A 72,089-nucleotide genomic window follows, 5' to 3' on the forward strand; every position below is an offset into this window, starting at 1 on the left:
CAATTTGATTGTGCCTTGTTTATGGCATTGATTTTCATTGGGTGAGAAGTGTATTTGCTTTTACACTTCTTCTGTATTCCAAAGTATTTTTGCTTATATTATATTTTGCATACAGCAAATATAGTGGTAAAGATGGAATGTCTTTGTGGGTATCCTTCTTTGCATCATTTCAATAACAGTGATGCGCTAGTGGACAGGTAATAAGTGCAAGTCTTTTAGTATTAGACTAGAAACTGTTGTATCTCACCACTTTTATAGGTACCATTTAAGTCACTGGACAGACTGCAGTTAACTGTGTAAGCATTCGTCCTATATCCCTTACAGTGTCCAAGGTAATGTCCTGGGTAGCAGAGAGTTGCCAATTGACTGTCATTGTTGCTTGTTAAGTGCCTTGTTAGCGGGCCAATTTGCCACACTAATATACCAGTTATGATCTTATCAAACTTATCAAACAAATTTGTCACTGGGAAAACTAGACATAGAAACCAGAGCAGATTTTTGGCCAATTCAACTTGCTGCCTACTCCGAATGACCTCTAACTTGCCTAGAGTCAAACTGCAGTGTAGGGCACAATTCACAAGCATCAGTCTCACATACTCTCCACCAAAAATATTGGAAGCTGGCTTTCAGGAAGCCTTCGTCATCATCCTGTCAACCTCGAATGCATTGACAGAGTGCCTGACAAGGTCGGATTTGTCTGGCAAAGCATACCAGCAATCAGTAGTACATGGTTGCATTGGGTATAGATACTGGAGATGAACAGGCACTAGCCCATGGTGGGGAGTACCAATGGCCTTGATGTTTCTCCGTCACTCTTTGTGGCACCATCTGTGCTGCAATACTCCATGACCCTATCAGTTTTGACTGGAATCATCAATGGCAAAATTGCCAGTTAACATTTGTGTAGCTGTAGTAACATTTCACAAGATGCTGCATAAAAATGCAATCAGATGGCAATTGACACTAATGTGAAGGAGAAGCTGTTAAGACAGCCAACTGTTGCAAATCCCGAAGAGTTATGATGGAAAAATGAGACTCACCAAGGAAATTCTCAGTATATATTTCATTTGTTTTTGTGGCATCTTGCTGTGTGGAAACTGCTTGCCTCCAAGACTCCAAATTCAGAGACATATTGCTAATCGAAGCAGGAGTAGGCCATTCAGCCCTTCAGCCCGCACTGCCATTGCTTATTATTATAGAAAATCATTCAACTCCACAGCCTGAACCTAGTTTCCCCCCATTTCAGTTGATATATTAGCCCTAAGTTCTATATCTAAGTCCTTCTTGAAATCAGATAATGTTCTAGCTTTGATTTTGTTCTGTGGTAGCACATTCAACAGGCTCACAATTCTCTGGGTGAAGACATGTTTCCTCATCTCAGTTCTAAATTGTTTACTTGTGTCCTAAGAATGTGACCTCTGGTTCTGGATTCACCTACCATCAGAAACATCCTGCATTTACCTGTCCACTCCTGTTAGAAATGTATAGATTTCTCTAAGATGCTCACACATTCTTCAAAACTCCAGTGAATATCATCTTAACTGACTGAATCTCTCCTCTCATATCAGTCCCACCAAGTTAGGAATCAGTCTGGTAAACCTACGCTCCAATCCCTCTAGAGCAAGAACATCCTTCTTCAGATAAGGAGACCATATTGCTCACAATATTCCAGGTATGGTCTTGCCAAGGCCCTGCATAATTGCAGCAAGACATCCCTGCTTCTATACTTGAATCCTCCCACTACGAAGGGCAACATAACATTTGCCTCTTTTACTCCTGCTGCACCTATATGCTTACCTTCAGTGGCTGGTCTATGAGGACACTCAAGTCTCGTTGCAGGTTCCCCTTTCTCAATTTTTTTGCCTTTCAGATAATAATCCATCTTTTTATTTTGCTACAAAGTAGATAATCTCATCTGTCATACATTTGCCCACTTGCTCAATTTGTCCAAATCACACTGAAGCATCCCTGCATCCATTCGCTGTTAATCCTCCCACATTGAGTTCCCTTATGCAAAGACTAAATATATGTATTGCGAAAGCTGGAGTCCTAGCACTGATCTCTGTCCTAGCACTTGTCACTGCTGATATTCAGGACATGACCTATGTGTTCCTATTCTTTGTTTCTTGTCTGACAGCTCACTGGTCTGTAATTCCCTATTTCTCTCTACATCTTTTCATAATAATAGGGCTATGTTAGCTAGCCTTCAATCTGTAAGAATTGTAGCAGAGCATACAGAATATTGGAAGGTGATTATTAATGCATCCTTTATTTCTAGGCCCACTTCCTTAAATATTCTGGAATGTAGATTATCACGGCTTGGGGATTTAACGGTCTTCAATCCCATCAATTTCTCAAACACCATGTCCCTACTTATACCGATTTCTTTCAGTTCCTCGCTCTCACTAAATCCCATGTTCCCCAACATTGTTAATAATTGGCTCTTGGTTGCTAACAGAAGCATCTATGAGGAAGAAAGATAAATAAGTTCATCTGTTTTTTTCTTATGTCAATAATTTGGAGGACTGGTCCATATACCCAAGAATCATGAGGCATATGACTATTTTTCTTTTGAAAAGTCATCTTGACTTGTAATGTTATTTGATTCTCTCTGTAACTGTATGTCAGTATTATCGTTGTCAACATGGTCTTAGCTAAGAAGAATTATTCTGTAGCAGGTCATGGAATGATTTGTTATTTCCAATAAAACCTGTATGTTTTCTATCTCCTGCCTAAGATCGAAAGATAAACAGACAGTGGACTTCTCCATATTCTCCATAATATTTTGTACTTGATTTGTCTGACTTTGAAAGCATTTGCCAAACCAACATTTCCCCCATCATCTCCCCACCCACTGACACAGGGCTATCAACTGAGTCCAACTGATTTCCCACTCTTCTGTCCTCACCCTTTCCTCTTCCTCCAACATTGAGATAGGGTTCCCCTTTATCCACCGCACCAGCCTCCATATTCAGAGGATTGGCCTGTATTATTTCTGCCACCTCCAGCATAATGACACCATCAAATGTACCTTTGCCTCCACTTCCCTGCCAACAGTGCAAAGGGACCACTCCTCAGGTGCTACCTGGTCAACTCCGACACTTCACCCTCCTTCACATGGCACTTTCTAATGGAATTACAAGGGGTTAGCATTTGACCTTTTACCTCTTGCCTGTCACCAGCTAAGCCCTGAAACACTCCTTCCAGGAAAAGCAGTGTTTTACTGCTTGCACTGATCAACAAGAAAATGCTGTATCCTTTGCTTTTCACGGCCCCAGCTGGTGAGGGCCCAGAATTCATTCTGATGTTGCATCAGAACCAATATCCAACATTTGAAAGTGCTGGGTTAAAAAATGTGGTTCTGGAAAAGCACAGCTGGTCAGGCAGCATCTGAGGAGCAGGAGAGTCGATGATTCAAGTGTAAGCCCTTCATCAGGAATGTGGGGGGAGGGTCCAAGGGGACTGAGAGATAAATGGGAGGGATTTGGGCTGGAGGGAAGGTAGCTAGGAAGGAGATAGGTGAAGATGGAGTAGATGGAGATAGGTCAGAGCAGAGGGTGGAGCAGATAAGTGGGAAGGAAGATGGGCAGATTCATAGGGTCATAGAGATGTACAGCACTGAAACAGACCCTTGAGTCCAACTTGTCCATGTTGACCAGATATCCCAACCCAATCTAGTCCCACCTGCCAGCACCCTTCTATCCTTGTGGCGGTTGGAGGGGTGGTGTTCAAGGGCAGAACTGTGCGAAGTGAAGGAGATGCACTGGAGGGCATTGTAGACCACAATCTACAATGAGGGGAGGGGAAATTGCAGTCCTTGAAGTAGGAAGTCATGTGGGATGTTCTGGAGTAGAGTTGCTCCTCTTGGGAGCAGATGCGGCAGAGGCGGAGTAGTTGGGAAAAGGGATCACATGTCTTACAGGAGAGGGTTGTGGGAGGAAGTGTAGTGAAAATACTGCCCTGTTTGATGCGAATCTGCAACAGAGAAAGTTGTTTCAGTGTCTCAGATGTGTAGTGCATTACTTTGTGTGGTATTCAAGTCTCGAAGATGTGCTGAGTTATCAAGTCTAAATTAGATTTATGGTAGAAGCACCATACTTGCCTCGGTCTACATTTAAGTTAGTTCAACAAACACTTCATAATGTTATTCAACAGATCAATGAGGCAAAGTGTTTGTGTGCATACTTACATCTGTGTGGTAAATGACTAATGTGGGAGCGCTCCATACAGTCTTTCTCTTGTTCATCTACATCACAGTCACAACAAAAATGTACTTATTTAAATTGGTTCCGATATTGTAAATCATAAGACCACAACACCACAGGCATAGGAGCAGAAATTAGGCCATTCAGCCCAGCAAGTCTGCTCCTTCATTCAATCCTTGATATTTCTCAATCCCATTCTCCCACTTTCTCCCTGTAACCCTTGATCCCCTTGACAATCAAGAACCTATCTATCTCCATCTTAAGTATACTCAGTGACCTGGCCTCCACAGCCTTCTGTGGCAATGAATTCAATAAATTCACCACTCCCTGGCTAAAGAAGTTTCTCCTTATCTCTGTCCTAAGTGGTCTTCTTTTTACTCGTGCCCTTGGGTCCTAGTCTGTCCTACCAATGGAAACATCTTCCCAACATCTACTCTGTCCAGGCCATTCAGTATTCTGTGAGTTTCAATCAGATCCTGCCTCTTCCTTCTAAACTCCATTGTGTAAAGTCCCAGAGTCCTCAAACATTCCTCATATGTTAAGCTTTTCTGTATTAGACTACTTTTCTCTATATGTGACTTAGAATTAGAGGGATAATTAGCCAGTTTTCTTTAATAGTTGCAAGCTTATTCATTGAACATGCAATCAAAACCGATTCCAAACGATGCAACATGAAAATATAAATATTTATACCTCCAAATAACTCAAAACGTGCACACACGCATCATGCATAGGAAAACACAAAAATTCTGTGCTTTATTCTCTGCACAGCTTCACTTAAAACAAACACTTTTGGCCAACAAGTCATAGTTCTTAAAGGCAACAGGGATGAAGGTTGAAATGTTCAGATGGCTGTCCCTCAGACATTTTGGTACCCAATGATGGATCATGCAATTGTTGTTGGGCCTTTGCAGACATTTAGGAAATATTGATGAACTCCTTCACAAGCTTTTCATGCAACAGCATCTGGAACAGGGCTCCAGATCCTAAACAACAGAGTTTTCCAGAAACAGGAAAGCTAATTTAGGGAGCTCTTTCCCTTGAGCAGGCCAACCATCAGCCATCACTTTATGTCACCATTCTTGGAGGAGAGAATAATGTGAGAGAAAGTAATGGTTCTGAAATAATTCATTTGGAGCTTTATTAAATTCTATTCAATCTGATGCTGTGGAGAACAGTGGACTGTAGTTGTGAATGTTGGTGGGCTGAAATATTTCATCTCTGGCTCCTATTAGCCTTAATGATTAGATTAGACTTACAGTGTGGAAACAGGCCCTTCGGCCCAACAAGTCCACACCGACCCGCCGAAGCGCAACCCACCCATACCCCTACATTTACCCCTTACCTAACACTACGGGCAATTTAGCTTGGCCAATTCACCTGACCCGCACATCTTTGGACTGTGGGAGGAAACCGGAGCACCCGGAGGAAACCCACGCAGACACGGGGAGAACGTGCAAACTCCACACAGTCAGTCGCCTGAGTCGGGAATTGAACCCGGGTCTACAGGCGCTGTGAGGCAGCAGTGCTAACCACTGTGCCACCGTGCCGCCCACAGTTATATATATAACTGCTAAATGCAACTTTTCCCTATTACTGTCACGCAATAAACTACATTCGTTGTTAATCGAAGTGACTCATCTTGTTAAAACTAACAAGTGGTTTAGCTCTACCACGAACTAAATAGACCTTCAAATGTTATATAGAGGGGACAATTTGTGGCACTTTTTACCCCAGTCATAAGACACGAGTGATTAATACCACAAACGGCAGAATAGCGAGAAGGAAAGATAACCAGACTGCATTTTTATAGAACAGAATCCCCACAGTACAGAAAGAGTCTATCAAGTCCACACCGATCTTCTGAAGAGCATTCCACTCAGACCTAGCACCTTAATCCCACAGCTACTAGCTTGCACATCCCTGCACAATTTAGCATGGTCAATCCACCCAACTCGCAAATCTTTGGACTTTGGATAGGCAAACTTCTTTTCCCTTTGGGCACTGAAGGGTTAAGAAGAATAAGGCCTCCTTGTAGTTCTGATAATGACCACAATTTAGCAATGAAGAATTTTCAGATCTTAGACCATCATCTTTAAGTTTGAATCAGTTTGGTATGCTCATCATGCTGTCAAGGCCAAGTGAAATAATCAACCAGTGTGTGGGCAGAAGCACACCGCAAAAGGTTTATGGACTTGATCATTGCCTCAACATCTATTGAAACCTGTCAAAAGACATCTTGGCACAAACGCAAAAAATACCTGATTAATGTGCTGTTGGAATAATTTTGCAGTTTGAAGTAATTGTGGCAAGACAGTGCTACTCTGGATCAATGATTGAAGTCATCAATACGTTCAGTGGAACATCCAAATTTTGCATAAGCTGCAGTGTGTCCCACCCACAGTGTCCAGTTTTGATCCATAACAGGACATTTGATTAAAATGTGAAGGAAATCTAATCATCCAGGGAAGTCCAAATGCAATGCAAGTGAGAAAGGAGAGGTTCCAAAGGGATGCCTCCCATCTCTTTGCCTTGAACTCTGGGCCACCTATCCCATCTTTTCCATTTGGTACACCTCCCCACTTCCCATCAGCAGCAACGCACAAATACTTATCCAGATCCTTTCAGTTCTGAAAAATATTCACATTGGACTTGAGGCATTAATTCGGTTTCTCTCTGCACAGAAGCTGCCAAAACTGCTGTGTTTTTCCAGCATTTTCTGCTTTTATTTCAGACTTCCAGCAACTGCAGCACTTGGATTTTATAATTGGATTCAACAATTATAGACCATGAACATTGTCTTCCATTTTGGATGGAGACCATGACATGCTGTAACTATTCTCTATATACTGACAATTGAAAGATATCAGGGGGTTCAATAGAGTTAGCGGGAGGTTGAACTGGGTGTTGTGGAGATTGATGTTCTGATTTCAAATGATGCATCTGCAGGGCATCATGTACTTGGGAAATAAAAGTGGCCAAAAGATAGATTCTCGAGTGACACACATAATAGTGTGGGAGCAGAAAGAGAAGACATTGTAGGCAATTATCTAGTTGTTATTAGAGAGGGAAGAATAAAGAGGTGCTGAAAACTGTCTGTAATTTTTCCTCAATTGGGTATTTTCTCAGCAGTGTTCAATGCATAATTTTGTGACATCAAATGTCATTTATCTGTACAAAATTACTGTCCTGTTTATATTGAGTGGAATGATTATGAAATTGGATAACTTGCGTGTCTGATGTATTATTATTCTAACAGCCAGACAGAAATCAGAGTTTAAATGGTGGTTAATGCCCTCTAGTGGTAACAATTGGTGGTGATACATTACAGTCGGTTCTGCTAAAACATAGTAGTTCCGTTCTTGTGCAAACCCATGTTATTCAGAAATCATGCAATAGCAACACATTTTAAACTAATGGGGCTGGAATCATGTTATAACTAATACGTGCTTTAGAAACAGACTCCCCAATTCGTCAATCGTACTATGGCAAATTTGTGTTAATGAAAATTGCATTACAGCAAAATGACCTGTAACTTGAAATTAAGGGATAAATGTAGTCATAGGGTCATAGAAGTATACAGCATTGAAACAGACCCTTCGGTCCAATTCGTCCATGCCAACCAGATATCCTAAACTAATCTAGTCCCATTTGTCAGCACTTGGCCCATATCCCTTTAAATAATTGCTATTGATATATCCATCCAGATGCCCTTTAAATGTTGCAATTGTACCAGCCTGCACCACTTCCTCTGGCAGCTCATTCCACACATACACCACCCTCGGCATGAAAAGGTTGTCGCTGAGGTCCCTTTTAAATCCTGCCCCTCTCACCCTAAATCTATGCCCTCTAGTTCTGGACTATCACACCCCAGGAAAAGACCTTGTCTATTTACCCTATACATGTCTCTCATGATTTTATAAATCTCTATAAGTTTTAATGGGTTTTTGGAGGGTTACTCACCTCAAGGCCTGGCAAAATCTCATATTGTATCGTAACAAAATTTGCTCCATTAATTACCTACCATCTGCCCCCACCCCACACTAATGACAGTCCTCTCACCTGATTCTAGCCCCATCTTATCAAGTGACTTCCTTGGAACAACTTGTTACTGCCACAATTTACTGGTAGTGACAGTTAAATGATTGGCCAGCATCCCTAATGTTGACATTACCTTTAAAAGGATGCTATACATCCAGATTAGCAATGTTAGCTTGGAGCTGACCTGCCCAGTTCTGGATATAGCAGACAGTGAAGAAGTCTATCTCAGAGTACAAGGGGATTTTGATCAGATTGGCCAGTAGGCCAATGAGTGGCAAATGTAGTTTACATAAATGTGAGGTGTTGCATTTTGGTAAAGCAAACCAGGTTAGAACTTAATGGTAGGTCCCGAGGGAGTGTTGCTGAACAAAGAGAATTAAGTGCAGGTGCATTGTTCCTTGAAAGTGGAGTCACAGGTTGACAGGGCAGTGAAGAAGGGGTTTGGCATGCTTGCCTTCATTGGTCAGAACATTTGAGTACAGGAGTTGGGATCTCACATTGTGGCTGTACAGGATAATGGTGAGGCCACTTTTAAAATACTGCTTTCAGTTCTGGTTCTCCTTCTGAGCGGGTGCAGAAAAGATTTACAAGGACATTGCTGGGACTGGAGGGTTTGATTATAGGGAGAGGCTGAATAGGCTGGAGCATTTTTCCCTGGAGCATCAGAAGCTGAGGGGTCAATTTATAGAGGTTTATAAAATCATGAGGAGCATGGAAAGGGTAAATAGAAAAGGTCTTTTTCCTAGGATGTGGAAGTCCAAAGCTAGAGGGCATAGGTTTAAGGTGAGAGGGGAAAATTTTAAAAGGACCTGAGGGGTAACTTTTTCACTCAGAGGCTAGTGCATACATGGAATGAGCTGTGAAAAGAAGTGATGGAGGCAGATATAATTAGAACATTTAAAAGGCATCTGGTGGGTATGTAAATAGGAAGGGTTTAGAGAGATTTGGGCGAAATGCTGGCAAATGGGACTAGGTCAGATTGGGATGTCTGGTCAGTACGGATGAGTTGGACTAAATGGGCTGATTCCATGCTGTATGACTGTATGGCTCTATGGACGAAACAGAAAGCTGAAAATATCAGCTAAACAATCCAAATTTCAAGTTGGGAATTTTTAGTGTTTACTTTGCGGGTTTGGTAGAATAGGAAGCTGCATATTAATAAGGTGAATGTGTTGTTAATAAGGTTGTTAACAAACAATAATCAACTTTATTAGGCAACTCACTACTCCCTAGTGAGGACCTTGCCTTGACACCCGGGACTTACATAAAAGGAAGATCTTGTTGCCTCGCATCAAGGGGTCTCTTGATATCAAGGGGTTTATTGCTAGAAACAGCTTGCTGAATGAATCTGAATTCTGCCACATTTCTTGCCATAATCCAGGTTCTTCAGGCCCACCATAAAAGTTCACCCTGATTTATGGCCATTGAAGCAACTTGGGACTTCTATGCTGTTTTGTAGCAGAGGTCCAGTGTTCCAGATGAAAAATGGCTGGAGTTAGTAGAATTTGATTCTAAAATATTTTGGGTCTTTGTTCATGATCAGATTGCTTGAAGTAAATGAGAGTGTGAGAGTATTTCAGCATCTGCTGAGGGAAGTTCCACTGTCCTCAGTTCCAGCCTGAAAGACAAGATATAAGCCCTGGACAAGAACGAACACATCAAGGTCATGATAATTCCTGTAAACTGGATTAGCAGCTTGGTAACAGTGACAAAACCTGGAATTACGCATCAATCCAAAGAATCTCAATAAAGCTTTGAAAAGATCTAATTATCCTATACCAACCATTGGAGAAGATCTGTCATAGTGTTTCCAAGCTAAAGCTCCTGACCCTCGAGGCAAAAAATGTATTACTGGCAAGTGACGTGGGATGAAAGCAAAAACTTTCTAACTCCTTCCGAGACAGTGGAAGATCCAGATGGTTGTGTGTGCCAATTGCCATTTCCCCTGCTCCAGAAGAGTATCAATGCAGCCAATCTAAGGTAATAGGTGAACTTCTGGTGTGGGCATTGTCGTGGATAATCTGCTCATCTATGATGTGGAAACATGAAGGAAAAGGCCATTGCACACCATGATCAGAATCTAGTGGAATTGCTCGAAAGAGCTTGCTGAATGAATCTGAATTTGAATAAGAAAAGGATGCTATTGAAGATGCATGAAATCAAGTACACAGATCATGTACTGAAAGGAAGCTAACTTCATCTGGATCCTGACAAGGTGAGAACTGTGGCAGAGATGGAGGAGGGACTTGGGGGACTTGAGGGACTCCCTACCTTTTATCTTTGCCTGCTGGACACACTTTCCTCATTCCTGATTATGCCCGAAACGTCGAATTTCCTGTTCCTTGGATGTTGCCTGACATGCTGCGCTTTTCCAGCAACACATTTTCAGCTCTGATACTCCAGCATCTGCAGACCTCACTTTCACCTCCATTTTGACAGTCTCACTCCGAACATTTTTCTGATACCAAGAATTCTGCCAGTTATGAAATCGAAGTTTCCTAAAAAAAATGGACTGAAGTTTCTGGCATCTATGGGATGACTTTTTAAAAAAAATTGAGATTGCATATTAGTAGTGAACAAAAAAATGCATATGAAGAAAATTTGTGAAAGAACTTTGATTCAAAGATTCTCATTACAAAAGCACTGAAAATACACCAAAATCTAAAGAACCACTTTCTGTTTTAATTTTGTGAGTCAAAAATATGAGTAGATTTTTGTTGTGGCATGTTCGTAAAAATGTCAAATATCTTCACAATTTGGGAATCCTTGTGTAATAAACAAAGAACTGCAGATGTTGGAAAACTGAAACAAAAACGGAAATAGCTGGAGAAACTCAGCAGATGTGGCAGCACCCTTGGAAAGTAAGGAGAGTCAACCTTTTGGATCCAGTGATCTTCCTCAGGAACAGAAGGGCCCCGTCAATGATACCATCAAGGAGTCTTGCAGCAAACCATAACCATCTTAAACACCTGCCCAGGTATCTTGTGCTTTGCAAAAATGTGCTCAACAATTCTATACTTATTTCCTTCAACAAACTAGTGGGATATTTTGGCCAAATGTTCATACACAGACATGAGCACAGATGGATACGGTACGCTGTCTTAAGTTCTATGTCCCCATTAAATGAAATTCACACAAAAAGGATGATAATATGAGTTCTGGTTAAATATTTAGGAAAAAATATCATTCAGCCATAAATTTGCTTGATATTCTTTAACTGTTACACTCTTTATATGATTAGGGGGAGGTTTCAGTCACTTGAAGTATTTGGTATTTGGTGGTATTATACATCAAATGTATATAACTAACACTTAGTAATTACCTCTATGTAATTTGAGCTTCGCTTCTGATATATATTCAACAAATATTCAAAAGATATTATGGGCTCAGAAATAGCATAACCTTTCTGTCAGTACTGCATTTTAATCTCGAAATTACAAAATTAGGATTGCAGTTCTATAGTTCTAGAACACCCAAGAGTTATAATATTAGATAAGACCCTGATGTCGTGAATTTGTCTTGTACCAACCAAGTTGTTTTCTGTTACAATCAACTGGTAACTTCAGTCCCTGAAGTTGTCCATTTGTTCTGGTATTTATAAATGGAACAACAAAGGGAAATTTTATAGCTAAATGCACAAAAATTTGCAACATAACTGAGCAGACCTTTACGTTTGGAAGGGCTGGATTGAAGAAATGTATCAAGTAGTGGTTGCTATTACAATATCATTGTAGAAACCCCTTAAGCATTTGTACCAAATTTCTCTCAACATGGTTTAAGCTGAGATTTAGTTAAAGTATGCTCAATATTTGGGCAATAATATCAATAGTCATTTCTATATCATAAAGTAAGTTTTGGAGGGGTTATTCCGTTGAAATGAAACAAGGCTGATTTTATTTGGAACGCATGTTGTGAATTTTTATAGATGAATATATCCTTTTCAACAATTTCAGTGACAGCAAAGTTCTTTTTTTTTAGTCCATAGTACCCAGGTACATAGAGCAAAAATTATAACTTCTGTGTATTCTCAAACTGATGCTATCAGACTGGGTCCTTAGTGCTGCATAAGGGATGGGTAAATAGAACAGCATGCATTAATGACTTGCTGTTCAAATACTGCTAAAATTGAACATTTCCACTAAAGTTGAACATTCTTCCCGTACTATTGGTACATGCTCAGTGATTCGTCACTTCCCACCCATACCACAGTGTAAGTATTATAGATTGCAAGAACAATTCATTAAGTTCTAAAGCTGTGAGATTGTACCATGCAGTGATACTTCACAAAGTAGATTGCAAATTCAGACTTGTTCTCTTGTCTGTGCTAACTTGGCAGGTCAAAGCAGGGTAATGATAATGATCCTAGGAGCACTACTATTGTTAGATTCCTGCTCAATCTTTAAGTACTGTTTCCGGGAAATGCATATTTATGGATGTTGAGTGAAAGTTAAATAAATTGGGACAAAAAATTCAAAGTTGATTGTCTGACACAATTCCTTGCGTAATGTTTTGTCATTCACATTCTGCTAACACATTGATCACTTTTAGATTCAAGATACAGTGTTTCCGGAGGTTTCTGTGTAACATCAGTAAATGTGGGTTGAGAGCTATTGAACTGTTCAAATCCTGCACTGGCTTCTGAAAAACAGAAAAAGAAAAACAATAGTTTTGAGTTGCTCACTATTAGAATGACATTATAGCAGATTTCTTCTTGAAAGTAGCAAGAGTATTCATATACAAAAAATTAACACAAAATTTATTCTATTGCCTCCCTTTCTAGGGGTGGCTTGAAAGGTCTATTCAGTCAGGCTGAAGCTGCAGGGTGAACATGCTGCTACCTTCCTGGCTCATACTCACTTACTCCAGGGTGGAAACCCTTCCTAATTGAGACCTTTAAGAAGCACATAATGGTCATTCAAGGGCCTGATCGAGCTGTTGCTGGTATTTTATGAGTGGAGCTGTGTATTCCTGATGAAGGGCTTTTGCCCGAAACGTCGATGTTACTGCTCCTCAGATGCTGCCTGAACTGCTGTGCTTTTCCAGCAGCACTCTAATCTAAGCTTGACATATTAGTCAACTATATAGCAAGCCTTGTCAGACAGTATGCCTGATTGAGGGATCCAGCATTGGGAAGGGGAGGCACATGAATGAAGCTACTGTGCACTCGATTGGCTACCCCGTTCTCCACCAGGTCCCCCAACAATGTTTCTCCCAATTAAAGACTGTTCACTTGTCTCTCTTTCTCTCTCCCATGGCTTCATCAATGTCCCCCTCACATTGACTTCAAAGCAATATCAGCAATAGCTGTCAGTGCTGGAGTGCTACCTGCGCCTAAATGGCTGCCAGCTCCTGTGAGCAGGATATTTGATACCCAAATGCACTATATGTCACAGTAATTTAATGTCGCTGGTGAAGAGAGGAACTATGATGGCTAGCTTACCACTGCCTATTAGGCACTTTTATCCGTCAGGACTTTGGGAGATTAGGTCAATGGAGAGGCAGCAGTTTTTTACGGTTTGGAATTCAGGATTCCCGATATTCACATTAAAATGTGCCTTAGTTTTATTGAAATAAACTCAGGGGCACCGTAAATTATTCTTTTTTGTTCGTGGACACAGTATTTCTCTAGTTGCAAAGTGTTAGCCATGGTTCAGTCTGTAGTGTGCACACCTCTCATCCAGAGTTGCAAAGTCTCATGGGGGTCTCAACTTTTACGATGTACATCAACAGTTTACATGAATGCAGCGAAAGCATAGTAGCTAAACTTACAGGTGGCACTGAGAGAGATTGGAGGTAAGACAGATATGTCGCCAAAAGGGGCTTTACTGGATTAATACCTGGAATGGGTGGGGTGCCTTATGTGCAAAGGTTGGGCAGGCTGAATTTGTGTCTGCTCGGATTTAGAAAAGTGATGGGTAACTTGAATGAAGTCTACGAAACCCTGAGTGTATGTGGAAAGTATGTCTCCCTTTGTCAGTGGGGCCAGAAGAGGAGGCATTGTTTTAAAATTTAAAATTCAGAAGAGGTAAGGAGAAATTATTCCTCTAAAAGGTGTTATGTGACTTTAGAACTCTCCACCTCAGAAGGCAGAATCATTTAATATTTTTGATGATATGGAGGTGCTGAAATGCATTGTTTTAATGCATGATACTGTGATCCTTTGCTATAAATTCTGTGTCTTATGACCCTGCTCCACCAGTTACCTGATGAAGGAGCAGTGCTCTGAGAGCTAGTGTTTTCAAATAAACCTGTTGGACTATAACCTGGTGTTGTGGAATATTTGTAAGGTAGAATTGGATAGATTCTTGCTGAAAATGTGTTGCTGGAAAAGCGCAGCAGGTCAAGCAGCATCCAAGGAACAGGAAATTCGATGTTTCGGGCATAAGCCCTTCATCAGGAATCCGCCATAAACGTCGAATTTCCTGTTCCTTGGATGCTGCCTGACCTGCTGCGCTTTTCCAGCAATACATTTTCAGCTCTGATCTCCAGCATCTGCAGTCCTCACTTTCTCCTTGGATAGATTCTTGTAAGGCAGGGGAAACAGGGGTTATCAGGGAGTGGATGAAAATAGGCATTTTGAAGATGAATCATTGCGGAGCTGGCTCGTGGAGCCAAACGGTCTACTTCTGTTCCTATTTTGTCTGTTCATACGTTTGAGGTTTCAAGTGCCACCACAATTTGCGAACTAACTCAAGGTTTTTGTTGTGATTTAATGCCAAGGGAATGCTGCACTGTCAAAGGCACGTTGGACACACCATTAAACTGAGACCATCTGCTGCATCAGGTAAATGTAAAACAGGCCTTGTTACTATTTTGAAAAATATGAGGGAAGGTCTTGCCAGAGCTTGATTACTATTCATCCATAAACCAAAACCACTAAAACTGATTATCAGGTCATAATTACATTACTGTTTGTGTGATTTTTCTGTGTGCAAATCTACGTTTACATCTTAGAAAACTGCAGTGTACTCGTTAAAAGTATTAAAATGACTGCACTGTGTTTCAGGATGGTCTGCTATTATTAAAGTAAAAACATATTTTTCTTTTGCTGTGTTAATTGTCAATGCAGCCACTAGATGGCACAATGACTGCATACTCAGAGCCTGTTATCAAGATGGCGCTGCCCATACGTTAACAGAACATGGTACAGACAAACACATGAGCATCAGTTCCCCATCAGAAACCTGAAACAAAAAACAGAGATCCCATTCAATGCCCAGAATGTAGTTATTTCTGACATGCAATGGAATTTGATTTTTTTTGTTAAACTTGAACTGAGTGTTTACTGTCAGGCTTTCTCTCACATTAAAATTTCACCAGGCAGGTGAATTTTAGTTCAACCTAATTTCACTTAAAATGTTGCTTCTAATCTTAAAAACCTAGAGATTTTGCAAGAGCAGTTCTGTTTTATTTGATGAAAATAACCGCTTCGTGCAGCTGATTTAAAAAAAGGCAGATAATGCCCCAAAATTATATCTTCATGCTCAGCGTTTGAAGTTAGTTTGCCACTGCACGTGTAAATCAGAATAACCTAGTATCGAGCGTGGCGAATGGTATACCGTTGTGGTTGAATTATGTCACAAAGACCATCTGCACATGCATGGGCGGCAGTTGTCGTGTTAGGAGTTGGGAACACAGTCAGTTGTGTTGTAGTTTGCAACATTTACCATCAGAAATGCTGTCCAGGATTCTTAGATAGCCATCACAGACACTAAAAATGAATTTTCTTTTGGGGTTTGAATAACACAACAGGCAACAACCTGAGTCAGTCACAAAGAGTGGAGCAAGCAGCATTGGGCATAAGTACCGTACAGTCAGTGAAACTGCTTTAAAGCTGAACATGAGAAGAAGTTGAGAGTTTACCTGAAGATGGGCCAAGGGAAACCTGACTCTTTACTTCTGTTATTGGGTTGTTCCTTGTCAGCATCTGTCTGGAACAAATGGTTTGCCGTGGAATAATGTGAGAAGCACTCACCTTAGCTCCTGCACCACAGGTACAGCAGCTAAGAAATGTGGCCTACAATAGACAAGAGAAATATTGTACAATGATTCGTATTGATTTGTTAATGATTGAAAGCTCTGAAGCCTAATTAAGTTTAGCCCAATTTACAAGAAACTTTGTTTTTGAGCTTCCTTCTAGATACAAATTAATATTTTAGCTGAAAGCAGCTCCTCAGTTGCTCAGTGATTCAATGCTTTACCTGGTGTAATAGTCAACCTGCCATGGGAAATCCCTATTTGATTCCAGATTTCCATTGATCCTAGTTATAGTATTATGAGTTATATTTTATACCTCAACCTTGGGAAAGCTGGAGTGGCAATCAAAGCACATGAACTGTGCATTGTTGTCGAGTTCTGAGAATACCAGAGGCTCAAAGCAGATCAAGTTAAAGGAATGAAAGTTTCTGAGGAAGGGTCATTCTACCCAAAACGTTAACTCGGATTCCTCTCCACGGACGCTGCCAGATCTGCTAAGCTTTTCCAGCAATTTCTGTTTTTGTTCCAGTTAAATGATACCCGTAAATGAGCAATAGCTGGCCCCTGATTCTTAGTTGGCTATTTTTTCTGACCCATTCCAACCTTTGACATAAGACCCAAGTGAACAGTACTGACACCAAACCGAACCTTTGCCTGCAGCCCTTGCCAAGCAAATATCACCCCTGTATAGAGGAATGTCTGGAATTATCTATCCCTGACTAAAAGTGGATATGAGCCGTGGGAGAGAAACTAGATCTGAACAAGACTGGGTTTGGCTCTTGCATTTGATACTCATGTCAAATGGCTATCTAGGTTAATAGCTGTGAACCTGTACTCATATGAGCTACCACTTTTAAGAAAAGGAAAGAACTGAGAGTCAGTTGAAAACTGATTGACAGCAGCATGTTATAGTTCATAGTAAGTTCTGATGAACAGCTCTGTAACTGTTGTTGTTAACTTTTAGTGGCTGGATTTTAACTCAGAGATGAGTTCTGTGTCATTAGATTGTTGCAATGACCCAAAGTAATGGATCTTCATGCAACCTGGTGACATGCTGGCCCCCTTCCCAGCAGGAGGGTTGGAGAATAGAGAACAGGTATTGAGGAGTGAGATTAGGGGGTGGGGGAAGATAGTGGATTAGAAGGACGGATGATCCATACTACAGAGGAGAGTGAGTCCCACGGTGGTCCCAGCATTCCTGACCATTGACAAATAAAAGCCTACCTAAATACCAGCCATGCATCTACAAAACCAGCGCGGTGGCACAGTGGTTAGCACTGCTGCCTCACAGCGCCTGAGACCCGGGTTCAATTCCTGACTCAGGTGACTGACTGTGTGGAGTTTGCACGTTCTCCCCGTGTCAGCGTGGGTTTCCTCCTACAGTCCAAAGATGTGCGGGTCAGGTGAATTGGCCATGCTAAATTGCCCGTAGTGTTAGGTAAGGGGTAAATGTAGGGGTATGGGTGGGGTTTCGCGTCGGTGTGGACTTGTTGGGCCGAAGGGCCTGTTTCCACACTGTAAGTCTAATCTAATCTAAAACCGAAAAGAATTTTTTTACTGAAGCATAGATAACACAAAGAGCTACTAATTTTCTCTTTTGTTAGTTTTACATAGAAAATAACAGCAGGTGTTGGCCATTCAGCCCTTCAAACCTGCTCCACCATTCATTATGATCCTGGCTTAATTACAGCCTCAGTTTTAAACCCATGCATCCATGATCCGGGACTATATAAACAATTTTTAATGAAACACAAAGCAAAGGAATTATTCATAACTTACTTCCGTCTGTTGACTTTGAGATAACTGATGCTGAAGTTCATTGTTTTGCCTCAGCAGCACCATTCGATCTCTCTCCAGTTCAGTAATCTTCTCCATCATATTACAGATTCTGTTCAATATTCCCATTCCTTTATTAGAAGGTCCAGAAACACCAATCTGTGCAAATGTAACAGCATATGCTGATATTAGAGAGAGAAGTTGGTATTTACTGTTGCATGACTGCTATCATGAGATCCCATTGCAATATGTGCAACGTTCATTGTAGTCTGACAGTAGACCAAGTCTAAAGAGAGGATGTATACAGGATACATATTTAGTGAATGCTATTACTGTACATGTAGAGTGTGTAACCGTTAAGTAGGAACTGCAGTGTGCAAAATGATGCCATGGAAACATCTGGTCAGTTTTAAGCACTGTGGCGTAAAGGTTAATTAAAGTCATAAAGTCATAGAGATGTACAGCACAGAAACAGACCCTTTAGACCAACCTGTCCATGCTGACCAGATATCCCAACCCAATCTACTCCCACCTGCCAGCACCCAGCCCATATCCCTCCAAACCCTTCATATTCAGACACTCACTCAGATGCCTTTTAAATATTGAAATTGTACCAGCCTCCACCACTTCCTCTGGCAGCTCATGCATACACGTATCACCCTCTGCATAAAAAAGTTGCCCCTTAAGTCTCTTCTATATCTTTCCCCTCTCACCCTAAACCTATGCCCTCCAGTTCTAGACTCCCCCATCCCAGGGAAAAGACTTTGTCTATTTATCCTATCCATGCCCCTCATGATTTTGTAAACCTCTATAAGGTCACCCCTCAGCCTCCAACGTTGCAGGGAAAACAGCCCTAGCCTATTCAACATCTCCCTATAGCTCAACTCCTCCAACCCCGGCAACATCCTTGTAAATCTTTTCTGAACACTTTCAGGTTTCACAACATCCTTCCGACAAGAAGGAGACCAGAATTGCATGCAATATTCCAACAGTGGCCTAACCAACGTCCTGTACAGCTGCAACATGACCTCCCAACTCCTGTACTCAATACTCTGACCAATAAAGGAAAGCATACCAAACGCCTTCTTCACTATCCTATCTACCTGCGACTCCATTTTCAAGGAGCTATGAACCTGCACTCCAAGGTCTCTTTGTTCAGCAACACTCCCCAGGACCTTACCATTAAATGTATAAGTCCTGCTAAGATTTGATTTCCCAAAATGCAGCATTTCACATTTATCTAATTTAAATCCCATCTGCCACTTCTCAGCACATTGTCCTTTCTGATCAAGATCCTGTTGTAATCTGAGGTAATCTCCTTCGCTGTCCATTGCCCCTCCAACTTTGGTGTCATCTGAAACTTACTAACTGTACCTCTTATGCTCACATCCAAATAATTTATGTAAATGACAAAAAGTAGTGGACCAGCACCGATTCTTGTGGCACTCCACTAGTCACAGGCCTCCAATCTGAAAAACAACCTTCCATCACCACTCTCTGTCTTCTACCTTTGAGCCAGTTCTGTATCCAAATGGCTAGTTCTCCCTGTATTCCATGAGATCTAACCTTGCTAACCAATCTCCCATGGGGAACCTTGTCGAACGCCTTACTGAAGTTCATACAGAGCACGTCTGCCACTCTGCCCTCATCAATCCTCTTTGTTACTTATTCAAAAAACTCAATCAAGTTTGAGAAACATGATTTCCAAAGCACAAAGCCATGTTAACAATCCCTAATGAGTCCTTGCCTTTCCAAGTACGTGTAAATCCTGTCCCTCAGGATTCCCTCGAACAACTTGCCCACCAAATGTCAGGCTCACCAGTCTATAGTTCCCTGGCTTGTCCTTACCACCCTTCTTAAACAGTGGCACCACGTTAGCCAACCTCCAGTCTTCCAGCACCTCACCTATGACTATCAATGATACAAATATCTCAGCAAGGGGCCCAGCAATCACTTCCCTATCTTCCTACAGAGTTCTGAGGTACACCTGATTAGGTCCTGGAGATTATTCCACTTTTATATGTTTCAAGACTTCAGATACTTCCTCATCTGAAATATGTCACCATAGATGTCACCATCTATTTCTCTACATTCTATATCTTCTATGTTCTTTTCTACAGTAAATACTGATGCAAAATACTCGTTTAGTATCTCCCCCATCTCCTGTGGCTCTACACAAAGGCCACCTTGCTGATCTTTGAACGGCCCTATTCTGTCCCTAGTTACCCAACTGTCCTTAATGTATTTGTAAAAACTCTTTGGATTCTCCTGCACTCTATTTGCCAAAGCTATCTCATATCCCTTTTGCCCTCCTGATTTCTCTCTTAAGTATACTCCAACTGCCTTTATACTCTTTTAAGGATTCACTTGATCTATCCTGTCTATACCTGACATGTGCTTCCTTTTTCTTCTTAACCAAATGAATTATATCTTTGCTGTAAGAGTAGCTACTGAGCATGTGTGTAAGATCACATAGAATTGAAACTTGCGTCTGTAGGTTTCCAGACATTGTCCTTTCTGACCTTCCTTGGTATCTTGTTCTGTTCAGTAAAACCCTGTCCATGATCATTTAACTGAATCTCTATCTGATCTTACTACAAGGTGGCAAGTGGTAGCCAAAGTCTTAAAATCAAATGCAAATAACACTGAGTGCCTGAAGTTTGTCAGCGAACATACACACCTTGGCACCAGGAAGCAATGAATTCTCCGCTAATCTATCTCACAACCTTCCGGGCAGCAGAAGGGCCCAGCTAGTTCGAACAACAATGTAGCTGCCATAACAGCTGTAGAACTGAAAGAAAGATGTGGCAACAACGTGGAATGTACATGGAACAGATGCCAGCCGTCATTTTTAAAGCTTCCCATGATGGCCAACGAAGGTCCACACTGGGAAGAAGGCCCTGTCCACAATGCCAACAATCACAATTGTTGTTCCTCAGCATTAAAGTCTGTTTTCAACAAGCACTAGGTACTTGTAAAGGCAAAACCTCTGAGTAAATTATTCCTCCCAGAGAAATCTTGAAAAATGCTCAATATTGAAAAACGGATGATGCCATTAACAGCTATCGCACCCATGTTAAACTAGGGCTGGTGTCACTTTTATCAGTGAGCTTTGGTGGCTGCTGGAAGTTATTTTATATCTGCAAATTTCAGCATTTATCTGCCAACCATGAATTCCAAAGGAAACCAGTCTCAAGGTCCCTTCAGGCAATATTAAGATTAATCCAGAGGAACCTCAATTATCTAGCATTGCATTATCCGAATATTGGATTAATCGGCAAGATCGCAAGGTCCCGATATTTGGCCAAACTATGTTATCCAGCATTCAATTATTCGGAATTCAATTAACCAACCAAAATACCCTCTGCCCGTGCCCTCCAGGTATTCGAGGTTCCTCTGTAAATAAATCATCAATTCATATTTCTCACACTTTTCTATTAAACTCCATCTGCCAAGTTTCTACACACTCATTCAACTTAACTATATCCACTTGCAAATTTCTTATTGTCCTCATCATTGTATACTCCCTCAGTGGTTAACACTGCTATCGCACAGCACCAGGGACCTGGGTTCAATTCCAGCCATGATGCTCTAGTTTCCTGCCACAGTCCAAAGCTGTGCAAGTTAAGAGGATTGGCCATGTTAAATTGTTCATAGTATCCAGGGAGGTGCAGTTTGGGTATGTTAGCCATGGGATTTGCAGGAATAGGGTAGGGGGATGAGCCTGGGTGGGATGCTGTTTGGAGGGTCGGTGTGACACATTGGACCGAATGGCCTGTTTCCATACTGTAGAGATTCTATGTATTCTCTGATTTTTTAATATCATCAGCAAGTTTGGACACATTATACTCTACTTCCGCTTCCAAACTTTTAACATAGATAATAAATAATTGAGGCCCTAACTGATCTTTGTGGAAATCCACTAATTTCATCTTTCCAACCTGAAAAAGACGGATTCATCATCATACTGTCTTCTGTGTATTAGCCAGTTCTCAATTCATGCCCCAATACTGCAAGCACCTTATCAAATGCTTTCCAGAAATTCAAAATCACTACATCTACTAGTTTCCCTTTATCAACTCTGCATATTATATTCTCCAAGAACTCCAGAAAATTAGTCAATTAAGACTTTCCTTTCATAAAACAAGGTTGAGTCTGACAGCTGCATTCCAAAGCAAGTTTATTTCTTTCAATTTCCCATATCATTTCCTTTTGAAATCATTGACCAACTCTGCTCTCACCAACTTCATCGACATTTGCCCCATGAAAGCATCTTCTTCACATCCTTTTGCATCCCTTACCCGAAGTTAACTCCTCTTGTCTTTGCGCCATTAACTAATGAGAATGTTATTTCTTTGTCTTTCATATCAAAACCTGTCATAATGTTCTGTGCCTCAATCAAATCTCCTCTCAATCTCCCTTTCGCTATGGAAAACAAACCCAACCTCTTTGACCTAGTAAGTAAATTCACCCATCTCTGCAACTATTTAGATAAATCCCCTCAGTGCACCCTCAAGGACCTTTCCTAATATGTGACTCCAGCCAGCACGGAGACCCCAGACTGCTCAACAAGATTCTGCCCCAGTCTTTTACCTGAAGCTTATATCCTCTCAGTTCTGTCATCTGATATCACCATTGTGCATCTTTTCTGAACCTTCTCCAATGACTCTACATCTGCTTTATAACATGGAGACAAGAACTGTGCAGTGGTCTCCAACTGTGGTGCACTTAAAATTCAATACAAGTTCATTTCAACTTAGAGTCATAGAGTCATAGAGATGTACAGCACGGAGACACCCTTTGGTCCAACTCGTCCATGCCGACCAGACATCCCAACCTAATCTAGTCCCACCTGCCAGCACCCAGCCCATATCCCTTCAAACCCTTACTATTCATATACCCATCCAAATGCCTCTTAAATGTTGCCATTGTATAACCTTCACCACTTCGTCTGGCAGCTCATTCCATACACGTACCACCTTCTGCATGAAAATGTTGCCCCTTAGGTCTCTTTTATATCTTTCCCCTCTTACCCTAAACCTATGCCCTCTAGTTCTGGACTCCCCACTCCAGGGAAAATACTTTGTCGATTTATCCTATCCATGCCCCTCATAATTTTGTAAACATCTATAAGTCACCCGGTCTTTCTCTTCTCAGCCTATTGGCTCATCTGATCAAGATCCCTTTGTAATGTGAGGTAACCTACTTTGCTGTCCACTACACCTCCAATTTTGGTGTCATCTGCAAACTTACTAACTTCTTGCTTTTCAATTATATTCCTTCAGAAATGAACCACAAAACCACATTGGTTTGTTTTTTTTTGTAGCACTATTGACTGTTTTTAATAATTGGCTGATTTCTATCCACAGTTGCCTTAGCTCCTTCCTCTCATTATGTGGCCACTTTATGCATTTGATTAAAAGTACCACCTCACATTTCGCTGCCATCAAATTCATTTGTCAATTATGTAGTCAAACTGCAATTTTGTTAAAGTCACCTTGTAGCTTTTTTTAAATTTATCTCTTGTAAAGCCTACACCTCTGAATTTATTGGCATCAGAAAATCTTGAAATTTCACATAATGATTCGCAAGTTAAAATTATTACGATAGAAGGTGACCCAGCGTGGTCACAACAACATTCCCTATTGGACACTGTTTTAAACTGATGTTTATTGGCATATCTAGGCTTAACACATTATTTCCTATTTTATAACCAACTAGCTACCTATTTTGCTGCTTGTCACTTACCTGCACATACTCTGATTTAATATTGAGACTAGTCTGCAGCACTTAGTGTGCAATTTCCACAGTGTCGAACTAGGTGGCTGAATGCTTCAACATCACAGGGGCAGGGGAATGTACATTAATCAAATGGAAAAGAACCATGAGTGATGATTGAGATTAGGAAGGTGGGCCAGCTCAGCTTCCTGGGAAGTCATAGGCTCATAACATCACCTGAGCCTTAGAAATCTGCATGTGATTAAAGTTTCCACTTCTATTTCATTTATTATTACTTTGGTATATTAAAAGTTGTAAACAAGCAATGTTGACACTGCTGGATTGGATGTGTCAATGATGAGAGGCTGAGGTGTGGTTAAGGATACAGGCAGCAGTGGTATGTTGGGTTTTGTGGTGGATGAAGATTAAACAATTGGAAAAATCTGGTTGAAGTTGCAAAAGCTAGGATATGTGTCTTAACTGGATATTTGATCATTCACATTGGTTGTAGTATATGTTGACAGCCAGCTAGACAAGTCCTTATGGTTTTTTACTGTGCTTCTGATTTCTTTTCTTCCTCCTATAGCGATTATAATGAGGTCAGCCAGGTGGACCTAATGGAATGTGAGTCCCCTGGCTGTTAACGTGGACCAATCTGGGAGCCCTGGCTGACAGATATAAACAGGAGTTTCAGAGTCCCCTCAGTTTAGGGGACTGACTCTGTGCTGGCTGGTGGTATAGTTGGTTTCTGCTCCTTTTTTCTGGGATGGAAACGTGATTCCTGAATTATTTAGCCAGGTCGTTAACTGGCATTCCTTTTAATGAGGACTGACTGTTAAACTCCTGATGCACATAATGTGCTTCAGGTGTGGCTCAGTTCTCATTAGGGGGTTGTTGCTTCACTGGCTGGTTTCAGTCTGTGTGTTACTCTTTTCTCTTTTTACTTTTTTTGAGAAAAGGATAATAATTTTGTGGTAGGGCTTAGCCCTTGGACCCTAGTTTCCTTTGTGAGTGCCTTCACTTTTTATTGGTGTTTGGACTGAGCTCTTGTGGAAGACATACATTTTACCAGAGGAGCTGTTCCTGTGGGGAAGCCTAGCCCTGGGACTGGGCCTCTGAAGATTGAACACCTGTGTGTGTGCTGGGAGGTGAGCAGTTGCTGTATCCTGGAGTTTGGGAGAAGACCTTTCCTTCAGGAGTGGACCAAACCCCTGTGAGTTAACTGCACCTGTATTAAGTACTATGTTCCTGTGAGTGGGCCTGGCTCTCCAAGGCTGGACCAGGACTCCATTGAGACTGAACAACTGTGTGCTGTGGAGTGTGCATTTGCTGCCTCCAGGAGTGGACTCTGCCTTTGGTTGCGGACTGTTTTTAGCAACGGACTCTGCAGTTTGGAGCGGACTCTAATTCTGACATTGCACATTGTATACTGGAGTGGACTCTTCCTGGAAATGGATTCCATATCTTGAAGACTATATAGATTTGGACTGTGTACCAGAAAGGACTGTTTTTTGGTAACTAACTGTATTGTGGTGTTTCCTGGGTCTATCACCTGCAATGTCTTGTGTGTCCCTGTGTCTGGCAGGCCTTGCTGTGAGCTGGGAGGCTCATGGGTCATCCTGAAAGCTGTCACCCCGAGAGCCGGAGGGTGGGTAGGCCATCCTACCAACCTGAAGGTCGGTAGGCTGTCCTGAAAGCCGGAGAGTGGGTAGGCCACCCTGATGCCAGTCACCCCAAGAGCCAGATGGTGGATAGGCCGTTCTGAGCGCTGTTGTCCCGATAAGGGGTAATTGGGACGGGCTGTCCTAGAGGTGGTTGAAAGGTGTCAGAGCAACTGAGAGCCAGCAGGCGCGTAGGGGTGGACTGAGATCCGGACGGCTTGAGGGCTACCCTACATGCTGTCATCCCAGAGAAGGCTGTCGTAGAGGTGGCCGAAAGGTGTGCCAGGATAGCCCACTGGTCGGAGGTGCAATGGGGTGGGTAAGAGCCCAATGGTATGTAGGGGCAGACCGAGAACCAGAATGCAGGTAGCCGTCCTCAGCACTGTCACCCCGGACAGGTACCAGGGCGGGCTGCCCCAGAGGTGGTCGAAAGGTGCTGAGGGTGGTTAGTGAAGCTGGAAGGTGGGTAGGCTGTCCTGACCGCTGTCACCCCGGGCGGGTACTGGGGTGGGCTGTCCTAGAGATGGTCGAAAGGTGTGTCAGGGCAGACTGAGAACTGGAAGGGGCATGGGGTGGACCGGGAACCGGAAGGTGGGTAGGGGCGGGCTGCCTTAGAGTGGTCGGAAGGTGAGAGGGGCGGGGGCTTGCTGGATCTGTATTGTCTGCACTTATATATGTAACAGTATTGTCTCATGCACAAATGTCCATTGTTGATGTCTCTTTATATTTTTATATGTGAAACTGGGATTTGAGGTTTGTCCTCATGTCCCTGTAAACTGTTTGAACAGTAGGGTTTGGGGCCTGGCTTTGCTGTTCCTCTCCCTTGTAAAATTGCTGTCTCTTGTATGCAGCTGTAAATGTAACTGTTTGTTGTAAACTGTTTTTGTAATTTGTTTAATAAAATAAAAAAAAATAAACAGGTGTGAGTCCCTGCCCTCCCCTTCACTGTTTGATCACACAGCATTGCCCTTTGATGTGAAGGCCACTGCTTGTCACTGGCCACCCGGGTGTTTTCCTATCTTCCTGGTAGTGGAAATTGAATAAAGATTTGTACACTTTGTGTCTCTCACTGTGTCTCACACCTGCACACACACATCATGGGTGCTGGGGAAAAATAAGCACTACCACAGTTAGGCAGTATTGTGGGGGTTAAAAGACAAGGGGAAAAAAACCCAAAAAAGACAAAAATGAAAAAATATAAACAGCTGTGTCAGAGGTTCTGTTCACCCTGAGAGCTGGCTCTGAGAGAGGTGGATCAATGTCAAGGACCCACCCTGTGTAAATAATGAGTGACTTGGTGATGGAGTAGTAGCTTCTGTGGAGTTGTTTCACCTCCCATTTTCATTAACATTCAATTGCCAAACAAAGTTGATTTGCGTGCCTTATAGGAAATGTTTACTTTCTGGGGATTTTTTAAATGAACATCTGAATCACTATAGATGTTGAGGACAGTTTCTGGAGTGTGTTAGGGATGGTTTTCTAGAGTAGCACATTGAAGACCTGACTAGAATGATCAGGGAGAAGGTCGGACTGATCAGAGATAGCACAGGGAACTTGTGCAGGAGTCTGAGCAAAAAGAGGAAGCCCTAAATGTGTTTTTACTTCGGTTTTCACCAAGGAAAGGGAACTTGTTGTGAATGAGAACTTTGAGGCGCTGGGATACAGGCTTGAACAAATCAAGATTGATGAAGTTGATGAGCTGCAAATTTTGGCAAACATTAAGGTTGATAAATCCCCAGGGCCAGACCAGATTTATCCTAGGCTGCTCCGTCAACGAGAAAGGAGGTTGCTACGCTGCTGGCAAAGATCTTCGCTTCCTCACTCTCCACGGGAGTCGTTCCGGAGGATTGGAATGGGGTGAATATCGTTCCCCTTTTCAAGAAGGGTGATAGGGAAATCCCTGGCAATTATAGATGAGTCAGTCTTTCATCTATGGTCAGCAAAGTTTTGGAAAGAATTCTGAGGGATAGGATTTATGATTATTTGGAAAAGCATAATGTGATTAAAGGCAGTCAGCATGGTTTTGTGAGGGGCAGGTCATACCTCACAAACCTTATTGAGGTTATGAGGAGGTGACAAAACAGGTCGCCGAAGGTCGAGCAGTGGATGTGGTGTATTTGAGCAAGGCATTTGACAAGGTTCCCCATGGTAGGCTCATTATAAAGTCAGGAAGTATGGGATACAGGGAGACTTGGCTGTCTGGATTCAGAATTGATTGGCTGACAGAAGGCAGACAGTGGTTGCAGACGGAAAGTATTCTGCCTGGAGGTCAGTGTTGAGTGGGCTCCCGTAGGGCTCTGTTCTTGGTCCTTTGTTCTTTGTAGTTTTTATAAATGACAGAGACGGGACAGACAGACAGAGACAGGATGCTGAGCTGGGCTGAGAAATGGCAGATGGAGTTCAACCTGGATAAATGTGAAGTGATGCATTTTGGAAAGTTGAATTTGAATGCTGAATTTAGGATTAAAAACAGGATTCTTGGCAGTGTGCAGGAACAGAGGAATCTCAGTGTTCAAGTACATAGATCCCTCAAAGTTGCCACACATGTGGATAGGGTTGTTAAGAAAGCATATGGTGTTTTGGCTTTCATTACCAGGGTGATCGAGTTTAAGAGCTGTGAGATTTTGCTACAGCTCTACAAGACCCTGGAGAGACCACACTTGGAATATTGTGTCCAGTTCTGGTCGCCCTGCTATTGGAAAGATCCAGAGGCTTTGGAGAGGGTGCAAAGAAGCCTGGACTGGAGGGCTTGCCTTATGAAGAGAGGTTGACTAAGCTCAGACTTTTCTCTCTGGAGAGAAGGAGTTAGAGAGGTATACAAGATAATGAGAGGCATGGACAGAGTCAATAGCCAGAGACATTTTGCTAGGGCAGGATTGAATGGCACAGGGGGTCATAATTTTATGATATTAGGAGAAAGGAGACATCAGAGGAAGGTTCTTTACGCAGAGAGTTGGAATGTGTTGCCAGCGGTGGTGGTGGAAGCAGAGTCATTAGGGACATTTAAACGACTGCTGGACATGCACATGGATAGCAATGAGGGAGGGGTGCGTCGGTTAAGTTATTTTATTTTACATTAGGGTTAATCAATACCATGGGCCGAAGGGCCTGTGCTGTGCTGTACTTTTCTATGTTCTATGTTCTACGTTCTATGTTCGAGAGCATAGGCTATTTTGGATCTATTCTGTAAAGAAAAAGGGTGAATTAACAATCTTGCTGATAAATCTTAAAGATAAAAGAATCTATAGGGATGAGTGAGTAGTTTATGTTTGAAAGTGAGATAGTAAAATCTGAAGCAAGGATGCTAAATTTAAATCAAATTGAATAAAGGAAATTATGAAAACATAGAGCACGAAATGGCTAGCTGGATTGGGAAAATACATTAAAAGGTATGACTCCACAGGAAATAGATAGTCTCTGAAGAACTATTACGTGACTTACTCCAGCCATATTGAGAGGTCGTTTAGCTCAGTGGGATGGCTGGCTGGTTTGTCATACTGAGTGATACCAGTATGGGTTCCATTCTTGTGTTGGTCTGAAATTACAGCAAAGGTCCCACCTTTCCTGAGGTCTGGTGATCCTCAGAGTAAACCATTGCCAGTTGTTCCTATCTAAAAGGAAAATAGCCCTCTGGGTCAATGGTGACTTTCCTTTAAAGATACAACAGGGAAAATGGCCCAACCATGGCTGACAAAATCAATGAAAGGTTATATTAGATCAAAAGAGTAGCCATCTAAAGTTATAAGCAAAAAAAAAGTCCAAGCCTGAGGTTTGGATGCAGTTCCGAATCCCGCAAAGAGCACTTAAGTTATTGATTCGGAATGGAAAAATAGAGAATAAGAGTAAACTCGCAATAACCTTAAAAGTAGACTGTCAGAATTTGATAAGTATGTAAAATGACAAACTAGGTGAAAATAATTGAAGTTCCATGACAGTCTGATTTAGTTCTATCAGAGAAAACACAAATAACTTTCCAGAAATGCTGGGCAAGCAAGGGTCGGTAGGGAAGAAGGAATTGAAGGAAATTTGCATTCGTGGAGGTATAATGCTGGAAAACATGACCAGTAGGATAGTTGAGGAAGAACCAGTAGATCTTTTATATTTGGAGTATCAATAAGCTTTTTAAAATGTCAGAACAAGGTGTTAGTGTGTAAAATCAAAGCACAGAGTGGTTAGTGTATACAGTATACAGTATACTCCATGTATACTGGCATGGAGTTAGAATTGTTTAGCAGTCAGGAGACAGAGAATAGGAATACCTAGATATTCTTTTTGGAATGAAATGTAGGGAACAGTAACTTCCTGAAAGAACTATAATTGGCCCCAGCTATTAACAAATATATATAAGTAGTTTTGATAAGGGAATTAAATGTAAAATTTCCAAGTTTGGTGGCAACACAAAACCGGATGAGATTATGAGCAGTGCAGAGGAAGTGAAGAGTCTTCAAGATGTTTTGGACAAATTAAATGAATAGGAAAATGCAGAGCAGATGAGGTGAACTGTGGGCAAATGTGAGCTTTTTTGCTTTGTGAAGAAAACAGGATTCAGAGCATTATTTAAATGGTGATAGATTGAAAAATGTTTAATTGCAACAGAGTCTGAATGTCCTTGTACATGAATTACTGAAAGCAAGCAGATAGGTACAGCAAAGGTTAGGAAGGCAAATTGTATGTTCATCTTCATTGCAAGAGGGTTTCAGCACAGGAGCAAGGGTGTCTTATCACAGCTGTATAGAGCTTGCAAGCTACCTATGATACCACTTCTCGTAAGAGTATTGTGTGCAGCTTCAGCCTCCTTACTAAACAGAAGATATACTTGCCATAATTGGAGTTCGGGGAATGTTTACCAGACTGATTGCTGGGATGGCAGGATTGACAATTATGTGAGAATGTGGGTCAACAATACATGAACTCACCAAAGAAGAATGAGAGGAGATTTCATTGAAAAATTCCATTTCAACAGGGCTGGATGGATTGTATGCAAAAATAGTGATACCACCATCTGGTATTCTAGAATAAGGGGTCATGGTCTCACAATGCAGGGAAGACTGCTCAGGACTGAAATGAGGAAACATTTGTTCACTGAGAGAGGATGGTGACCCTTGGGACTTATCTAACACATCAGTCATGTAATTCAAATCACTGAATATATGAATCGTTTTTAAATACTAATAACTTCAAGGTGTATGGGGAGAGAGCGTAGGTGCATGGTATTCAGGTAGATGATCAGCCATGATCATATCAAATGGCACTGCAGGATCTATGTACCAAATGATCTACTTCTGCTCTTACTCTCCATATTTCTATGTACTGTCCCTTAATCTCTACCAGATTCCTACTGTTTATTAGTTTACATTTCAGTATAACCTGCATTTTTCTTTCTTCATGGCATGTGAATATTGTTGACAAGGCAGCATTTATTGTCAATCCCTAATTTCCCTAGTGAAGATGGTGGTGAAATTTTTTCTTGCAGTGCTGATGTCATTAACATGTAGGAACACCCATTCAATGCTGTTAGGTAGGAATTACAGGATTTAGATGCAGCAACAATGAAGGAGTAGTGATACAGTCAAGATGGCAGCTGACTTAGAGGGAAACGTGCAGGTGATGGTGGGCACATGCATCTGTTGGCCTTGTCTATCTACGTGCTAGAGGTTATAGAAGGTTTGTCAAAGGAACTTTGGGAAGTTATTGCAGTGCATCTTTTGATAGTGCACATTACTGCCACTGTTTATTGGTAGTGAGGAGTATGAATGTTGGAAGATGGTGGATAGATGCCAGTCAAGCAGGCTGCTTTGCCCTGGATGGTGTCAAGCTTTCATGAGCGTTGTTGGTGCTGCACCAGTCCAGGCAAATGGAGAGTATTGGATCACACTCCTGACTTTTATCTTTTAGATGATGGACAGGCTTTGTGGAGACAGGAGGTGAGCTATTCATTCACTCTGACCTGCTGTTGTAGCTCAATCATTAAAAGGCTGGTCAAGTTCAATTTCTGGTCATTTGAACCTTGCAGGATGTTAGTAGTGGGGATTCAGTGATAGTAACACCATTGAACATCAAAGGACAATGGTTAGATTCTCTCCTGTTGGAGATGTCATTGCCTAATATTTCTGTGGCCAAAGTGTTACTTACCAGTTATCAACCCAAGCCTGGATGTTGCCCAGGTCTTGCTGCATATGGACACAAACTGCTTCAGTGTAAGAGGAGTCATGGATCATGCTGAACATTGTGCAATCATCAGAGAACATGCCCACTTGACATAATGATAGAGGGATGGCTATAAATGAAACAACTGAAGAATGTTGGGCCTAGGACATTTCCCTGAGAAACTCAAAATAGATGTCCTGGGTCTGAAATAATTAGCATCCAAAAAACACAATCATCTTCCTTGGTATTAGTAATGGCTCCAATCAGATGAGACATAGCCCCCTGATTCCCATAGGTTTGACTTTGCTAGGGCTCCCCAACCTGTTGGAGAATCTTTAACTTGCACTCCAGTTCATTGTGTCTCAGCCAAAAGAAGTCAGGGCAAAGACACTTCAGGTAGATGTGCCACCCAGTACAATCCTGTACAGAGACTTCAAATGTCACCGTGCTGACAAGTTGCTTTGGCTTCCACCTTCAATCTTTGTACAACAATAGGTTCACTGTATTAAGATGGTCTGAATGGTTAGAGGCAATGATGGGACAAAAGTTGAAGGACCTTTGCTACTTTGGACTGATGGAAATCCTTGATCCTGACACAGATCATCACAGCTGGAAATAAGCATGCTGTTATCACTATCTCCTGGCTTTGCAGCAGCAAAATGCATGGGATAAACAAAGTCAGTAAGTAAGCAAGACTCATGAATAATTTGACTAACCTTGCTTCGGAGGCTACTTTTCTTAACTTGTTCATGGAACCCAAGTATTGTTTGATGCCTTCTCAAAATGACATGCTCCTCCTTGGTTTTCCATTTGTTCTCATTGCGCCAGTTATTTGAACTTAATCTATGGTTTTTCTCTTCTCCTATTTCACTCTTTGTAACATCTGCAAAATCAGACTTCGTTGTTTCTATCGACTCTGGGAGACTATATTGTGAATTAATTGTTTGTATGATGTCTTTCAAGCCAAAGAAATCATCATCCTCTTCTGATGAAGATGCTGTTGCTTTAGGTTCATGCTGACCACCTGAGAGAGCAGTAAAACTGTAGGTCCTTGGCAACAGCACTGTCCTACTGTCATAAGATAAGTCAGAGTAGAGGTCAGAGCTAGTTGATATTTTTCTGCTATGGATGGAGGTGTTCTCTAGTTCATCAAACTTTTTCTGAAATTGATAGGAAGAGTTTGATAGGTCCAGACCTGAGTCTTCTGACTGACTCCTCCCAAACAATGAGGACATTTGTTTCTGTTGATAAGAGCCAAAATCTATATCATCTGGAGTCACAACTTCTTCTTCTTCTTCAGTTTTCTGTTTCTTACCTGAAATGAGATCATTCACAAAAGATAAAATTTTAAAATTATCGTAGGACCCCCGCTTGATAATGTAGTGATTGTAACGGGATCAGTCAGGTGGACCTCATAGAGTATGAGTTCCCTGATTGGGATGCTGTAAATCTGGCCCAATCAGGGAGCTCTAGCTGACAGCCCTAGCTAAAAAGGAGTGTCAGAGGTTCTGTTCACTCTGAGAGATAGTTCTGAGGAAGCTGAATCAGTATCAAGTACGATGCATGTGTAAGTAAAGTGTTATAGACTAGGCCAGACCCCCTCAAAACATTTCAAGGAAGTAGCCCAGAACCTAATTTTGCTCGTTGCTTTAAGTAGGTGTAAAGTGGATATTCCAGGAGTGAATCAGCTGGTCAAACCACTTCGTTTTAAACAAAACAGAATTTATTTACAAGATTATCAAATGAAACACAAACAAAAGGTATCCGAAAACCCAACAGATCATCCCAACGTCATGATGCTGCTCCCAATACTTGCACCAATCCCCACAAACACCCCTTGGCACAAAAGGTAAAATCAAACACAGTCTTACTGGAGAGAAGTAGGAGAAAGATCAACATGGACCTGCTTCTTTAGGTCCAGCAGCTTTTTCACTAGTACTCTAAAATCCAAACCAAACCAGAGAGCTGGGAGAACTGGCCAGTCCCCTTTCATTGCATAAGTGTTTTTTTTAACAACTTGAAAGCCTTGTGCCCGAAGCAGTATCTGTTAATTATTATCAACTTGGCCCTGAAACCCTTCAACCCCAGGCTTTTCGGAGTCTTTGTCTTTTACAACTTTTTTAGAAAAAAAGGCCAAGCACAACATAACCTTGTTAAAGGAGAAGCTTTGTTACAAAAAGGTGACTTGATGACAGGGTACCGGCCTCTATGTAGTTATTGCTGATAGTTTGACGTACAAATGTATTTCCTAATGTGCCGCTACGGCACACAATACTCAGTCTGTGTTGAATTAACTCATCTCAGCAACATAACAGTTAAAATATTCCACTTAGGCCTTCGCCATCCGTTGCTAAGGAAGAGAAATAAAATCATTGATTTCAAATGATTGTCTATTGGTGGACGTCTATATAATAAGGAAAATATCAGGGCAAGTTGGGGTTTCAGTGGTGTTAGAGGGTGATGGTGGTGTACTGATAGTGATGTTAGGACACTCATTGAGAGACCCAGAGTAAGAGCAACACGAATTCAAGTCTCACCATAGCAGATAGTGGTATTTAAATGCAATTAGTCAAATCAAATTTAATTTTAATAAATTAATCTGGAATTGAAAGCTGGTCTTAATCATGATCACGAATGGTCATAAAATCCTAACCATTTCACCAAAGTTTTCGCGAGGGAACCTGCTGTTCTAACCCAGTCTGGCTAACACGCAGCTTCTGACTTAAACTATAGTGGGCATTGACTTGGAGCAAATGATGGCTTGGTCAATGATGCCCATGTTTGTAAAAGAATAAAAAAAACACCAAATTTTCATTGTCTGAATAGTCTGTGTTGGACATTTGTTCTAATGGAAAATGGTACAGACTACTTATGAATAAAACATAAGTTTAATTTCCCCCATTAACTTGGCAGGAAATTATTTTCGGGCATGTTTATTTATATAGGTCTAGTGTAAGGGTTACATTGGGGTAAGGATGCAGTCACATTATTTCAAGTACTAAGTAGCAAGCAGCAAAGAAAGGGGAACTCCAGTGCAGTGTAAAACAATGGTTAAAATGCATAAAAAATGAAATATATACATATAGTACCATTATATTGTAAATACAAAACAAGAATACTTTAAAATTATTTTCCTTTTCTTTGAGTGCCCACTTGCAATGCAATATTTCGCCTTCAGCAGATCCAGGGGACCTGCTGCAAACCATTGAAGCAAACTGTCAGAGGAGTCCAAGAATAGCCCACTGGCTAAATCTCCGTGAAGAATTCAACTGAAGTCAGATACTTGTGTAACTGGAAAGTCAACAAAACTGATAACAGTCCTGCTTTTCTGGCCAATGAGTCTCTCATAATGAAGTTTGACTATAAAAATTAACACATTAAAACCTGGAACATTGTACTTCAACTAAAGTAACTTTGGCAAATTATTCAGGCTCTGAAACATTCGTAACTAGATATTCAAGTGAAGTTGCACATTAGGACTCTGTTGAAGTCCTCACAGACAGATCGGGGTTTCCCCAGGATGTTTAAACCTCTGACAACAATTTGTCTGATCTTTGACTGGGACTCTCTGTGTCTGTCTCCAACACTGAGTTAGAATCAAAGATTCAGACAAATCCACAGTACTTGCTAGGGCAATTATGGAGGAAATGCTGGAGAGATTCAAGTCTAGCGAAACATTTGGATAACTTTACATGTGATTCCCAATCGACCCCAGAACACCCCACTAATCAATCTCTGACCCAACTCAACTATTCCACTGTTCAGAACTGACTGCTCCATCACACATCCAAATATCCAACTTGACAACCTTCCTGATCTATTTCGACTACGACCACTGTCCTGCTAATCTCCTGACTACCCTGTAGGATCAAGCAAAGCTCCCCAATATTTAAAACACTGGACAAAAGTCCTGGACTTTTCAAAGTTTTCAAAAGGCACAAATTACATGAGCTCTGTGGAGAATATACAACTCATAGAATGGAAAGGGCTATCCGGAACTGTGTTCACGCTGGAATTATAATTTACATCACCTCTCTAAGATGGGGCAAGATCCTAGGACACAGAATTTATAGTAAAAGATCAAAGTGTCATACAATGATCCTGTCATACTAGCTACCTGACGAAGGAGCAAAGCTCTGAGAGCTTGTACTTCTAAATAAACCAGTTGGACTATAACTTGGTGTTGTGTGATTTTTACTTTGTCCACTCCAATCCAATACCGGCACCTCCACATTGTTTTTTTTCAACCACAAGGTTCTGCACAAATAGCTTGCCCACAGGCTCCCATCCCCAACAAGCAGCTTCCTAAGCAAGAACCAAGAGAAGCTGAATTCTAACATATGATGATTGGCTGAGGATCCTGGGATTGTATTCATCAGAGTTTACAAGGTTGAGGGGAGATCTAATAGAAACTTACAAGATAATGCATAGCTTAGAAAGGGTGAACGCTGGGAAGTTGTTTTCATTAGGCTAGAACCTGTGGGCACAACCTTAGAATTGGGGGGGTAAATTTAGAACAGAAATGGGGAAACATTTCTTCAGCCAGAGAATGGTGGGCCTGTGGAATTCATTGCCATGAATCGCAGTGGAAGCCGGGACATTGGGTGTCTTCAAGGCAGAGATTGATAAATTCTTGATCTCACAAGGAATTAAGGGGTGTGGGGAGCGTGCAGGTAAGAGGAATTGAAATGCCCATCAGCCATGATTAAATGGTGGAACGGACTCAATGGGCCAAATGGCCTTGCTTCCACTCCTATGTCTTATGGTCTTATGGAATCAAGAAGCCAAACCAAGAGCAGCATTGGAACAAAGGGTATCCAAGATGGGGAAGCTAAGCAAGTGCTCTCCAGAGCTTCCAGAATGGGCCTGTTCTGAACCAAGAGCATTTTACCAACGGGGTGCACTTCAGACCACGTTTTGAGTGGTGAGCTTAAACTCCCCAGACCCCAAAATCACGCCTGAGCTAGCGGGCAGGGGAAGGCGGGTGGTAACAGTGAATTGAGACACCAAGGTATGAATTCTGATTAAAGACTCTGTCATTACAACTGTTGTTTTCTCTGTATGTCAGTAGGGTAAGGTTCTATTAATGTTAATCTACTAAATAGTGTAATTTAAAGTATTACTGTTCTCTGTACAATTAGTTAGTTGCTAGTTTCCTTGTTTATTACATTTACCTGTTTCTCTTGTATTATACTTACATTTTATATTTTAAATAATCTACTGCCTCGTCATTTCACGTTCCCTAAATAAGTCCAATGTCCAGAAACCAGGGACCGGGGGGTCATTTGAGCCACTTAAAAATCATAAAATAACTGATTGTCAACCAGAACCCTATACCCCGGTGACATGACCACCCAAGTGCACCCTTGACCCCCAATTTGACCCACTGTTCGTCCGAACTGAGCCAATGGTCCTTCCAAACTAACTACATGCTCACCAAGCAACCCATCACAATCACACTCACCTTTATCAACCTATCCACCTGCCCATTAACTCACTTCACCCACTTTTCCACTTAGCCATCTCATCCATCTACTCAATCACTTACTCACCACAAGTGAAATTAGCTTCACATTTAGCATGTGGCAGATAATAGTGTAAAGACCAGCTATCCAGTCTTCCCCGACTCTGCTCTTATGAAATTCTCTGAAGGAACCCATGCATTTTGTGTGAAAGCTAAAGAAATATGCAGTAGCATTGAGATGTGCGAATTCACGAGAATTGCAGCAATCCATTCATTACTGCTGCTCCTTGGAAGTTTCAAGCCATTATATTTCTTTCGTACACATGGATCATTGTGGTGTTTCAAAGCTTTATCGCTCAAACAAGTTTTATTAGGCCTATATAGTGATATTCTCAGTTAAAGGGGTAACTCTCTCTCTCTGGATCAGACTACGTAATAGGCCTTTATTATTTTAGATGTATTGAATTTGCTTTATAATTCAGATACATCATGAAAAGTATTCACTGAAAGGCTTTTCTACAAGGCTATGAAAAGATCTCATCCTGTCTTTATGTAAGGAGTTCACATCCTGATGTCAGGGAAAAGTTTACTGTGTAGTTTGGATAGCTCTTGTCATTAACATTCACAGCATTGATTCCAGTGACACCGATTTCCTGAATATACATTGTAGCACAGGCCCAAAGTCCTATCTAATTTCAGATTTCCAGCATTGATCCTGAATTCCAATACCCTATAATCAAAAGTGATTCAAATTTATAATATCCTTAAATATTCTCTCAGAGCTACAACAGAACCATAGTTCCTTCATCAGGTTTGCAAAATAACCATTGAATTTGCAGCCCCATTCACAAAGGAGTGCCCCTTTAAAGTTAAGAATTGCCAAGTGTACTTCAGCATACTTATTTAGTCGACAATAACAATGTTACCTTTTCTCCATTTCAGCAAAGCGAGGATTTGTTTTTTTCGACCAGACGCCATTTCCAGCAGAATTAATCCTATGGATCCCTTTCTTCCTTTTCTTAAAGTTAAAATTACAGTTCAGAGGGAGAAATAAATAATTCTTGTCAAATAATTCCCTCCTCTTTTGAATTAGAGCCTTTTTCTTCTCCTGAAACATAAATCAATAATTTAATAATTCTGTTCTTTACGGATCAACTTCACATGAATGGGATTAACAGGAACTGGTCAGAAACCAAATAGCCAACCTATTTATAGCACAGAAAAGCCTAAGTCATGAAATGAGCAGTGAGGAATGCAACTGGGGCAGAGGAATGCAACAGGTTGTTGTTTTGTGCTCAAAGTGGCCAAGCGACATATTTCTAAACAGCACATTAACTCTGTGCTATGCAAAGTGACGCTTTCCTCTCCTCAGGGGATCATTCTGTTTTGAATACTTCTGATCTGCAGGAGCATGATGCAGATTTTCTTTTCTCAGCATTGGAGTACTTCAGGCGAAACGTGGTTCTCAGCATTAACGCAATGGCCACCTGAACACAGTTTGTCAATTCTTTAAACTGCAAGCATTTACTGGGGTTGTATTTCATATCTTACCATCTGAAAATCTGTGCAGTTCCTCCAAGCACTACATTACAATTGTTCATCAGTCTGCGATTTTGCTATCAGGCAAGGATAACAGATTTCATAAAGAAATCATGAGTCATAAAAGTATCGATCTACAAATTGCAGTTAATTCTGACAAATCTTTCCTCTTTTTTTCCCTTCTCTCCTCAGTTGATCTCAATGAAGTTGAATTCTTCTTCTTAGGCAGATCCTTGAGATCAAGTGTGACTTTCTTCCACTCCTGTGGGTCCTGAGGTGACAAAACAGATGATGCTGGATCCTCAAACCCTGCTGCAGGTGCTGTTTGCTGAGGCAGTTGGGTAAGATGGCTTGGTTTCCAGTGTTTATTTGGCCTCCACATTGGCTCATCAGAGATGCTTGAGATAGTTTGCAGTCTTGGGTAAGAACTTCCCACTGGTTGGTGGAGATTTGCATGATTTTTTTCAGGGAAGCTTTGGAGACGACCGTAACACATTTTCTCTGCCCTCCCATAACTGCTTGCCATGCAGAAGCTGAGAGGAGAGAATTCAGTTTGAAGGTTTTGTGTCAGGCCCTGCAGACAATATGGCCCACCCAACACAGCATATTGACTGCAACCAATGCATTGACTGTGGGCTATTGGCCTGAAAGAGGACACTGTTATTGGAGCCCCTATCCTGACACAGGATTTGCAGGATTATATGCAGAGATATCATTGGTGAAATTCCCAAAGAACTGAAAGATTTGCTGAATATTGCTGTTGTGTCTACTAATGCAACTGCCTTATAGATCCTGAGCTTGGTGCCAAACTTAAGGTCTTTGTCATTGAATGCTCTGTTCCCCAGATGACTAAGCGGTGCATTAGTACATGGAACTCAATGCTGTAGTGAAGATAATGTTCATTGTTCCTCTTATTGGAAGGAAGTTGTGTTGTGATTCCAGTAGGAGCTCTGAAGCCACTAGGAGGAGACAGTTGAGGAGAACATTTGCAATGATCTTCCCTTTGGTATATAGCACCCTGCTGTAGTTACCACAATCTATCTTATCTCCTCTCCTGAAGATCATCAAAATTACAAAATCTTGTAAATCCATTGGCATGATCTCCTCTTTCCACTTGAGGTAGATAAGTGAAGGTATTGACATTGAGACTGCTTCTTCAATGTATTTCAATATCTTGGTGAGGATGCATCAATAACTGTTTCTGATGCTGGCTTCCATTGTCCTTGATGAGTGCCCATCCATTTTTAGTTCTCAGTGGAATTGGTTCTTGGGTGTTTGGGCTATTGATAGGCTTTTTGAGCATAAGCCCTTCAGCAGGAATTAGCCCTCCATTCCTGATGAAGGGCTTATATTTGAAATGTTGATTCTCCTGCTGTTCAGATGCTGCCTGACCAACTGTGCTTTTCTAGCACCACACTCTTCGACTCTGATCTCCAGCATCTGCAGTCTTCATTTTCTCCTATTGATAGGCTTGGCTGTAGTGAAGAATCCACACACATCTTAGCTATTGGTGAACTGCTGGCTTTCTAATGCTCTTTCTATTCACTAATTATCCCTTAGGTTATGGGTTGTGATGGAACTTCAGCCTTCATTTGTCTGTAGACCTACATTCTGACCACTGCTCTTAAATTTTATATCAATTTAAAACACATGTTATAAAATAATTCAAATATTTCATGAATTAACTCCATTGCAAATGTCCATGAAACAAAGGTAGTGCATGAACTTTCCCAGCAATAAGTTGGTTTACTGTGACAAAGTAAACTGGTGCTGAAACTTAGCCTGTTACAGAATTCCCAAAATGTTCACAAAGCCCTTTCATGCAGAAACTGTGGGCACTGAATTGTTTAACAGTTTCATTTAGCTGCCCAGATTTCTTCTACTTAACTGAAAATTTGTTGCTGGTTAAAGCACAGCAGGTCAGGCAGCATCCAAGGAACAGGAAATTCGACGTTTCGGGCCAGAGCCCTTCATCAGCCCTTCTTCTACTTAACCAATTTGTCATTCCAATTAGCAAATGAAAATAAAACTCATAGACACTTTGGAGATGAAACCTCCATCATAAAATATACATAAGGTCTTTGGAAATTTAATAATTTAGTCTGTGAACAATTTATGGGGGTGGGGGGGGTGGGGGAGCAGTGTCATTACTGCAGTTTAATGACTGCTTCAATAATGTAAATGGAAATTGTTGGAGAAACTCAGCAAGTAAAGTTTTCAAGTTCAGTGATTCTTCATGAGCTGCTCCAAAATCGATAGTTTTTACAAATTTTATTTATTTGTTGAGGGAATATTGACATATATACAGCAGAAGGATTAAAGTTTACCTCCTGACCTATGTTCATTTAGCTGATTGTAGATGGACCTGCCACCATTGATTCAAATGTTGCTGTCTGCATTATCATCACAATACAATTATTTCATATTGATATAAGGGTTTATTGGGATTAGATGGATCAGAATAACGTCATAAAAGTTTCTGTATCTAGTGAAATGTCAGAAGATTGTAACCAGCTATGTAATTATAATCAATATTGGCCAGTTCTAAGGGCTTGACATATGATGGGTAGTGTCTTTGCCCCTGAGGTAGAAGCACCAGGTTTGATTTCTAGCTGATTATCGAGCTGTGGAAAAGGACATGGAAGATATAGAATGTAGGGAAATAGATGGTGACGTCTTGAAAAATGTCCATATTACAGAGGAGGAACTGCTGGATGTCTTGAAATGCATAAAGCTGGATAAATCTCCGGGATCTGATCAGGTATACCCTAGAACTCCGTGGGAGGCCAAGGAAGTGATTCCTGGGCCTCTTACTGAGATATTTGTATCATCAATAGTCACAGGTGAGATGGCGGAAGGTTGGAGGTTGGCTAACGTGGTGCCACTGTTTGAGAAAGGTGGTAAGGACAAGCCAGGGAACTATAGACCAGTGAGCCTGATGGTGGTGGTGGGCAAGTTGTTGGAAGAAATCCTGAGGGACAGGATGTACATGTATTTGGAAAGGCAAAGACTGATTAGGGATAGTCAACATGGCTTTATGTATGGGAAATCATGTCTCCCAAACTTTATGGAGTGTTTTGAAGAAGTAACAAAGAGGACTAATGAGGGCAGAGTGGTAAATGTGATCTATATGGACATAAAGCATTTGACAAGGTTCCCCATAGGAGACTAATTAGCAAGGTTAGATATAAAGGAATACAGGGAGAGCTAGCCATTTGGATAAAGAACTGGCTCAAAGGTAGAAGACAGAGGGTAGTGGTTGAGGGTTGTTTTTCAGACTGGAGGTCTGTGGCAAGTAGAGTGCCACAAGGATCGGTGCTGGGTCCACTATTTTTTGTGAGTTATATAAATGATTTGGATGTGAGCAAAAGAGGCATAGTTCGTAAGCTTGCAGATGACACCAAAATTGGACAACAAAGAAGGTTATCTCAGACGACAACAGGATCATGATCAGATGGGCCAATGGGCTGAGAAGTGGCGGATGGAGTTTAATTCAGATAAATGTGAAGTGCTGCATTTTGGGAAAGCAAATCTTAGCAGGACTTATACACTTAATGGTAAGGTCCTAGGGAGTGTTGCTGAACAAAGAGACCTTCGAGTGCAGGTTCATAACTCCTTGAAAGTGGAGTCACAGGTAGATAGGATAGTGAAGAAGGCAATTCATATGCTTTCCTTTATTGGTCAGAGTATTGAGTACAGGAGTTGGGAGATCGTGTTGCAGCTGTAAAGGACATTGGTTAGGCTACTGTTGGAATATTGTGTGCAATTCTAGTCTCCTTCCTATCAGAAAGATGTTGTGAAACTTGAAAGGGTAAAGAAAAGATTTACAAAGATGTTGCTAGGGTTGGAGGATTTGAGCTATAGGGAGAGTTTGACTAGGCTAGATCTGCTTTCCCAGGAGCGTTGGAGGCTGAGGGGTGACCTTATAGAGATTTACAAGATCATGATGGCATGGATAGGTTAAATAGACAAAGTCTTTTTCCCTGGGGTGGGGGTATTCAGAACTGGAGGGCATATGTTTAGAGGGGAAAGAAATGGAAGAGACCGAAGGGGCAATGTTTTCAAGCAGAGGGTGGTACATGTATGGAATGAGCTGCCAGAGGAAGTAGTGGAGACTAGTACAGTTGCAACATTTTAAAAGGCATCTGGATGGGTATATGAATAGGAAAGATTTGAAGGGATATGGGCAGGGTTCTGGCTGGTGGGACTGGATTGGGTTGGGATATCTGGTCAGCATGGACAGGTTGGACCGAAGGGTCTGTTTCTATGCTGTACATCTCTATGACTCTAAATCTTTCCAATGGATCCACACCAGTTATTAAAAGTGGGAGTGACTCCTGGTCATCCATGCTTGATGTGGAATGGTGCAAACCTCATGCTATAGTTAGCACCTGTCCCAGCAAAAGCAGGCTAAGGAAAACAGTCATAAACATCTGCTTAGTCTGCCTCACATGTCTTTTGACATAATCGAAAAGTATGGCACTGGAAATACACAGCAGGTTAGGCAGCATCCAAAGAGCAGGAGAGTTGACATTTCGGGCATTAGCCCTTCATCAGAAATGTGGGTAGGGGGAGAAGTGTGCTGGGAGATAAATAGGAGACTGGGGATGGGGTTGGGAGTGAGGTAGCTGGGAAGGCCTCCTGCTGCTCCTTGGATGTTGCCTGATCAGTTGTGCTTTTCCAGCACATGTTTCAACTCTAACTTCTCCAGAATCTGAAGTCCTCACTTTCTCCATATCTTTTGACGTAAAACATGATCTCAATCTCAAACTAATTGGTCATCACCGGGTCAAATGGTTGCAGCATTGAACCTTTATCTAGCATATGTATTAAAGATGTTTTAAACTGTGTCACAAAGACCTAATCAGACTGTTATGAATGTTCAAGCAGAGAACAGATTATAAGGGTTACACTTGATCAAAGAACTGGGTTTTATGGAAGGTCTTAAAGGAGAAGAGTGTTGGGAGACACAAAGGGAGAGAATGTCAGAGCAAAGAACCAAGATGACAGATTGGTATTACCACTAATTGGCAGTACAGACTCGATGGGTTGAAGGGTCTCTTCTGTACTGTATGATTCTGTGATGAGGGAGTATCAAAGGGAATATGACGAACACAAGTGGTCAGGGATATTGAGTTATACTGGAATAGAAATCTGAAGGTTGGTGGATTATAAAATTTTTGGAGATTATAGAGCAATAAAGGAGCAAAACCATGCATCAATTTAAAGAAAAACACACAACCACAACATTTTGAACAGAAAACGTTTGAGACTGAGAGCCTGTGAAGGCCAATAGAGACAGGTGAGCAGGATACAGTTAAGCCTAAAGATGAAGTTTAAAGAACATAGATGATGAGAGGTATGCTAGAAGAGTTTAGATTAGACTACTTACAGTGTGGAAACAGGCCCTTCAGCCCAATAAGTCCACACTGATCTGCCAAAGCACAACCCACCCTGATCCAATCCCTACATTTACCCTTTCATCTAACACTATGGGCATTTTAGCACAGCTAATTTGCACATTTTTGGACTGTGGGAGGAAACTTGAGCACCCGGAGGAAACCCACACAGACACGGGGAGAATGTGCAAACTCCACACAGTCACCTAAGGTGGGAATTGAAGCCAAGTCTCTGGTGCTGTGAAGCAGCAGTGCTAACCACTGTGCCACCCATAAGTTTTGGAAGAGTAAACTTCAGAGATAAAAAAGACAGGTAACGATCTCTATTTGTACAACACTTTTCAAAACCCAAAGCCAATTCGTTACTTTTTGATACCGTTCCAAGAGAATTTCCTGTTCTTGCCATGACCCTTCAGGTAGTACGTTCAGTTAGAAATGATTCGGGATTGATCACTTCTGGGTCGATATCTGAGTATGGGACTGCCATCAATATTTTCCAGTCTCTGTGTAGGTGGGCTTCAATTAAGATCCACGTGAGCCCATTTGGATGGCACTGCCATTTTCTTAGAACTGTGTTTCTACAAGTCAGTGTTTTTGGAATTTAGAATCCAACCATATACCAGCATAATTGCATGATGGCACTATGGCTTTGAGTCATAATATAAATGCTCTGACAAGGTAGACTGGCTCTGATTATTTATTAACTCAGTGAGGAATGCCATTGTCAAACTGGGAGAGGCTTGTAACACCAGACAGTATGGTGCCAAAATGTGGAAATTTCTAACATTATAGAGTCATAGAGCACGGAAACAGATGTTTTCATCTAACTCATCCACACCGACCAGACATTCCAATCTGACCTAGTCCCATTTGCCAGCATTTGGTCCACATCCCTCTAAATCCTTTCTAATCATATACCCATCCATTGCATAATATTAACAAATACATTTTGTAACTCTGTGTACAATCTAACAAGTTGTAAAATTTTATCCCATTTTCTGCCATGATGTTTATTCAAGTTGAAAAAAGATTAGTTTCATGTTTGCCACTTATTTACTAACCATAGTAGCTGTCATCCTATTCACTGAGGGTGTCTACAAAACCACACGGGTTTCTAGCAGCAGCACGAATCCCACTGGACATTTGCCAATTTCATTAAATCTAATTGTCTAGAGTACTAGTTAAAAAAAATTAACCTTCCTTGTAGCTTGATTTAATGAATCTGATAGAATTACATTTAAGTTATCACTGGTTGAATAAGATCCATGCTTCAGCTAACTGTACTAGTTTCTTGTCAGTTTCGTAAAAGGAGTTAGATATTTCCTTAGTAGTCTATTGTTATCTGATTTTAATTCCATCTTTTACTTGTTGCTGGAAGTGCCTCAAAATTCTTTGTTGCATTAAACAGATGTTCCCAGCAGCTGTCTATCACAAATCCTGTAAATCTATTAGGAAAAAATTAATAGGTCAATTTTCCTGCTCATTGTTCAGTAACATTTGTTGAGAAGTGTCATATGTAAATGTCAAGTGAAGACAGAATTACATTCAGACATGAAAAGAAAGTCTCTCTGTAAAGCACGAATGATTTACTGGGATCACATTGCCAGCACAATTTATAATCCTAAAGGGAGTAAGAGAGAAAAAAAATAGGTGCGAGAAATTGAAGATGCTGATAACAATCTTTCTACGAAAATCAGTAGCTACTTGTTTAAAGTTGAAGCATTATTTTCACACTTTAATTCAAAAGGGGAAGATTGAATTTGAGCTGAAACCAAATACAGGAAGAAGGATGAATGTATGAAATTTATAAGTAATAAGAATTCCCCCAAAATAAATGGAATGTGTGTTTAAGTTTAAAAAAAGACCTCCTCCAAATTTCTCTCAAGTTTCTTCCCCTTAACCCATTTCCTCCGATATACTGACTTGCGCTGTGGAATGATAAGGTTGCAGTGGGAGCCCTCTGGCAGATTACAAAACTGCAATAGCTCATTAATCAGCCTGTCAGTGACTATTTTGACTGGTTCACCCAGCTAGCATTCAAAATATTGCTCATATTTAGCACAGGAATGAGGAAATTTAAAAGTTTCTATTCAAAATGACAGAAGGTCCTATCCGAAAGCGTACTTTTTTCTCTTTTACATGTTGATATTCCTGTTACAGATTTCCAACATTTTTTGTTATGCTTTCCTTGTCATTGCTGTCTCTTTAAGAAGTATGCTTCATTTGCCTAAACAGCTCATACTAAAAGGGATGAAAGATTATTGGTGGTAGGCAGGAAAGTAGGGTTAAGGCTAAAATCAAATCAACTGTTACCTTTTTAACTGGTGGAGCAGGCGCAGGGGCCAAGTGGCATGCAATTTTTCCTTATTCCTAAGTTTGCATGTTCATTGTATTCATGTGTGATACTTACAGTGAGCTATTCTGATAAGAAAGGCAGCATCTTGAAATTTCTCTCAAGTTTCTTCCCCTTAACCCATTTCCTCCGATATACTGACTTGCGTTGTGAAAGGCCTGTTGTTAAACACAAGTATTTCTAACCCAGTCAGCAGATAGCAATCAGATGCAGCAATTTGAGTCAGTACTCTCCATTCCAATGGAGTTGTACTAAGGCCAACCCTACAATAAAGCCAGCTAACTCACCACATTTGAAACATTCAACTAGTTATGTGTACAATTCATCTAGCCACTGATAAAGCTGCATTAAATATTTTTCATTTATATTTCCAATTATAAGTTTCCATTTGACTGACTTCGAATTGAATACATGAACAATTATATTTTGGTTCATAAGTTGGGAGCCAGGGGAGCTAGCCAGTTGGATACAAAATTGGCTTAAAGGTAGGAGACTCAGAATGGTGGTAGAGGGTTGTTTTTTGTACTGGAGGCATACGACCAGTGCTGTGCCATTAGGATCGATTCTAGGTCCACTACTTTTCATTATTTATATAAATGACTTGGATATGATTATAGAAGGCATTGTTCGTAAGTTTGCAGATGACACCAAAATAGGTAGTGTAGTGGACAGTGAAGGAGATTATCTCAGATGGGCCAATGGGCCAAAGAGTGGCAGATGGGAGTTTAATTTAGTTAAAAATAAGGGATTGAATTTTGGTAAGGCAAACAAGGCCAGGACTGATATAATTAATGGTAGGGCACTGTGAAGTATTGCAGAACAAAGAGACGTAAGGGAATGGGTGCATGTTCCTTGAAAGTGGAATCACAGGTAGACAGGGTAGTGAAGAAGGCATTTGGCACACTTGCCTTGATTGATCAGAACATTGAGTATAGGAGTTGGGATGTCGTGTTGCAGCTGTACAGGACATTGGTTAGGCGATTTTTAGAGTATTCACCATTCCATCGGAAGGATGTTGTTAATCTTGTCAGGGTGCAGAAAAGATTTATGGGGATGTTGCTGGGACTGGAGGGCTTAAGTTATGGGATCAGAATGAATTGGCTGGGAGATTTTTTTTCCCTGGAGGATTGGAGGTAGAACGGTAACAATCTAGAGGTTTATAAAATCATGAGAGGCATGGATAGGGTGAATAGCCAGTCTTTTTCCTAAAGTGGGGCAAGTCGAAAACTGGAGGGCAAAGGTTTAAGGTGAGTGGGGAAAGATTTAAAAAGGATCTGAAGGGTCACTTTTTCACACAGAGGGTATTTACATGTATGGAATGAACTGTCAGATGAAGTGGTGGAGGTGGGTACAATAACAGCATTTAAAAAGCCCCTGGACAGGTATATGAATAGGAAGGGTTTAGAGACAAATGGGGCAAATGTGACAAGGTCAGATGGGATGTCTGTTTCCGTGCTGCATGACTCTGTGACTCTATATTACGGTATAATCTTTAAAAAAATGCTCATAATAGTCAGTAGGAACAAAGTGGCTCATGATTATGAAATGGAACTTGAAGTCGATCTTTAATAGACTTGTTCAATTAGCATCACATGCAATGCTGAAAGTACTGGTCAGAATTCCCACAATTAAGGATAAGGAAACTGCATGAAGGAGTTAATTCATTTTATTTTCTACGTATACAGAATCCCTACAGTGTGGAAACAGACCCTTCACCCCAACAAGTCCACACTGACCTTCTGAAAAGCAACACACCCAGATCCATTCCCCTACTCTATAATTACCTCTGACCAATTCACTTAGCCTACATATCCCTGACAATAATGGGCAATTTAGCATGGCCAATTCACCTAACCTGCACATCTTTGACTGTGGGAGTAAACTGGAGCACCCGGCAGAAACCCACAGAGACATGGGGAGAACATGCAAACTCCACACAGTCTCCTGAGGCTGGAATCGAAGCCAGGTCTTTGGCGCTGTGAGGCAGCAGTGCTGACCACTGAGCCACCTTACCGTTTTATTTGTACACTGCTATGCATTTCAATTTTCAAAATGACATTCACATATAATTTCTGGTATTCGTTACAAGACACAGAAATGTTGTACTTACCACAACTGTTATGTGAATAACTTTTTTAACAACTCTGAAGGAAGTGCAGAAGAATATTTAAAATGCACAAAATCTGTGACTTTCATGCAGTTTTCCAAAATGGCCTTTACTCATTACTCTTGATCACCATTTCACACACACTATTTCTTTGCAACATTTGCTTTGGCCTGCAAGCCTGGGACCTTTTATATGTGTCTGGGTTTCAAGTAAAATGTGTAATCTATCTGTCTCCTCTCAGTTCAAATGTTCTCTCAGTTTCCCCTGAGAACATAATGCTAATTGTTGATAGGTGTTGCTTACACAGATAGTGACCATCATTAGCTGGAGAGATGAATGTTTCACACTGAAGTGTTTACATAAGCAAGAGCAAATACAACAAAATTGGAAATGTTTGAAATACATCACAAGTACATGCACATCTGAAAGACAGGCTACCAGTTAAAGGATCTACAGTCAATAATCTATCCTATTTTCTTGACAGATACTGATGGATTTGACGAATGACTTAGTGTGTTTTCTTATTTCAAAAATTCTAACGCTTGCAGTTTTCTTCCTTTAAAGGTGCAAACGGAACTCCTCATTAAAATACGTCCATTACAAAGCTCCTGCAACTGTCATGATGTTCTTTAAATTACAATATATGTTTAATCCCATCAAGATGAGAGATTCTCTGAAAACCAATTACCTTTCAGTTGTTTCTGAGAACCTTGCCCCTGCCTCTTTCTCATTGACATGCTGTCCCTTGCCAACATTATCTGAAAATTCAGTGTCAGTTTTCACATCTACGTGGATGACACCCAACTCTACATCACCATGCCTCTTAACTCCTCCATTATCAAGCAAATGAGCATGCTGCTTGCTAACATCCAGTGCCACATGAACAGAAACTTCCTTCAATTAAATATCCAGATCACTTAGTCTCTGGATAGTTAGACTGTTCAGTGTGATCAGAATAAGATGTGAAATTTGAAAGGGTTCAGAAAAGATTTACAAGGATGTTGCCTGGGTTGGAGGATTTGAGCTATGGGGAGAGGCTAAACGGGCTGGAGCTGTTTTCCCTGGAGCGTCGGAGGCTGACGGGTGACCTTATAGAGGTTTACAAAATGATGAGGGGCATGAATAGGGTAAATAGACAAAGTCTTTTCCTTAGGGTTGGGGAGTCCAGAACTAGAGGGCATAGGTTTAAGGTGAGAGGGGAAAGATATAAAAGAGACCTAAGGGGCAACGTTTTCATACAGAAGGTGGTACGGGTTTGGAATGAACTGCCAGAAGAAGTGGTAGAGGCTGGTACAATTGCAACATTTAAGAGGCAGTTGGATGGGTATATGAATAGGAAGGGTTTGGAGGAATATGAGCCGGGTGCTGGCAGGTGGGACTAGATTGAGTTGGGATATCTGGTTGGCATAAACGGGTTGGACCAAAGGGTCTGTTTCCATGCTGTACATCTCTATGATTCTATGACTCTATATACATCAGAACCCTTCAGAAGCCCCAACACTCTCTGTGAGAACTACCTGGGATGTTCCCATTGCTGATGGAGAATTCCAATGCTCTCTGACGTCTCTGAAAATGTCTGAGACTCTGGATTACTGTCAGAAAGTTGCACAGTTCCGACTTAATTTTACAAAATTAATGCTTTACTCATAAATTAAGTACATACTGCAAATTTAATTCAATTTTTAAATTAAGTACTACACAAAATGCAATTTTTCCCATTTTAACGCTTGTGGGATTTACTTTATGAATTAAGTGATAAGCATACAACCCAGAGAGGGGGTTATTCAATATGTTACCAACCCCTTTGTCACACAATGGCTGGAAAGTTCTCAGACAGTGGCCCTTTCCCACAGTGTCTTTGCAGCACCTGCCTAAGCTTCAATGTTCCCTTTAACATGCATTTCGAATGTGCTTGGAATTTGTAACACTGGGTCGAGGACAACTCTTTGAATTGGAAGACAAGTATGTTTCAGGCAGACCAAATAATCCTCCAGCCCCAGTTAATGTTTGTCTCAGGTGTGAATCTGGAAACAGCCCACATGAGAAAAAGTGTGCTCTGGAGTGGCTAAGGAAAACATTGACATCTCTCTCTGCAGACCTTCTTTACAAAGACACATTTCAGAAGGAGTGTAATAGTGTCTTCACCACTGCAGCCTGCTCAAGAACAATGTGCAGTGCAGTAGAGAGCCATATGTATATAAGCAAACTGATGGAAAGTGCCCTTCTCATCATCAGTCAATCAAGTCTTAGTGCTTGTTTGAAAGTTCTGGTGATGAGGCATTCTGTTGCATGACTTTGACAGCCTGCTGAGGGAATCATCTGACAGGATTAACTGTCTCCTTTTCCCACAACACCTCAATGTGCTGAACACTGCCTCATGTAAATGTGACCAAGAGTGTTTTGCTGTACGAACATTTCTATGAGGGGCAGCTCTGTGCTACAGTCCAACTACTTAGTGTGTTAACTGGTACTGTGACCATTGTTCAACACTAGGGACAGGTAGAACTTTAACAAGTGATATTTGATGTTTGTGTACAGAAGATGTATGCACAGTTTGATGTAGCTGCACAAAATGGTGGCCCTCAAGTTAAGGATGATATTGATATGTGTTTCTCTTCCTCTGTTTTGTACATGGTGTCCATGCAGATAGGATTCATATTTGACTTCCAGATGAAATAGAAGATGACTTCCATGACACAGCCTTAGGGAATGGGCCAGATCAATGCCACATATAGCAATTCACACTTGATGGCTAGGTTCTTGCTCGCCTAGTTTCTGTCTCATTTTGGTATTATCTTCCCTGGTTTTACTGCCCTACCCAGTCCCTATAAGCCATATCCCCAGCACCTTAACACAGGAATGAGGGGGAAGGGGACAAAGGATTGGTCAGCCCATTTTTCCAAGAACATGGCCTTTCTCTTGCCTCAACTTACCTTGGACCCTGAGACCAGTTTGAAATGGTCACAGATGTTCATGAGTCTGCACAACAGCAGATTCAAACAGAAGGTGATGATATTGCTAATGAACAGGAACACTATGGCCTGAAGCCTCTGCTATCTGGGTTAATCACCCCTCATAATCCAGTATTCTTGCTGATGGACCCAGCAAAGGGCTTGGTACAGCACTCAAATAAGGCAAGGGTGAAAGGGCAGCCCTGCCTGACTCCAGATTTTATTAGGAAACTTTCTAATGCTCACTAATTTAATTGAAAATGTCCTAGAGTTGTTTGTGTTGCAGCAGTTGGATCCAGTTTCAGATTCCATCCCAATCCCAATTTTATTATCAGCACATCCATTATGTAGGATTGGATGTGTAGGTCAGAGGGGATGTGGCAAACACTGATGTCAATGTTGCATGTGACAATTGGAAATGTGTTGCTGGAAAAGCGCAGCAGGTCAGGCAGAATCCAAAGAGCAGGAGAATCGACGTTTTGGGCATGAGCCCTTCTTCAGGAATGCCCGAAACGTCGATTCTCCTGCTCCTTGGATGTTGCCTGACCTGCTGCGCTTTTCCAGCAACACATTTTCAGCTCTGATCTTCAGAAACTGACACCCGGAAGCGGCAAGAACATCCATCAACAGACACATCGACCTGGACCCCACATACAAACTACTACAGCTGAAACTGACACCCGGAAGCGGCAAGAACAAACCACTATAACTACCGGAAGAAACATCAAAGCAGCGCTTCACAGGAGGCTCCAATAGCACTGATGATGTTCCCTAGCCAGGGAACGAAACGTTTGCAGCAAAAACTTCCAGCTCGGCGAACAGAACCACAACAGGTCTACAGTCCGCTAATTAATCCCACAACAAGTACCAATCAGCCAGGTATCCATCACTTCCAAGGATTTTACTTTTCTCAAACATGATTTAAAGGCTTCAGTCACTTTGCCCAGAGTTACTGGTTTGTCCAGACTCTCCCTCCATCTGAGACCATCATGAGAAAGGACAGGGTTGTGGTTGGGGTGCCATGTGAAATAGTTCAATATAAAAAGATTTAAGACCGTAAGACATAGGAGTGGAAGTAAGGCCATTTGGTCCATTGAGTCCACTCCACCATTTAATCATGGCTGATGGGCATTTCAACTCCACTTACTTGCACTCTCCCCATAGCCCTTAATTCCTTGCGAGATCAAGAATTTTCAACCTAAATTCTTTAAATTGAAGATTTGTTGAACTTCAAAATGTCAGATTGCAATGACCCTACCAAACCAACTTATTCATTCATGGCACTGATCACAGTGCTCTCTGTGTATACCTTCCAGAAGAAGATATTCACGCATGTCTCATCCATGGAGTGGACTCTGAATTGGAAGATTACGTTGAATGATTCAAGGCAAAGAGAGGAGGTTTGATGGCTAACCACCTCTTGGCATTCTGGGGTAGAGATTCCAATTTCACCTTCAGCCATTCTCTCTGCATAGTGGAATGAGTGTAGTCGGTCAGTTACATCTATATATTGTACAGAAACGTTAGTAAACAAGATTGTGTATAAATTAGTGGTATTGTAGTTTTGTGAATTGTTAGTGTTGTAGATAAACTTCACAGAACTGACCTAAGGAGAACCCAACTATCTGTGGTATGTTTTATGTCGACTAACATGCAGAAAACCACAAAACGACAACAGTGTTTCTGCTGCTCTTCACCATCGAGGTGGTAGAGATGTGGATGTGGATATGAACCTGTATTCTTGCTGATGAACTCAGCAAAGGGCATTGTACAGCATCAAATAAGGCAAGGGAGAAAGGACACTTCAGCCTGAATCAGACTATATTAGGTCAGTCTGAGTGATTGGGGAAAGCTGCGCAATTTATTTAACATCATTTCTTGTGGAGTATGGTATGTATACATCTGGTCACAGTCAGATGTGTCTGGATATTCCAGGATGCATTTCCTTGTTTGTGTCTCAACACAGCCACAGTTAAATCCACCAACAGTAAGCTGGAAGACCAGAGCAAAGTCAGGGGGACATGAAAGCTGAACGTGAAACTATTGACTCCTGAAAATATTGAGAAACTCAAAAAGGTCCTAAAAGGTTGTATAACAATGAAAACTCTCTTTCAAACATACTGGTGGAAAGCTGTCAAGTTTTTTATTCAATCTTAAAGATGTTCAGAAGGTGAGAGAGAGACAGAGGGAGAGACACACAGGGCACTGTCCCAACTGCACAATGGCTCAGTGGGCAGCATTGCTACCTTACAGCAACAGGCTCACAAGCTCAATCCCAGCCTTGGGTGACTGTCTGTGTGGAGGTTGCACATTCTCTCTGTATCTGCATGATTTGGAGATGTTGGTGTTGGACTGGGGTGTACAAAGTTAAAAATCACACAACACAGGTAAAACCTGGTGTTGTGTGATTTTTAACTGGGTTTCCTCCCACAATCCAAAGATGTGCAGGTCAGGTGAATTGACAATGCTAAATTGCCCATATTGTTAGGTGCATTAGTTAGAAGGAAATGGGGCTGGGTGGGTTACTCTTCAGAAGGTCAGTTTGGACTGGTTGGACCTGTAGGGAATCTAATCTAAATCTGCTCCTGCTGCATTCAGAGGGAGTCAATGTCAAGGAGGATCTCCAAGAGGTGGTGAGCTAGCAAGACTAAACATGTACAAGCAAAGCCTGTAAGGACAATGCAAACTATCTAGAGTTAGGAGAGAGGGAAGGGGAAAGGGGCTTTATTTATTTTACTTTCTCTTTATACCCAAAAGTGCTATCAGACACAACTGAGTGACTTTCCCACCATCAAATCACCGTGACTTTTGAAAAATTTTATTAAGCTACTAACCGCCCCCAGCAAAACACCTACACAGACAATTGATATTCACAAGCAAAGCCCATTCCTGGGGCTACTTTACTTTTTTTTCTCAAACTCAGAAATGCTATCACTCACAACTGAAGCACTTTACTACCACCAACATCATGATGATTTCCTTTTGCAATTTTTTGATTTAATAAATTACCAGCAGTAGTCACCTGTGTAGCCAATTAAATATTTACAAGCAAAGTCCATATTGGGCTATGCAAACCATCAAAAGTGAGTGGGAGGTGGGGACAGAGAGGAGGGAGCTAAACATGTGTTGCTGAAAAAGCACAGCAGGTTAGGCAGCATCCAAGGAGCAGGAGAATCGATATTTCTGGCGTGAGCCCTTCTTCAAGAATGAGGAAAGTGTGTCCAGCAGGCTAAGATAAAAGGTAGGGAGCAGGGACTTGGGGGAGGGACGTTGGAAATGCGATAGGTGCAAGGAGGTCAAGGTGAGGGTGATAGGCTGGAGTGGGGGTGGGGGCGGAGAGGTCAGGAAGAAGATTGCAGGTTAGAAAGGTGGTGCTGAGTTCGAGGGATTTGATTGAGACAAGGTGGGGGGAGGGGAAATGAGGAAACTGGAGAAATCTGAGTTCATCCCTTGTGGTTGGAGGGTTCCTAGGCGGAAGATGAGGTGCTCTTCCTCCAGCCGTCATGTTGCTATGGTCTAGTGATGGAGGAGTCCAAGGACCTGCATGTTCTTGGAGGAGTGGGAGGGGGAGTTGAAGTGTTGAGCCACGGGGTGGTGGGTTGGTTGGTCTGGGTGTCCCAGAGGTGTTCCCTGAAACGTTACGCAAGTAGGCGGCCTGTCTCCCCAATATAGAGGAGGCCACATCGGGTGCAGCGGATACAGTAAATGATGTGTGTGGAGGTGCAGGTGAATTTGTTGGGGATATGGAAAGATCCCTTGTGGCCTTGGAGGGAAGTAAGTTTTGCATTTCTTGCGGTTGCAAGGGAAGGTGCCGGGAGTGGAGGTTGGGTTGGTGGGGGGTGTGGACCTGACGAAGGAGTCATGGAGGGACTGGTCTTTTCGGAATGCTGATAGGGGAGGGGAGGGAAATATATCTGTTGTGGTGGGGTCCGTTTGGAGGTGGCGGAAATGATGACAGATGATACGATGTATATGGAGGTTGGTGGGGTGGTAGGTCAGGACCAGTGGGGTCTGTCCTGGTGGTGATTGGAGGGGCAGGGCTCAGGGCGGAGGAGGGGGAAGTGGAGAAGATGTGGTGGAGGGCATCGTCGATCACGTCTGGGGGGAAATTGCAGTCTTTGAAAAAGGAGGCCATCTGGGTTATACGGTATTGGAACTGGTCCTCCTGGGAGCAGATGCGGCGGAGACGAAGGAAGTGGGAGCATGGGATGGCGTTTTTACAGGGGGCAGGGTGGGAGGAGGTGTACCTTGATACCTAGATTACACCTCCTCCCACCCTCCCCCCTGTAAAAACACTATCCCATACTCCCAATTACAAGGAAAGAATTTGCTGGAAAAACACTAGAGATTTCTGAACAGATCAATTGTCAGAGCAAAACAACAGTCCAACAGTGATTGTTGCTCCTCAAGATTCACCAACTGTCTTCGAAACTGCGCATTTTCTGTTTGGGACCCATCGGCTCCATTCTTTCATTGGAAACTATCTGAGGCTCAGCCAGGCTTTTTCAAGCCCTGATGTCATATTTCAGCCAACACTATGGCCTGTGTTCGTTTCCATAATATTGCCTGGATTCACCCTTTCCTCTGTTCATCTGTTACCCTGACATTTGACTATTTCAATACATTACTAGCTATCTTTCCACATTCCACTCAACACAACAATCACATTCCCACTGTCTGATAAATTGGGAAACAAACAAAAATACAGTCATTAGATTTGGCATAAAAATGGCAAGTTGCTTTTTTTAAACGTAAACCAATATGGCTTTGTCATTTGGTTTATAAACCTCAATAGTGACTAACTTCATTTCCAAGGGTCAGAATTTTTCATAAGAGTTATGTTACTGACTCATTTGTACAAAACAAGATGTAATTTCAGAGACAAGTCTTTTGCATCATAAAGATGCCTGATGAACATACGTTAAATATTCATCATTAAATGTTCAAGATTAAGTCAGGCTATTTTGCAGACAACAGCAGTGATGATCATTTGGCTCCTTGGTTAAACAAAATAAATGTCTAATGGCTGATTTAGAACACCAAATGAAATTGGGATATGAAAACATCAGTTCTACTCCCACCAATGGGAGTTTTTCTTGAAAAACTGTTGTTTTGTTTACACATCACCCCATATTCTCTGACCTACATTAACTCCTAAGCAATTCCCTAATTTTAAAACTCATTTTTAACCTCACTCCTCACGTACTCCTCATCCCAGTAATCTCCAGCACTACAAATCTTGAAGTTACTGGTGCTAACTGAATCCTTTTTGAGCATTCCCAGTACATGGTCCTGCCTTTAGTTATCTAGCCCTAAGTTCAGGATTACCATCTTTGCACCTCGCAGCCTCTCCTCCTCACTTTTCTTGAAGAGATACCTTTAAAACCTACTTAATTTATTAAGCTTTTGGCCATCTGTCCCAACAATTCCTTGTAAGGCCAAAGTTAAACTTTGCTTTCTGACCCTAAACTGAATCATCTTGGAACATTATATAGTGGGCGTTAAAGCAAACCACACAGTGGTTCACTGGTTAGCACTGGTGCCTCAGAGCGTCAGGGACCTGGGTTTGATTCCAGCCTTGAGCAACTGCCTTGGTGGAGTTTGCATGTTCTCCCTGTGTCTTCATGGGTTTCCTCTGGGTGCTCTGGCTTCCTCCTGCAATCCAAAGATTTGCAGGTCAGATGAATTGGCCACACTAAATTGCCCATAGTGTTCAGGGATGCGTAGGCTAGGTGTGTAAGTCTGGGGTAAATGTAGAGTAATAGGGTAAGAGAATGGGTCTGGGTGGGATACTCTTCGGAGGGTTGGTGTGGACTTGTTGGGCTAACTGACCTGTTTCCATGTTGTAAGGATTCTATTCTAATTCAAGTTGTTTTTCAACAGAGGTCTATAAAACAAATAAGACAATACAGTGGAAGGTACTAAAGGGAATATTTTCCAATAATTTCACATTGTATGGGAAATTCCAGGAGAAGGCTTTGTTCCTACTTAGCTACTCTCCTATGGGGGCTGCTTACATTAGGTTTCATGATGAGGTTGCATTACTTGTATCTGGGGTTCCTTTTGACAGGTTGGTGCAAGCTCTTTCAAACCTTGAAAAATAAGTAAATGAAGCTGCAGCTTGCACAGTTTACATCAGAAAAATTACATCACCATTCCAATCAAGTGAAAAACAGACATTTCATGCCTCACATCCAAGAATTTCAGTGAGTAATGAACTGATTTTAGAATGACAGATTTTCCTGTGGTTTTGTTGGCTTTTTATGTTGCTATTTTTTTAACTGTTGATTTGAAAACAGCTAGAAAGGTCATGTGATGCATTGCAAACAAGTTAGTTCAGCATAATATCCAAAACCATTATATACGAGGAGACATTCAGAAAAGTAAGAATTCCTAATTCTGCACAAGGGATTGCAATAATGTGGCATCACTTTAACAGAGGTTTCCAGATGGAAAAAAAAGACTGGGTGTCCAGGTCCAGCATATAATCACAAAGGCTAATGGGATGAGTTAATTGGATAAAGTGCGTTGTGCTTCACTTGTAAAAACATTGGCGAGACCACATCTCAAATATTACACACTGTTTCCATCTCCTTATTTAAAGCAAGGATGTAAAGGCATTGGAGGCAGTTCAGATGAGATTTACTAGATTGATAACTGGAATAAATGTCTCATGAAGATATGTTAGACAGGCAGGGTGAGTTTAGAAAACTGAAGGGTGATTTGATTGAACTTGAAGATCTTGAATGGTCTTGACAAGGTGAATGTGGAAGGTATGTTTCCTTAGACTCAGAATTAGGGTGCACTGTTCTAAAACTGGGGATTGTCCTTTTAGGAAAGAGATGAGGAGAACATTTTTCTTGCACAGTTTTGCACCAATTTGGAACTCTTTGCCTCAACAGGCCATGGAAGCAGGGTTATTTAATGTTTTTTAAATGGAGGTGGACAGATGTGTGTGAGGCAGGCTAGTAGAGACAAACAGAAATGTGCAACTTCAAACACATACTGATCAACCATGATTCTAGTAAATGGTAGAACAGGCTCTAGGGGGAAAGTGGTGGTCTCCCACTCCTATTTTTATGTTAGTTTTGAGGCTTTGGATTTTGCAATAGAATATCCCTTCCAGGTATCTCTGGGGCACAGCAGGTGAAGGGGGAATGGTGGGAAGTTGGACAAGCAACCATGGCAATGCAGCTGGTGACAAGTGAGGCTGTCCTTAGACTTAGGACTCAGATAACTCTTGACATGGTAAAGAACGGCCCACAGGACAGCTTGGTGCAGAGATGATACCTGAAGCTCAAGTGAGGGCATATTGACGCAATGCTCATCACAGGGCGAACCAAAGACTAAGCCTTCTGGATATGTCACAGTCACAGTGCCAGTGGAGGCTGTACTTATTGGGGTAGGTCATTGCTATAATGCTTGCTCTTGTAGCGTTAGGGGCCTCAGGCCCGCTGGTCATGTGGGCCTAACCTGTCAGTAACTGTGGAAGTGGTAGTGGGTGTTGAAATTACCCATAGGCAAAGAGGTTAAGAGACCTGTGTGGCACCTTATAAGCAGGTGGCAATGGGCAGATGACAGATGCCTTCCATGTGAAAGCAATGGAGTATATTGAATTCCAGGACAATTGGCCAGTTTCCTGAAGATAAATTGTCGATACCTCAAGATTGCACCAAATCCCAGAGATTGATAACCCTTTCCAGATCTTTATTCAGCTTCTTGAACTTAATGGAAAATTACTCAGCAAGGATGAGGAAGGTGAATGCAGTGTCAAATCTGCTTTCTGACATACTCTACTCTAGCTCAATATCAGCCCACAAGTCTCAATGTCACTCTTTTTGGTAGCCCCTGACCTGGTTTTTATTTTAAGGATGAGATTACATACCCGTAGAGTCATAGAGTCTCACAACAGGGAAACAGACCCTTTGGTCCAACTTGTCCTTGCCAACCAGGTTTCCTCAACTGAATTCGTCCCATTTTCCTGGGTTTAGCCATATCTCCCTAGACCTTTCCCATGCATGTATCTGTCCAAATGTCTTTGAAATGTAATTGTACCCACCTCTTCAACTTCGTCTGGCAGTTCATTCCATATATGCATCACCCTCTGTGTAGAAAAGTTGACCCTCAGGTTCCTTTTAAAACCTTCCCCTCTCACCTTAAGCCAATGCCCTCTGGTTTTGGACTCCCCTACCTGCTATTCATCTCAAATCACTTTGGTCATGTCTTCAAAAAAACTCAAATCAAGTTTGCAAGACACAATTTCCCATGCACAAAGCCATGATTGACTCTCCCTAATCAATCCTTGCCTTTCCAAATGCATTTAAATCCTTTATCTCAGAATGCCTTTCAACAACTTACCCAACATTGACATGAGAGAGAGAGAGAGACAGAGAGAGAGGTCCTCTCTTGTCCTTCTCTTCCCTGGGGAGTGTCCTGCACTGTGAGCCCTGCAGCCCACCCTCAGAACATAGAACATAGAATGTTATAGCACAGTACAAGCCCTTCGGCCCTTGATGTTGCGACAACCTGTGAAAATAATCTGATGCCCATCTAACCTATACTGTTCCATTATTATCCATATGTATGCCCAATGCCCACTTAAATGCCCTTAACGTCGGTGAGTCGACTACTGTTGCAGGCAGGCCGTTCCATGCCCCTTTTACTCTCTGAGTGAAGAAACTACCCCTAATATCTGTCCTAAGTCTATCACTCCTCAGTGTAAAGCTATGTCCTCTCATGTTAGCCTTCACCATCCGAGGAAAAAGGCTCTCACTATCCACCCTATCTAACCTTCTGATTATCTTATACATCTCAATTAAAATCATCTCTCAACCTTCTTCTCTATAACGAAAACAGCCTCAGTTTCTTCAGCATTTGTTCATAAGACCTTCCTTCCATACCAGGCAACATCATAGTAAATCTCCTCTGAATCCTTTCCAAAGCTTCCACTTCCTTCCGATAATGTGGTGACCAGAACTGCATGCAATACTCCAGCTGTGGCCTTACCCTTGTACAGCAGAAGCATGACCTCATGGCTCCAAAACTCAATCCTCCTACCAATAAACAACAACACACCATATGCCTTCTTAGTGACCCTAACAACCTGGGTGGCAACTTTCAGGGATTTATGCACCTGGACACCGAGATCTGTCTGTTCATCTTCACCTTCCTACCCTATCTTACTGAGTTGGGACAGAGGGTCTTGATGACCTTATGCTCACCCCGAAGTGGTTTCTGTTGGCTTGGACAGTTGTGGATTTTGCTGGCGCCGCCCCCTATAGGTCGCTCTGCTCTCCGGTCACATCTCGTCAGTAGGTGAAGATTCGTGGATGAGAAGATTGCTCACAGTCCTTCTGTTCCGGAGTCTGTTACTGGCTGTGGCTGATTCTCTTGATGCTGGCCGGACCTCTTGCTGAAACCCTGGAGATCAGGGTTCCCCAGTTATACTGCCTGTCGGTTTCCCTTATCTCCTGCCAAATCTGGATTGAATCACTGAGTTGTAGTTCCTCCTCTTGGGGCTGAATGGTCTTCCTGAGTATTCAATGAGGTGTGAATGGTTCTCCAATTAAAGTGAGTGGGTGTCTGATAGTTTTGAATGTTCATTATTTCTCCTAGGGGAAAGTGAGGTCTGCAGATGCTGGAGATCAGAGCTGAAAATGTGTTGCTGGAAAAGCGCAGCAGGTCAGGCAGCATCCAAGGAACAGGAGATTCGACGTTTCAGGCATAAGCCCTTCTTCAGGAATTTTCTCCTAGATGGGTGTAGGTTAAGGTGTTGCTGATAGTATGAAGGCCTTCTCATTCAAGGCAAACAGGTTTACATGTCGTACAATGGTGTGGAATGTTCAGTATGTCTACGTCCAAGGAAATGATTAAAAGTTGAACGGTTTTGTAATTTTGTAGGCTCCAGGATGTCTTGGTTGTTTGCTCTGCAGGCTGGTGTTCATTGTCTTTTCGCTGAAGCATTTGCGAGGCTCTTCCTTTAGCTTTATAAAGTTAAACCTCTATGCCAGACAGTTGCCCCTTGGTTTGCATATTGTGTAGTTTGTTTCAGCCAGAGAGGTCTGTGACTCTCACTTCAAATGTGAATTCCACCAATTCAGGTCCCACGTTCAGAGGGCTTTAGTCCAGGGTATCTGATGAGAATTTTTGCCCGACCTTACGATCCCCACTTTGGTACTCTACATAGGAAAGTATTACTTTGTGTGGGCAAACATTATCGAGACCCTCTGTTCCAGCTCAGCAAGATAAGGTCGGAAGGTTGGGCTTCAGGGCCAATGGTGCAGAACACTCCCCAGGGAAGGGAAACAGGAGAGGACCCCGAGTTTCACATTCTCTCTCTCTCTCTCTCTCTGTCTCCCTTCCCCATCACCCAGTACTGTAATTAACAGCTCTCTGTAACTCAATACCCCCTGTACTAACTTGGGGCTGCAAGGGTTAACTGGGGTGTTAGTAGCTATCAGCCAAGTCTCATTTCACTTGATGCCTCGCATTGTTTCTTCTAAATATTCATTTTCTTGTCAGGGATTATGTATATTCTCAATTTTGCTTGTTTTAATAAAATTAGAGTATCCTTTGCCCCTGAAACATCTGCCTCCTGTGTTTTTCATCACATCACATCTCAGTACATATGCCCAGTGTCAGAACCAGGGAGCTATTGTATAATAAATTGTCCAGCACTCCCTATAAATGTTAGCCACTTTTCAGTGTTCTGGCACCTCACCTGTGCCTGTAGAAGATACAAATATCTCGCTAGGGACCGTACAGTTTCTTTACTAAGGTCCCACAATGACCTGGGATACCTGAACCTTGGGATCAGGTTCACTTTCTATGGAACTATCTTCTTTCAAGATGCCATGGATGGCATCTTTCATCTTTTTCAGACTACAGAGCACCTCTCTATCCATCCATACAAATATCTCGCTAGGGACCGTACAGTTTCTTTACTAAGGTCCCACAATGACCTGGGATACCTGAACCTTGGGATCAGGTTCACTTTCTATGGAACTATCTTCTTTCAAGATGCCATGGATGGCATCTTTCATCTTTTTCAGACTACAGAGCACCTCTCTATCCATCCGATTATTGGTGTTTTGCTTCCTAGAATGTTCAATTTTTATCCATCAGCACTAAGAGGTGGTTCTAGGTATCCATAACAGAAGTCCTGTGACCCTATGGACTCCTTTCAGTAATGCTGTGACTTTTTATTAATTGAAAGGAGAAATCTGTCTGGTTCTGATCAGATTCTGGCTTGATCAACAATACTGGATGATGTAGAGTTGTAGGTAATAGCTGGTGTACATTTTAGTTCAAACTCGGTGTAAAAAGTATTGACATTGCACTGAATTCATGAAAATTGATCATTGTTTAACAATACCAGCTTTAAAAGGCTCCCTAATTTTCAATTTAAAGCGATGATCCCAGAAATTAAATATTCACTCAGCAGTTTTCTCTGTATTTGGAATGATTTGTTTTGGTGGGAGTAGAAAATGACTTTCACCAGAATGAGTTCACACAGGCCCTCTTGTGATTGAAGCTTAATTTTACTGATAAATCAGATCTCTCGTGATAAAATCACAAGAATTAGTGTGATTTTTCATGACTGCAATGCATTTTCCCACTACATCCTCCTTAATTTCATTGGTAATAATGAACTGTACTGCCCTCCTCAATGTATTCCTTCTATTAATTAGGTCATGGGGTCCACCCTTATTAGCTGTCAATCATAATCAAAATATCTCCAATAGTGACTTTTCTTTCCTCCCCTCAATGTTTCCTCTAGAATCTCCCAACTATTTTTCCTTGGTGTCTCCCTCTTTCTAATCTACGTGCTGTCTTTTGAAGACATCATCTGACAGCTTGTTATCAGCTTCCACATATATGTTATTAATCCTCAGCTATACCTAAGCACCACTCCTTATGACTACTTCACTTGCTTTATAGACATAGAACCAAAGATATCTACAGCATTGAAAATATCCTTTGGCCTATCGCATCCATACTGCTCAAAAACAGCCACTCAACTATTCTGATCTATTTTTAGCACTTGGCCAATGGCTTGGTTTGCATTGGCAATCCATGTGCACAGGTAAATATTTCTTATGTGTTATGAAGGTTCCTGCCTCTACTACCCTTTGAGGCAGTGAGTTCCAGATTCTCACCTCACTAGCATCTCCTTTAAATCTCTTGCTCCTTCCTTTAAATCTCTGTCCCTGGTTATTGACCCCTCCATCAAGGGGAAAAGTTTCTTCTATTTTAGCTGTACCTTTATATTCTTAAACATATCAGTCATGACCCATCTCAATTTCATTTGCTCTGAAGGATAAACAAAACCCTAGCTTGTCCAGTCTTTTTTCGTAAGTGAAACTCTCCAGCTCAGGTAACATCTTGATAAATCCCCTCTGCATTCTCTCCAGTGCAATCACATCCCTCCTATAACGTGGATTCCAGAACTGCATGCTCTAGCTGTGACATAACCAACACCTTATACAGTTCCAGCATAACCTCCCTGCTCTTAAACTCTGTGGTTTGTCGAATGAAATTAAATATATTATATGCCTTTTTAACACTTCATTGCTTTGTCCTGACACCTATATGCACATCAAGGTCTCTCTGATCTTTAATGCTTCGCAGGATCCTAAAGCACATCATGAATTCTCTTGCTTTGTAGATGCATTCAGACTCCTTGACTGCCTCAGATGCACTGCAATTTTCTTCAGATAATGAATGATCAAAATCATTGTCAGCTTCCTCTCAGAAAATCCATTATCTCAATATTGACTCCATCCTCTCCAAGTTGTTTCAGATGAAACTAGAATATTGGTAACTTAGGTGAAAGTGAGGACTGCAGATGCTGCAGATTAGAATCAAGAATGTGGTGCTAGAAAAGCACAGCAGGTCAGGCAGCATCCTGAGGAGCAGGAAAATCGACATTTCGGGCAAAAGCCCTTCATCAGGAATTGATAACTTAGGCCTATTCAAGTGAATAGCTGAGTTTCAAACACTATTACCAAATCCCATCTTAAAGATCAGCTACTTGCATCTGTATAACCTAAAAACATTCAGTCCCCGATATAGTTCCTGTGCTGTTGGAGGTAACACCTGTACATTCATCACTTGGCAACTCAACGATTCTACGAATCTCCTTGTTGGCTTCCCAGCTTCATTCTGTGAAAAATCTACTGACTTTGACTTCCATCCTCACTGACATACATTCGAGTATCAGAAACCGATACTTCAGATTTAAAATGGCTGCACTTATCTTTCAAATTCTTCACACTTACATCCATGGGATATTGAAAGAAAAGTGTTTTGGATTCAATTCTCCTGAGATTAATAGAGATTGAGAGATGCCTCAGCGCAGTAGGCTTTAATGTAGGGCTCAGAAATGCACTGCTGCTTCTTTGGGCCTATAAACAGACAATTATTTTTCTAAAATTTCAGCTTTTGGTGACAATCTGTATTTTCTGGGCTCTGCTTTTGGTCAAAATATTGACCAGGTTTTCCTAACTCAGCTTTGGGTAACTCAGGGCAATGATATTGGAGAGAGGAGCTGCAACAAATAGGCATTCTTCACTTACACATGCAAAAGACCTGACATCTTTTTCAGATGTCAACCCATCTAAGGGTACGATGGGTGGTGAAGTTCCAGCTTGCAATAAGCTAAATTTACTGCATGCCAAGTCAGAGGTTTAGAAAAAGCAAAAATGAATTGTAAGTAGTGGAAACCTGAAACATAACCAGAAATTGCTGGAAAAATTCTGAAGAAAGGTCACTAGACCCAAAATGTTAACTCTGTTTTCTCAGCACAGATGCTACAAGTTTTGCTGAGTTTTTCCAGCAATTTTTTTTTGTTTCAGGGGTTAAGGAGGCTGGTTAGACAGGGCTACATCACAAACTCAGGTGATTTTTTTCTTTCTGCTGTAATATAGCAAGGTAAAAATCACATATTTAACCCACACGGCACTGCTGTTTTAGTCTTATACCTGCAATTAGAAACTTATAATTACATCCTCATGTGGAAAGTGCAACAAGCTTTAAGTCTATTTTTGAAAGATAAGGGTTGCTCAAAGGGTTGATAAGTTCATTGAGTCTGTGACAACTCCTTTTATTACACAATTCAATCAGTGTCATTGCCTTTCCTCAGATTCCTACAATTCTTTCTCTGTGAGACACTAAATCATGGTGCAGGATGGGAAATTTCAATCATGTAACAAATTATAGCACAGTTCTATACCTTCTATGGTAATTATTTCGCTAATAACCAGCTTGGTAACTTCTCACAGCTGTTGGTTTCACCCTTCATAGCTGAAATTTATAGTGTCCATCGGCTTGTACAGCTTGGAAACAGATTCTTCAGTCCAATTCATCCTCGCTGACTAGACATCCCAATCTGATCGAGGAGAAAGTGAGGTCTGCAGATGCTGGAGATCAGAGCTGAAAATGTGTTGCTGAAAAAGCGCAGCAGGTCAGGCAGCATCCAAGGAACAGGAGATTCGACGTTTCGGGCATAAGCCCTTCTTCAGGAATCAGTTTCCTGAAGAAGGGCTTATGCCCAAAACGTCGAATCTCCTGTTCCCTGGATGCTGCCTGACCTGCTGCGCTATTCCAATCTGATCGTTCCATTTGCCAGCATTTGGCCCAAACCCCTCTAAACCCTTTTTATTCATATACCCATCCAGACACCTTGTTGTAAAATTCAAAACCTCCAGCAACAGTTCTCCTCATGGGTCCTCCAATCCGTGCGCCGCCTCCTAACCCCTCTACAATCAGCTATGCCTCAACAGAGGGCCACACTCTCAGAACTGCAAAGGAATCCTACTGTATTATATCCTCAGAAGAATTCATGCGATCAACAGACAATGTTTCTCCACAATTTCCAATATCAAACCTGTAAGTACAACAAACTTTTATATTCCCACCTCAATAGTTAGCATTCCTCGAACATTCCAGAAACTTCCCTGGACTCCAGAACAGCTCGGTCACCATCAGGCACAAGGCTGGGCCAGCCACCATCACCGCGGTGATCGGTGACATCATTTCCGCCCCTGCCGACTGGCAGCTTGCGGCCAAGACTGCTCACGCTGCCTCCGCAACCACTGGCCAGACAACTGCCACCGTGATCACTATGAGATTTGCACCACCGGGACCCACAAGGCTCAACAGGAACAACACTTCTGTCCCCCCGTTGCTGCTGCGCAGCCACTTCCACCCCCTCCGACATCACCTACGCCACGCGTTCCACGACTTGTGCCCCCTTCACGGCTGCTACTGCAGCCACTTACCCCCCCTCCGACATCACCCACGCCACAGGTTTCATCACTTCCGCCCCACACGTCATCACTGATGCCATGCATTCCACCACTTCCACCCCCACATCTGCCGTCGTCGCTACCACTTCTGCCCCCACTGATGCCACTCACCTGTACATTGTTGACATGCCCCCCCCCACAGATCCCACTGTCACCATCCCCGCGCCTCAGAACCCCGAGGTGAGCATCAATTCCACAAATGACGTCACTTTGCTTCCCCCACTACCACAACCACTCCAGCTACAGTCTCCACGCCCATTCCCAGCTCCAGCCCTATACCAAGTCCTAGCTCCCAGCACTACCGAGTTTTCACCATCTTCCCAGAACTCCATCTCACTGAAGCTAAATGATCAGTCCTCAGCAAAGGGCTTACCTTCATCCCCTTCCATTCAAGCATCAATAAATTCAATCCACATCATGAGGTCGACCATTTCTTTCGCTGCTTCTGCCTCCGAGATTACTTTTTCAATCAAGATTCCCACCCATCTTCCAAGCACTCTTTCACCTCCAGCACACCCCAACCAGCTGGACACCCCGTGCTGGTCTGTAACCTGCCCTCGATCTCTTTATTTCCAACAATCACTGAGACCTTAACCGCCACAACCTGCCTAAGCCCCTCACACACTCCAACCTCTCACCGTCACAACCCGCAGCTCTCCACTCTCTCCGCTCCAATCCCAACCTCACCATCAAACCAGCGGACAAGGCGGGGTGCAGTGGTAGTTTGGCGCACTGGCCTCTACACCGCTGAAGCCAGGTGCCAACTCAAAGACACCTCCTCCTACCGTCCTCTTGACCATGAGTTCACCTCCCTATCACCAAATCATCATCCCCCAGACTATACACAACCTCATCACCTCAGGGGATCTCCCACCCATAGCTTCCAACCCCATAGTTTGGGAACTTTGCACAGGCCAGTTCTACCTTCTACCCAAGCTGCACAAGTCTGACTACTCCAGCCGACCCATCACCTCAGCCTGCTCCTGCCCCACCGAATTCATCTTCACCTACCTCAATACTACCCTATCCCCCCGGTCCAAGAACTCCCCACATACGTTCGGGATACATCCACCTCTTCTAAGAATTCTGTTTCTCTGGCCTCCAACGCCTCATCTTCACCATGGACATCCAGTCCCTCTACACCTCCATTTGCCTCGAAGCCCTCCATTTCTTCCTCTCCCGACATCCACACCAGTACCCTTCCACTGACACTCTCATTCATTTGGCTGAACTGGTCCTCACCCTCAAAAATTTCTCCTTCAAATTCTCCTACTTCCTCTAGATGAAAGGGGTAGCCATGGGGACCAGCTATGCCTGTCTCTTTGTCGTCTACATAGAACAGTCTATTTTCTGGTGTTACACCTGCACCACCCCCCACCTTTTCCTTCACTACATTAATGACTGTATCGGCACCACCACGTGCTTCCACGAGGAGGTTGAACAGTTCATCAACTTCACCAATACATTCCACCCCGATCTTAAATTCACCTGGACCATCTCTGACACCTCTCTCCCCTTCCTGGACCAATCAACGGTGACCAACTCAACACCAATATTTTCTACAAACCCACTGGCTTCCACAGCTACCTGGATTACATCTCCTCCCTCCCACCTGGTCTTTTGTAAAAATGCTATCCCTTTTTCCCCTATTCCTCCACCTCCACCACATCTGCTCCCAGGAGGACCAGTTTCACCACAGAACACACCAGATGGCCTCCTTCTTTAAAGACCACAATCTTCCCTCCCACATCACTAAAGATGCCCTTCAACGCATCTCATCCATGTCTCGTACCTCTGCCCTCAAACCCCACCCCTCCACCAGCAACAAGGACAGAACCTCCCAGTCCTCACCTTCCACTTCACCAACCTTCGTATACATTGCATCATCCGCCACCTACAAATGGACTCCACCACCAGAGATATATTTCCCTCCCCAGCCCTTTCTGCTTTTTGTAAAGACTGTTACCTCTGCAACTAACTGGTCAGGTCCACAGCCCTCAACAGCTCACCCTCCCCTCCTGGCGCCTTCCCCTGCCACCGCAGGAATTACAAACCCTGCGCCCACACCTCCCCCTCACCTCCATCCAAGGTCCCAAAGGAGCCTTCCACATCCATCAATGTTTCATCTGCACTTCCACACATGTCATTTACTGTACCGTTTGCTCCCGATGCGGTCTTCTCTATGTTGGGGAGACTGGACATCAACTCGCAGAGCGCTTCAGGGAGCATCTCCAGGACACCCCCGCACCAATCAACCCCATCGCCCTGTGGCCGAACACTTCAACTCCCCCTCCCACTCTGTCAAGACATGCAGGTCCTGGGCCTCCTGCATTGCCACTCCCTTACCACCTGACACCTGGAGGAAGAATGCCTCGTCTTCTGCCTCGGAACCCTTCAACCCCATGATATCAATGTGGACTTCACCAGCTTCCTTATTCTCCCTTCCCCACCTTACCCCAGTTACAACCTTCCAGCACCATCCTCATGACCTGTCCCACCTGTCAATCTTCCTTCCACCTATCTGCTCCACACGCCTCTCCAACCTATCATTTTTACCCTCACCTCCATCCACCTATGCATTCTCAGCTACCTTCTCCCCAGCCCCACCCCTCTCCCATTTATCCCTCCAACCCCGAGGTTCCCAGCCTCATTCCTTATGAAGTGCTCCAGCCTGAAACGTCGATTTTCCTGCTCCTCGGATGCTGCCTGACTGCTGTGCTTTTCCAGCATTACTCCAATCTTTACTCTGATCTCCAGCATCTGCATTATCAACTTTAACCCTCTAAACCCTTCCTCTTCATATACCCATCCAGACGCCTTTTAATGTTGTAATTGTATCAGTCTTCACCACTTCCTCTTGCAGTCTCATTCCATCCATGCAACTCTCTCTGCATGAAAGTGTCTTCCTTTTCAGGTCCTTTTTAAATCTTTCCCCTCTCACCTTTAACCTATGCCCTCCAGTTTTGGACTTCCCCACCCTAGGAAAAAGACCTTGACTATTTACCCTATCCATGTGCCTCATGATTTTCTAAACCTCTAAAAGGCCAGCCCTCAGTCTCAGTGCACCAGGGAAAATAGCTGCAGCCGATTCAGCCTCTACCAATAGTTGACACTCTCAGCTCAGGAATGTACTAAAAACCTTTCTGTGTGCAGTCATTATAATTATAGTCATCATACATTTAGCCTTGGGATGAGCTAATGATCAGCAATATTGCTACAAGTTTTAAATTTACTTCTAACTCCAGTGTTTCATGCTTCATTATGCAGCTTTGCATTGCAGTCTGTGGGAAGTAAAAGTACAATACAATGACTCAGCATTTCATGATTAGAAACACCCAAAACACATAATACCAAAACCATCCCTTTTCATTCTCAATTATGAAACCAGTGGAATGAGAAATCAAATCTCTGCTCCTTCAAGTAACTGAGATGCAGAAATCTAAATGTTCACAATGCAATTCGAGTGATTAACATATTTCTTATCCTCCCCTTCTTCTTAAGCAGTCCATGGGGACTGAGGAAGACTTTCTTTCACTCTAGAGTTGTAGGTCCTGAGGCGATTAAATCATCCAATGTTGGATGTGCAAACCCATTCAGATGTGGGTCAGGTAGAGTTTGACGTGGCTGATTATTTGGGATTTCATGCGTTCCTTCCACTGTTTGTGCTTGGACTCCACTTGAACCATTGGAGGTGGTTGAAACAATAGGTGCCTTCGTTGATGCTTATTCTCCAGTTTGGGAGTTTCGGCCATGAGACTCCCACAAGTCAGTGGAGGGGGTGTTTTTTTATTCAGAGTCGCTTTGAAGATATCCTTGAATCATTGCGACTATCTCCCTATAGCTGCTGTTCACAGTGAAGCTTGGAGTAGAGAGCTTATTTAGAGTACAGGTGATGCAGATGATGTGGCCCATCCAATATAGCTGATTGACTGTAACAATGATGATGTTGTTCTGAAGGAAGGCACTGAAATTGGAGCACTAATTCAGCCATTGACTTTGAAAGATTTTGCAGAGGTATTGCTGGTGATATTTCCTTTGGAATTTGAGGCATCAGTTGTACATTGTCCATGTCTCTGGACAAGGGGAGCTGGTATCACTGCTGTTGTGTTGGCAATAAACTTGGTTTGCATTAAGTTTAAACACTGGGTACAATTGACATGAACATTTTCTATTAAAAAATTGCTAGAATGGGTCAGAAACAATATGGGGTGTTAGTGAAATGACAATTAGCTAACAGGATCCAAGGCAAGTTGCAGCTATAACAATTCTTTATACTTTAAAAATTCAATTGCAGAATCTATGGGTTAAACCCGCATTTATGTTCCATTCCTGATCATCCTCAAGGAGGTCGTGGTGAGTTACTTTCCAGCCCATGAGGGAGTACACAAATTTAGACCTAGTAGTAGTGGATGAACCGCAACATAGCGTCATAGTTATGGAAGGGAGCTGCAGTGGTCGGTGTTCCCATTTATCTGCTGTACTTGTCATTCAAAGTTGGAGAAGTCATGGGTTTAGAAGGCTCTTTTGACTGGACTTGCTGGGCCTTTGATGTTGAACCTTACAGCTGATAATTAGCTTCCACTGAGTGTTGGTGGCGAAGGAAGTGAATATTGAAGGTTTTAGTAGAGGTGCTAATCAAGAGAGCTGCTTTTTCCTGGATGAGTTTCCTGAATGTTGTTGGAGTTGTACTCACCTGGGCAACTGGAGAGTATTCCATCACAATCTATACTTTGTCTTGTGGATGGTGGAGATGCATTGGGGAATCAAGACGTTTATTACTCATATTCCTACTCCCTGTCCTACTTAGCCATAGTATTAATCTGAGTAATCCTGTTCAGTTTCTGGTCAAATGGTAACCCAGAATGTTGATACTGAGGGTTCAGTGATTGCAATGCCATTGAATGTCAAAAGGCAATGGTTGGAGTTTCTTGATTGAGAGGATATTGTGTGTTGCTGAAATTACTTGCTACTTATCAGCACAAACATGAGTGTCACATTGGTCTTGACTCACTCAGACACAGTCTACTCCAGTATCTGGGGAGTCACAAGTGGTACAAAACATTGTACAGTCATTAGCAAGCATCTTGAGCTCTGACCTTATCAAACCCCATCATACTGAATGGTGGTGCAGCCTTAAAGGGCAGAATGGCCTAATCCTAGATTCTATGTTACTATGTTTTATGATGAAGTGAAAGTCACTGGTGAAGCAGCCTGAGGATAGTTAGATCTAGGATACCAGCTCCAGGATCTCGTGCAGCGATGTCACGTGCTTGAAATAATTAAGCACACAAACACAACTATTTCTCATATGTTCGGTATGACTCCAACCAGCAAAATGTTTTCCTCTTGATTGCTGTTGGCTGCAGCCCAGCTCAGGCTCCTTGATGCCATTCTTAATCATATGCTGCCATGATAGAGTTACACAGCTTGGAGTCTTACAGCG

General features: G+C 42.1%; 1 protein-coding gene across 3 annotated transcripts; it reads right to left on the reverse strand.

Moving 5' to 3' along the window:
• Window positions 1-11,649: 11,649 nt before the first annotated feature.
• On the reverse strand, window positions 11,650-48,420 carry LOC132823228 (uncharacterized). Of its 3 annotated transcripts, XM_060836855.1 has the most exons (6): window positions 48,391-48,420; window positions 37,916-38,097; window positions 32,242-32,840; window positions 18,003-18,158; window positions 16,110-16,263; window positions 11,650-12,884 (listed from the first exon to the last, which is right to left on the reverse strand). In XM_060836855.1, exons 2-6 carry the CDS (start codon window positions 37,965-37,967, stop codon window positions 12,763-12,765), a joined length of 1,083 nt encoding a protein of 360 aa, XP_060692838.1. In that variant the 5' UTR covers window positions 37,968-38,097; window positions 48,391-48,420; the 3' UTR covers window positions 11,650-12,762. The 3 variants fall into 3 exon arrangements, with proteins under 3 accessions (XP_060692838.1, XP_060692837.1, XP_060692840.1); XM_060836854.1 differs by lacking the exon at window positions 48,391-48,420 and having other exon boundaries at window positions 37,916-38,151; XM_060836857.1 differs by lacking the exons at window positions 16,110-16,263; window positions 48,391-48,420 and having other exon boundaries at window positions 37,916-38,151.
• Between the last annotated feature and the right edge of the window lie 23,669 nt (window positions 48,421-72,089).

This window comes from Hemiscyllium ocellatum, chromosome 16 (assembly GCF_020745735.1).
Source record: "Hemiscyllium ocellatum isolate sHemOce1 chromosome 16, sHemOce1.pat.X.cur, whole genome shotgun sequence".
Taxonomy (NCBI): Eukaryota; Metazoa; Chordata; class Chondrichthyes; order Orectolobiformes; family Hemiscylliidae; genus Hemiscyllium; species Hemiscyllium ocellatum.

Coding starts and splice junctions, on each gene's coding strand:
- LOC132823228 (XM_060836855.1), bottom strand. CDS start 37,967: ATGGCGTCTGGTCGAAAAAAACAAATCCTCGCTTTGCTGAAATGGAGA. Junction 18,159..32,241: donor AAAGTAGCCTCCGAAGCAAG/GTTAGTCAAATT, acceptor ACATTTGCACAG/ATTGGTGTTTCTGGACCTTC. Junction 12,885..16,109: donor TTCCCTTGGCCCATCTTCAG/GTAAACTCTCAA, acceptor TCTGTTTTTCAG/AAGCCAGTGCAGGATTTGAA.